The sequence below is a fragment of the Ascaphus truei genome, chromosome 14, assembly GCF_040206685.1.
Source record: "Ascaphus truei isolate aAscTru1 chromosome 14, aAscTru1.hap1, whole genome shotgun sequence".
In the NCBI taxonomy this organism is placed as follows: Eukaryota; Metazoa; Chordata; class Amphibia; order Anura; family Ascaphidae; genus Ascaphus; species Ascaphus truei.
In genome coordinates, this window is record NC_134496.1 from 30,366,045 (window position 1) to 30,438,133 (window position 72,089).

The window sequence follows — 72,089 nt, forward strand, 5'->3', positions numbered from 1 at the left end:
GGCTGCTTAGTTTTAGTTTGAGGAGCGCTTGTGTAATCTCCTCTTCAGATACTTGGCTAAATTGAAAATTGTGGGCAGTGTTGGGAGGGGGTGGGACTGTAGGGATACTCCCAGGATGAGATTCATGTTTGGGGTTTGTGCTACGTTTCGCTAATAAGTTAGTGGCACACCCCACAAAGTAATCATTGAATGCATTTGCAATGTCAGTGGGGTTTGTCAGAGTAATATCCCCCTTAGTGATATTACTTGGTTGTTGATGGTTAGGAGGCTGGAATATATTGTTGATAACCTTCCAGAAGTTAGCTGGGTTTGATGTATTTTGGTGGAGATTGTCAGAGTAATATTGTGCTTTTGCATGCCTTGTTTGCCTTGTGCACATGTTCCGCATGCATCTGTAGTGATTGAGATCCTTGGTAGTGCCAGTTACTTTGTAGCTTTTCCACAAGGCATCCCTGAACTGGTAGAGTGCTATAAGGTCAGGTGTAACCCATGCAAGGTGGGCCCCCCGTACCCTTATTTTGCGTAGTGGAGCATGGGTATCGCAGAGTTTTAAGAACTCGGATTGGAAATAGTCGAGCGCAGAATCGGGGTCGGGAATTAAATCGATTCTGTGCCATGGGCAGTTGGTAAGGTCATCCAGAAACTGTTGTGGGTTAAAGTTTTTAAATGTTCTAGTGAGGAGAACTTTAGGGCTTGAATGGGGCGGTTTAATTTTCCGTACACAGTACACTATTGCATGGTCACTGAAAATATCAGGAAGGATGCCAGAGTATTGGATTCTGCTGGGGTTTGAGGAGAGAATCCAGTCTAGCAAGGAATGGTTATGCGATTTCAGGTTTATCCGTGTGGGTTGGGAAATGAGTTGTAATAGGTTAAGTGACTTGAGTTGTATCTGGATTTTGTGGTTTTTAGGGTCAAGCCAATTGAAGTTGAAATCCCCTTGAACTAGCAGCTCACTCTTCTCATTCAGAGAGGAAATGGAGCCAAGAAATTGGGTGATATCAGTCAAGCATTGTAGAGGGGCTTTAGGGGGCGGTAGATGCCAGCAAGCAAGATGGGCTTAGAAAAGGGGATATAAAGAAAGAAAGAATCCCTTTGATGTGGCACTAGAGAGGTTCACCCTAATTAAAACTTGATTTTATTATACCTGATTAAAATTAATTGTTTGTAATAAGCACATACAAAAACAGACATACAATGATATTAAAAGACGGAGAGGTGTGATAGGGTGTTTAGTGGAGGTATGATTATATATAAATACCTCTCTAATTAATACTTAATAAACCCTATAATAAGGGTGATCGCTATACTAAATAAGTATAGGTATATATCAGACCCCTAAACCAAAGAAATGGAAGGAGGTAAAGGCAGATGAATATGCTTAACTGTTGAATGTAAGGCTGAGTATATTGCTGGCTGAGTTGAAGCAGCCACTACTCACTGCACATGGTGTAACCAGATACACTGTTGTAAGCTCTATTGTGACAGGTCTAGTGTGAGGCCAGCCACATTCACTGCAGATATATAATAAATCAACCCTAGGGTCTGAGTGCTCTTGCTGCCCACGAACGCAGTCTGCGAAGCACTCAGGCAGTATATAACCCACACCTCACCGATGAGCCAACGTCACGTGACGGTGACGTCAGACGTACCCTACGTACGTTTCACCGTAACTGGCTTCATCGGGGGCGGGTTCCAGATGATTAGACTGTATTCTTATAGGGTCCTGTTGCTATAGCAGGAAATCTCAGGGCTCCATTGATTGGATCCTTGAGGCAGCCTATTGCGTGGCGTCATACACTGACGCCCCCCCCCCCCCTGTGTGTAGGGGAGGAGACTGTATTCCTCTGGTGAGCCGGCTTACTATCCAATTGGCTGCTTGGGAAACCCCATAGCCAATCGCGCGGCTCACTGCTTTATTGCTCCTCCTCCTGTGTGAGGGCCGGAGCTAGTAATGACTACAGACAGCATGAATGTAAACAAAAATGCGTGCAGGGTATGTATCCTGTTCCTAAGCCGTTCAAAACAGGCCAAATGATGGTCAAGGATCCCTTAAATCATATGAATGATTAAGTTCAGATATATTGCCCAAAATGTTGGGGTCCTAAGTGCAGGGTTACTCATAAATACATATATACCTCTCTGCATGTGTACATTGAAGGGTGCTGTATCTCCAATGACCTATTGATCCATACAGTGAGGTAAGTATAGTTAGGTTGGATCTTTCATGCTAGAGATGTATTTCTATGGTGAATAAAGCAAACATGATGTTAAGACTCTGTGTGGTTAATGTCTGTAAATTGCAGTGTTTAAAGAGTGTTTACAGAGACTTTGTCCAAAGCAGAAGATGGATATTGAACAATGGATGCTAATATATAGGTGACCATAGGGGGTGGTGACATGGCATTACAGGGGTATGATGATGGTGTTCTGGGGTGCTCCGTTGAACATCAATGTACATGTACTTCTGTATGATGTTATATAATTGTCTCACCTACTAAGAGACTATTCTCCAGAGCCTTTTGCAGGGGAAATAGAAATACATATATGTATTGCACACATTCTGCTTCTATGATGCTAGCTATACAGACAGATATAAAATACCTATCTGGAGGGAAAGAAAATACCCTTCTAGCTTATAGGCAGTGTGTTACTCATAGAAATGAGGTATACAGAAACCCCTCGTTAAGTCCTCCGGGGGCTAGGGTGGATAATGTAAAAATCCATCTGGATTCCTTCTGCAGGAGTTTTTTATTCCAGTCCCCCCCTATGTTGGTAGGAATAACCCTGTCAATACCCTGAAATACCAGTGATTTGACATCACCCTGATGATACTCTCTCACGTGTCTCGATACTGGGGTGTCTGCACTGTTTTTGATGGAGCTAATATGCTCTAGGATCCAGCGTCGGAATTCCCTGCCTGTTTTTCCTACATATTGTAGGTTACAGCAACATGTGATGAGATACACAATTTTCATTGATTTGCAGTTAAAGAAACCCTGTGTGGTGTACTCCTTACCCTTGTTTGTATACGTTTTGCTAGTTCTTATGTACTGACATGCCTTACATGACCCACATTTGTATGTTCTCTGTGGTTTGGGTGGAAGCCATGTATTCGAGGAGACACTTTTGGGTTTGACAAAGTGACTGTGGACCAAAGTGTCCTTCAGATTTTTAGCTCGTCTGCCTACCAAAGTAGGTTTAACATTCAAAACCTCTTTGAGGTCTGGGTCCTGGATTAGTATGTGCCAATATTTGGAGTAAATACTTTTGATACTCCCCCATTGTGCATTGTAAGTGCCAATGAAACGGACAATTTTCTTGTCCTCGGGTTTTTCTTTTACGTGCAGGAGGGATTCTCTCGGTGTCACGAGTGCCCTATGATAAGTCTTCTTGATGATTTTGTGGCTATATCCCCGTTGTAGGAATTTTTGGCTCATAGCCTCTGCATGTAGCTTAAAATCAGCTATCTCAGAGCAGTTCCTCCTTATACGTAGGAATTGTCCTGTCGGTATTCTCTTGATAAGGGAAACGGGATGATGACTATCTGCTCTTAGATAGCTGTTTGTAGCAGTTTTTTTGGTGTGAGTACAGGTGGTAATTACACCTTCATTGCTAATGCTGATACATAAATCTAGGAATACAATGTTTTTGTTGCTAATCTCATGTGTGAGTCTTAGATTGTGTGTATTGGTGTTAAGGATTTCCACAAACTTGTTGAATGAAGTTTGGCTCCCCTTCCATAGTATACACACATCATCGATATAGCGTAGCCATAATATGATGTTATCTGTGTATTCCTGTAAAGTATCGCTTAGAATGGTGTGTTTCTCCCACCACCCCAGGTACTGGTTTGCATAAGTGGGGGCACATGTTGTCCCCATAGCAGTACCCTGTACCTGGAGGTAGACTTTATCATTGAACAAGAAATAATTGTGTGTTAGCACAAAATGTAAGAGATCACAGATGAATTGGTTGTGGTTGGTATGTAGAGTGCCCCTGGCCCGTAGAAAATATGATGTGGCTTGTATACCAACTGGATGTTGTATGCTGGTATACAATGATTCCACGTCCAGGCTGCACAGAAGGGTGCCTTTGTCCACCGTTATCCCTTCTAGTCTACTGAGCACATCTTGAGTGTCTCTTACATAGGATGGGAGAGTTAGGACAAAAGGTCTAAGAACCTTGTCAAGGTACACACTCGGACCCTCTGTGATATTGTCTATTCCGGATACAATAGGACGTCCGGGGGGATGGGATCTATTCTTGTGTACCTTGGGGATAGTATAAAAAGTCGCTATTTGAGGTGCCCTGTTGAACATAAATTGATGTTCATTTTTAGATATTACTTGATTTTCTAGACCTCTATCCAAAAGTGTTTTTAATTCGGACTGAAATTGGACAGTGGGGTCTTTATCAAGAACTCGGTAACAGGAAACATCGCTTAGTAACCTCAAATTTTCTTTGATATAGTTATCAGTTTCCATCAGAACGATATTTCCCCCTTTGTCAGAGGGTTTTATCGTAATATTGATGTTCTCTGATAATTCTTTCAAAGCTATCCTTTCTTGTTGGTTCATATTCCCCTTGTTTCGAATATTTTGTATTGTACTTAGGTCTTGTACGACAAGTTTGACAAAAGTATCGACATTACTGTTTCCATACATTCCTGGTGTGAATGTGCTAGATGGTCTTAATTGTGTGTATGGACCCATCCCCGGTTTGACATCACTTTCTTCCCATAAGTTTAGGAGTGTGTCATAGCAGGCTACATCTAGATCACTCGGGTCTTCCATTCCAGCTTGTATGGCTTGGTTTAGCTTGTACTTTTTGAAGTGTTTGTGGAGTAAGAGTTTCCTTGCAAATAGATGAGTGTCTTTAACGGTTTCAAATAAATCCATATTGGTCGTGGGGGAGTAGGAGAGGCCCTTTCTAAGGACTCTGATATGGGAGTCAGTGAGGGTAAAAGGACTGAGATTAATGATAAAGTTGTCACTCATCAATTGATTTAGTGATAGCCCCCTCTGGTGAAGCCCCATTGTCTTCTGTTCCTTTGCCCTCTTCTTCTTCCCCCCCTGGCCCCTCCTCGTTCTCTTAAAAATGGGGCTGGAGGACCTGGCAAGGGTTCCTGCCCTAAAAAAGAGGTGGAGAGTGTGGTGTTAGGAAATTCTTGTGCCTTTTTGGATCTAGTCGTAATTTGTGTTTTTGTGTATTCTTTCTGATGTTGCTTAGGTTGGGATGAACTGTCTGTGTCAGAGGAGTTCCAATCGGTAGAATAATCACTCAGAACAGTAGTTTGCTCTTGGGTTTGTGGTTTCTTATTATGATATTTAAAGATTTTACCCTCCTGGAAGTCTTTGGTATCCCTCAAGAGTTTTCTGTGTTTTCTGTTTTTTAACTCTTGGGTATACCTATCAATAGTTTTCTCTAATTGGACTTCATATTCATTGAACTTGTCGTTCATATTCCACTTAGTGACCTCTTTCTTTAGATTGCTGAGGTCACTCTTTACTATGTCGAGTTTCACAGTTTCATACTTCACAGTCAATTTCATTAGATCATGGGAACATTGTAATAGTATTTTTTCCCATTCTAATACAAATTCCCTCTCTGGGCACATATATGAGGGAATTACCTCTGGGCGTAGACCTCTGGGTACTAGTTTGGCCGAAATGTATTTCTCCAAGCTTTTAATATCCCACCAGAGTCTAGCCTGTTGTTTAAAGGTTTTCTCTAGGGATCTGAAATAGTCTTTGATACCCGGAAGTTCAGTTGTTTCTGATCTTTCTGTTTCCAGGTCAAATAAAGTTTCAGACTCCGTTAGCCATGAGCTAAAATTGATATCAGTGGTGATGAAACCCGACATAGTGTGGAGGCGAGCTAGAGTAAAGGAACGGAGCTAAAGGGCCCCAACACAGGGTTAACAGAAAAGAAATCTGCATGCAGTTGGAAGCTGCAGATTGTGAACTCTGCTCAAGCTGAGGAGGGAATCTAATCCAAACAATTGCTAGGGGGGGGTGGTGCTCACAGATAGGTATTTTATATCTGTCTGTATAGCTAGCATCATATAAGCAGAAGGTGTGCAATACATACTGTATATGTATTTCTATTTTCCCTGCAAAAGGCTCTGGAGAATAGTCTCTTAGTAGGTGAGAAAATTATATAACATCATACAGAAGTACATGTACATTGATGTTCAACGGAGCACCCCAGAACACCATCATCATACCCCTGTAATGCCATGTCACCACCCCCTATGGTCACCTATATATTAGCATCCATTGTTCAATATCCATCTTCTGCTTTGGACAACGTCTCTGTAAACACTCTGTAAACACTGCAATTTACAGACATTAACCACACAGAGTCTTAACATCATGTTTGCTTTATTCACCATAGAAATACATCTCTAGCATGAAAGATCCAACCTAACTATACTTACCTCACTGTATGGATCAATAGGTCATTGGAGATACAGCACCCTTCAATGTACACATGCAGAGAGGTATATATGTATTTATGAGTAACCCTGCACTTAGGACCCCAACATTTTGGGCAATATATCTGAACTTAATCATTCATATGATTTAAGGGATCCTTGACCATCATTTGGCCTGTTTTGAACAGCTTAGGAACAGGATACATACCCTGCACGCATTTTTGTTTACATTCATGCTGTCTGTAGTCATTACTAGCTCCGGCCCTCACACAGGAGGAGGAGCAATAAAGCAGTGAGCCGCGCGATTGGCTATGGGGTTTCCCAAGCAGCCAATTGGATAGTAAGCCGGCTCACTAGAGGAATACAGCCTCCTCCCCTACACACAGGGGGGGGGGGGGGGCGTCAGTGTATGACGCCGCGCGATAGGCTGCCTCAAGGATCCAATCAATGGAGCCCTGAGATTTGCTGCTATAGCAACAGGACCCTATAAGAATACAGTCTAATCATCTGGAACCCGCCCCCGATGAAGCCAGTTACGGTGAAACGTACGTAGGGTACGTCTGACGTCACCGTCACGTGACGTCGGCTCATCGGTGAGGTGTGGGTTATATACTGTCTGAGTGCTTCGTAGACTGCGTTCGTGGGCAGCAAGAGCACTCAAACCCTAGGGTTGATTTATTATATATCTGCAGTGAATGTGGCTGGCCTCACACTAGACTTGTCACAATAGAGCTTACAACAGTGTATCTGGTTACACCATGTGCAGTGAGTAGTGGCTGCTTCAACTCAGCCAGCAATATACTCAGCCTTACATTCAACAGTTAAGCATATTCATCTGCCTTTACCTCCTTCCATTGCTTTGGTTTAGGGGTCTGATATATACCTATACTTATTTAAAAACAGAAAAGGAACAGCGCAAAAAAACCATTGTGTAGTATTTTTAAATAATTTTATAAAAGGTGAAGGTGAGTATTGCACGTACATCAAAAAAAGGGTTAATAGCAAGACATGTTAGGGACATGTTACCACTCGGCAGGCACAGCGGGATACAGGCACCAGGAATTGGACGTCCTCCCTCAGAATGTTGGTATCTGGATGCAGAGTGTGCAGCTTAGCGTTGGGGAACCTTCCCGCGCCTTCACGGAGCTCACAGCAGTTGTTTGCAGGGGTAGATCGCCGCGTCTCTTCCTGGTTAGTCCACGTTGGCGTGTGACGTCATCCGGCAGCGTCTCTCAGCCGGTCGCGTCTTTAGTGCACTGGTGCCTGTATCCCGTTGTGCCTGCCGAGTGGTAACATGTCCCTAACATGTCTTGCTATTAACCCTTTTTTTTTATAAAATTATTTAAATATACTACACAATGGTTTTTTAGCGCTGTTCCTTTTCTGTTTTTATCTAGCTTGGTGTTTGAACCATTCCCACTGATCAGCAGCATAAAACTTCACCCATCAGGTTGTATTATTAATTTATTCATAAGTCACAAATTTTAGCACAAACCACTTTGAGCGCAAGTTTTTTCTGTTTTCACTATACCTATTTAGTATAGCGATCACCCTTATTATAGGGTGTATTAAGTATTAATTAGAGAGGTATTTATATATAATCTTACCTCCACTAAACACCCTATAACACCTCTCCGTCTTTTAATATCGTTGTATGTCTGTTTTTGTATGTGGTTATTCCAAACAATTTATTTTAATCAGGTATAATAAAATCAAGTTTTAATTAGGGTGAACCTCTCTAGTGCCACATCAAAGGGACTCTTTCTTTCTTTATATTCACTATGTGTACACTCCCTGTGAGCACCATCCCCCCCCTAGCAATTGTTTGGATTAGATTCCCTCCTCAGCTTGAGCAGAGTTCACAATCTGCAGCTTCCAACTGCATGCAGATTTCTTTTCTGTTAGAGTTTCAAAAGAGGGTGGACTTGGTGGGCAATTTAACAGTGTAAATTGTAAGGTGTCTGCAATATAAAATAACACCCCTCCTCCTCTCTTTGACCTATCTCTCCTAAAAATGGAGTATCCCTGAATGGCGATATTTGCATCAGGGGTTTTAGGGGATAGCCATGGATGGTATACGAATCATTGTGAACATAGTACAGTATAAGCATTACCTTCTACATTCAGATACTGAATACTAAGAAGTACAGTATCTTGTACTGTATATGCTGTATCTTTAATGAAGTTGATTGAAGCATAATACAGACTGCTGATTTGAACTGGAAACCTGATTCCTGAGTATTACATTGCAAAGATTTTTCTAAAAGTTACCAAGTCCCCGCCGGGCGATTGGCCACCGAGGGACCTCGGCTGCAGCCACTCTACTGAGGAACACTAAGCCGCCTGCCGCTTCACCAAGGTAAGTAAATTTAAGGGTTAATTAGCAGTTGGGGACAGAGGTAAAGGATAGGGGTTTTCTACTAAGGGGCTAGGCTTTTAGGGTAGAGGATTAGGGTAGGTGATTAAGGCAATGGGTTTAGGGTAAGAGGTTAAGGTTTTAAGGGTAGGGGATAAGGGTAAGGGGTTAGGGTACAGGATTTTGACTTAATGGGAGCGTTAATATTAGTGGTTTTAGGGAATGGGATAAGGTTAGGGACTTACCTGGGCGGCAAAGCAGCCGGCAGCAAGCGGTTCTGGTGGCTATGTGAGTAGTGGCTAAACAGGCAGAGATTTGATTGCAGTTAAATGGCTGCGAACAAATGTCCTTGACCCAAACCACACTACCCTCATAATTCAAACACAATTCCCAACACACACACAATCTTATCTTCGGAGTGGAGTCAAGGATCCGGTGTCGCACCAATCCCGTGCACAGATTCAGAAGTTGATCCCGACTTCTGGGTGGGCTAAACTACTGGGCCTGACAGGTGGAGCAGGGGGGCCTGCTGCAGTAGCAGCTGGGAATAACTGAGGTCTGGCAGCTGGGCGTAGAAGTTGGGCCTAGCCTCTGGCCAGGCCCAACTTCCAGTGCCGGTCAGCCAGGAGCAAATTCCTATATTGCTACAGTTGACCGGCCCACTTGTAGCTGCCGCGCCTTGGACTGTTGTCCTAGCTCTCCCCCTCATGTTGGCGGCTTTGCTAATAATGTTGTCAAATTATGAAGCTTTCAGCAACATATCGCCGGACAGTTAGCGTAACATGGTGTGTGGGCCTTAATTAAAGTCTCGAAATTAAGCAAGTATGGCAAATTTAAAGAATTTCACAAATAATTAAATTAAAATTAAAATGCAATGCACATTGACTGATGTCGGGTGAATTGTTGTATGATTGTTAAATTGTGGTGAATTGATGTACTGTATGGTGAATTGTTGTATGATTGTTAAATTGTGGTGAATTGATGTACTGTATGGTGAATTGTTGTATGATTGTTAAATTGTGGTGAATTGATGTACTGTATGGTGAATTGTCTGCGAACGACGACTGCAGCCGCCGCTATTTTTATTACAAAAAAAAGCCTATTTCTTGTTTGGTGGCCTCATTTGCACATCTCTAAACCTTAGCCCAGGGGAGCGCAAACTTTAGAAGCTGTGCCCCGCTGCCAGTCCTCCCCCGGTCTCGCGCCCCTCTCCTCACTTGAATTAGCATCAAATGACGCTCCGGGGTCACGGGACGTGGGGTCACGTGACCCGCGCATCATTTGATGCCGGTGACGTCACGTGACATGACCCGCAGCATCATTTGACGCCACATTGCCATGGAGACGTGTCTGAATCACGGTAAGTTTTGTGGTTGCAGAGGCCTCACACGGTCCCCCGGCATTAATTTAAATGCCTGGTGGGAGAGCGCGGGATATCTGCAACAACCCGCGCCCCCCCCAGACAAATCTCCCGCCCCCAGTTTGCGCACCCCTGCCTTAGCCAACTGTCTTACTTTTAAAATGAAAATGACTTACTGTAATGATACTATTTCTGAACCCATGTCACATCTAAGTTACATTTAATGCACGCAATGTCATAGCAGAACAAATATTGATTTTATAATTAGACTACAATCTCCTTATTACATATCTTATGTACAGTAGGCACAGTTTAGGCCAAAAGAATAAAACATTATGTAATGCCATTTACCAAACACCCATTTTAGTTGGTTACAGTTTATTACATATTGTAGACTTCACCCTTGTTTATCAATAGTGGGGAGACAGAGTAGGGAACTCCAGCAGGCACAACACCTTTATCTCAATCTGAAAGGTTGTTTGTTTCTTTATTTAGAATGGTATATGCTGGAAGTTCTTTCTTTGGACTTCTTGTATCCTCTTTTTATTCAGTGGTGGAGTTACCTGCTCTGTCTCTATGTACTTTAATACAACTCAATGAGAGTTATTATACTGATCCTCCCCTATATGTACTTTCAAACTGTGGATTTGTGCAAGGTGATCTACTACTTTTCACGAACATTACCAATGAAAGGAAACATAAGCAATTCAGTGGTTGGTACTAATGGGATAGTAACACACCTTGCACTCCTAAAGCTTAGATGTACATTTTATCTTTTATACTGAATTAATGTAAAATATTTATATAATTATAACATATTGGAAACCCATCCAAGGTTTCCACCATACTGTGGAGACCATTGCCAGCCCACTTGAGTTGGATGGTTCAATCTTCATACATATCTAAGGCTAAGGTCCCGCTGCATGCGCCTGGCGGCATGTGCACAGCGCTAAACCACGATCTGCTGTCTGTAGGCAGCTTTCTGCTGCGATCGGAGGTGTGGGGGGGGGGGGCATGGCCTAAACGGGGCGGATGGGCCCGGCCATGAACTTGATAGGCTGCCATTGGTTTGAGGAGATGCTGAAAAGGATAGAGAGTGTGTGTGTGTGTGTGTGTGTGTGTGTGTGTGTGTGTGTGTGTGTGTGTGTGTGTGTGTGTGTGTGTGTGTGTGTGTGTGTGTGTGTGTGTGTGTGTGTGTGTGTCAAAATGAGGGAGGGGAAACGGGCTGATGTTTGCAGCCACTTTGTGAGATTGCTTTGCACTTCCTCAAACTTTGTGCAACCTGTTCCAGGCCAGGGACTTTCTGCAAAGGTCACACAGATAATACATGGGATCTAATATATCGGGGCATCGGATTACTTGTAGAGAATGGGGGGGCGGGAGTGGTCGAGACCCAACCACATGATATCCTTTTTTTGCTATTTTCAATGATAACTTTCTATATGAGTATGTTTAGTTACTGTTTTGTGTGCCTGGGTACTGCACCGACACACTTTATTCGAGCAAATACCCAGTATGTACCTGGCAGATACCTGGAATGCACCGCTCCTCACCTCTGACAAGCCCCGTTGCATTTGCCTTCCCAGCCTGGGTTCATGCCTGACTGACGGGTGGCTGATCTGTTAAATGATAATGATTAGGATTTAATAGGCTGCAATGCTTCGCGTGTCTACCAGATGGCATAAATTCATGAATTGTAATGCAGTATATATATATATACTGTGCAGTATTGCAGCCAGCGGGAATAAAATGCTTCAATCCCTGCCTGGAAAATACCTCAATGCACTCGGGCAGAAAACAGTCACAAACCTCAATACACCCGGGTATACCCGAATTCGTGGGACTAGCCGAGCTCGAATAAAGTGTGTCGCCAGTGTATATCCATTCTGTTCATGCCAGCCTGCCAGCGATCTCCTCTCTTCATTGTCTGACACATTATTGTACTGTATGTGTTGTGGAGGGGGGGGGGGGGGGGGGGGGATTAATGTATTTAATGTATAGGTCAGGTTTATTTTTTTAACATACAGGGTTGGTTCCTTTTGGTTTGCGGGGGACCTCTGGAGACCACCTGCGGTATCCTCAGGCTTCTCACGGGTATCAGGCTGGTGGGTCCATGGAGGACACCTGCGGGAAGAACAGATGGCCCCACATCTGTGGGGGCACCGCGGACCCGTAGGGACCACCGTGGGTTCCCAGACTCCCGTGGGAACCCCCCGAGCCGCCGCAGACACCTGTGGGTCTGACCCGGGGCCCCCAAACATCTGCGGGCCTACCGTGGGCACCCCATTTTGGCCGACGGTGACCCGCGAAGACCTCCTGGTGGGCCTGGTGCCTGGCGGGACCCACCAACAGGCCTCCAGACCCTGAGTGAAACATAATGCTGGTAACCTGCAGGTCTGTGAGGTGACCCGTCAGGCCCACCGGGGACTCCCGTGGGCCTGGGGTATGAATCCTGTATGTAAAAGAATAAATCATGTATTTATGGGGGGGCACAGGGGGTGGGTTATGTATTTAATAAATATAATGTTTATTGTGGGGCAGTGTATTGTTTTTATTGTGGTTATTGGGGGTGGGGGAAGGGAGTATTGGCCCCAAGGGTATGTGGGTAGGCCTCCCAGCTGGAAAGTGTGTTAGGGTGGTTAGGCCTCACGGGTGGGGGGTTAGTGGGGGAGGGTATGTAGGCCACCCGAGTGGTGGGTGAGGGTGGGTTAACCCCTTAAGGACTGTAGCGGTTAATAACCGCTATGGTGATTAAGGGGTTAGGGGACATTACATTGGATGTTTTTATTCTTGTGTATGTTTTGCAGCACCGGATGGACATGGGCAGGATGAAGATGAGGATGAAGACGACCTTCATCGTGGGTGCCTGTAAAAGGTAAGTGTAATATATATTGACTGTATTTATTGTAATTTATATGTATTTAAAATGGGCAAATGCATTATTATCCATACTGTGTGTGGCTAATAGTTCTTTTGCCCATTACAGTACTGTATGTGTTAGGGGGCGGGGGGGATGTGTGTTGTATATTGCTATGTTTATTGGGAGCAATTGTCCCCAATAAACATGCTAATGTGCCTTAACCCCTTCATTGCCTTAGCGGATAGCCGCTAAGGTAATGAAGCTGCATTAATGTAAATTTTAATAATAGTGTGCAGGTGCAGGGGTCCCCTGAGCTGAACCGCATTGATTTCTGCCTCAGAGACCCCCTGCTTCCCGAGTTACAGGCCCTGGTTTGGGGCATCGGTGCCAGTGTCGCCGCCATCTTTATAGAGCCCATTTCGTGTCTTGGACGCTATAAAGATGGCGGCGACACTGGCACCCGATGCCCCATACCAGGGCCTGTAACTCGGGAAGCAGGGGGTCTCTGAGGCAGAAATCAATGCGGTTCAGCTCAGGGGACCTCCTGCTCCCGCACACTATTATTAAAATGTACATTAATGCAGCTTCATTACCATAGCGGATAGCCGCTACGGTAAGGAATTATTGTTTATTGTTATGTGTGTTTTAATACTAGTGTAGATGTGCAGGGGCTCTCCTGAGCTGAACCGCATTGGTTTCAGCCTCGGGACCCCCTACTTCAGGAGATACAGGTATCCCCTGCAGAATTTAAATGTCCCGGTCACGTGACGTGGGAGCTTTAAAGTGCAGGGGATACCGGCACCCCATAACGGGGCCTGTATTTCCTGAAGTAGGGGGTCCTCGGACCTGAAACCAATGCGGTTCAGCTCCGGAGACCCCCTGCTCATGTACACTATAATTAAAATGTATTTATTTAGTGTACGATCGCCTGTAACAGTCATGCATGGAGATACAGAATCTCCATGCAAATGTTGCATGCGGCTTTTTTTTCTATCAGCTAGCATATGTAAAGGTTAAGAACACTAGCAGTGGGGGAAAAGCAACACGTACGCTGTGGGTGTTATGAGCTATTTTGATCAGGTACGTTAAAAAATGGGCTCAAGGCCTTAGTGAATCGCGTCTCCGGCCTCACTTTTTAACGAACCTACTTTTTTGGAAAATCAGAACGCAAAGCCATTGAGCTTAATGCATAGCCCCCTAAGCATTCACACTACCGGCTGATATTACACTGGTACAGTATCTAGATAATCACAGGCCACACTTTTCATCTATACTTACAGATCTGGGGTTATTTTGGGACATAACCGATCATCAGGTCTGTTGACATTTATATGGTAACATAACAAGTGACTAATTACACTGTATTTTTAAAGTTATAGTCGATTCAATAGGGAATACACCTGACAACCTTGCTAACTGGTTCCATGTTATCCCAATCCACTTCCTCTATCTACAGTATTACGATTCAAAAAAGGTTTACTGCAATGGCTCAGCTCTAGTTATTAGATATGGAGCACTTTTGTTAACTAGTGGGTTCAATAGGGAACACAACCTGTAAGTCTGATTAAATGGTCCCATGTGTACCCAATCCACGTCCTCTATTTATCATGATTTAAAGAGGTTTATTGTAATAGCTCAAATACTAGTTATGGAGCACTATTGTTGTTAGCCACTAGATCTTTGTTAACACCATTTATTTTGTTTAGTTTTAGATTTGGGTATAAGCTATTCTTGTATATCCTATAAGTGGACACAATAGGGAATAATTGGTATGCTGTTTAATTTTATGTATACAGTTCACCGATTGGCCAAAGATCTTACCGCACCAATCTGGGATATATTTTTATATCATTATTAATAAAAGGATTTCAATTTACACTCATTTTACACTAAACACACTAAACACACTGGGGGCTTTGCACTAAGCAGTACGATAAAGGCCCTTTTAGACCGATACTGCCTGCTTTGCAATTCACTAAGAAGTGATAATAGTGCTTTATCGGCCGTAAAAGGCATTTTTTTAGCCAACTTTTTTTTTTTTTAAATAGGTCCGGTCAGGCAAAAAACGGCAAACATGCCGTTTTTTGCCAGTCAGCGTGATTCACAAAGCAGTGATAAGGGAATCGTACTTTAAAAGCGCGCCAGATTTTTCATCAGCAAAAAGCTGGCGCAAAAGAAATGGAGCCATGAAGAAAATTATTGTTTATGTTTTTATCCCCACACAATTAATACAACAGGCCGGCGGGTGTTCCCGGGTGTTAGCGTGAATAATTGTGTGGCCCCCGGGGTCCCTGGGTGTTGGCGTGAATTACCGTGTGGCCCCCGGGGTCCCTGGGTGTTGGCGTGAATAATTGTGTGGCCCCCGGCGTCCCCGGGTGTTGGCATGAATAACTGTGTGGCCCCCGGGGTCCCTGGGCAATTAACATTATTGTTATGTTACATTTAAAATATATAATCCATGTTATGCAGTTTTAAATTTTCTTATTATTTATTAATCACACAACAACCGGGAATTAGTGGTCAATACACACAGTCATTGCTTCCACATTGCAGGATTAATACTATGGCCATCAGAGGTGTCATTTTATGTATTTAATGTTCAACGGATGTCATGATTACAGTATGTCTAAGCTAATTATTCAAGAATATTGAATTGTAATGGCATATGTGGGGTATATTCTTCACTCTATTTCATGTACTAGGACATGGCAATAGGCAATGTTTCGAATATATGTTACATATTAGCTTAACATTCATGTGTTTTAACTCTCTTATATGTGACTCAAGATATGAAACCCGGCCATGGCTTCTGAACCCACTGGGTAATACTCAAACCCCTGCAGAGGAACGATATAATGCAGCCAACGTATCCACCCGTTCGGTGATTGAAATGATATTTGGACTGTTGAAAAGTCGCTTCAGATGTCTTGAAAAATCTGGTGTGACCCTACAGTATTCGCCACAGAAGATTGCTGACTTAGGGATTTGTTGTTGCATTCTGCACAACATTGCACTACATCACAATCTTCAAGGCAACATTCGGGAGGATCTAGAGGATGATCCTCCTATGCCTCCTGCAGGGGTTAGGGAGCATACAGCCAGTGGGGTGGAGACCCGCCGAACTTTAATTGACAATTATTTCACATTTAAGATTTTCATTTAGATATGAGATAATCTAGACTCATCTAGTGATGTGTCACATTTCATTGTGTGTAGCTAATCATAGGATCCTGCTCTCTCGAAATTTGAGTGCACATTTTGTGCTGAATTAGTTCTGTGTGTTCAGCTCGTTCGGGTTGCAGCTAATAGTTTGGATATTGTGTCATATACTGACGCGGATCCAGATAGTTACTTTATTGCATTTCATCTGCTGGAGCACGGTCGTTATTATGTATGTTCTCGTAATAGTTAGGCCCGTCATTGTTCTAGTATTGGTTGAAGTACTCCAGTTGAAAAGAATAAAAATTCTGCTGAACATTTAAGGTTCTGCTGCGGACACCTACATCATGGTAGTTGTGGCCGAAAATTCGCTCTCTTCGTCTTTCCATGAGAAAACATAGGCATACATGATTCATGTGCTGACCAACAGCCACCCCTCTTTCCGGGAGACAGTGGGTTTCGAATAAAACAATCATTGCTTGATAAAGACCATCGGATCGAATTTCGCCACACATTTGGCTTTGGATTATTTTGATAAAATGGGTATTTGTCAGTGACATATTCATATATCTCTGATACAGTAGCTCTTTTCTCTGTTCTGTATTGAATAGCGCGATATATTAGATATGCGTAACAGAATGGGGGAAAGTAGCGCAAACTATTCCTTAAAATCAGCTTCTGTAAAAAAGTTCACAATATGGAGAACACTGTACAAGATCATTATACAAAGGAAGAAGTGTCCATGTAATCTTCTCCCACATACAGGTGCAGGCAGTGTATTGTATCATTTTGGCTTGAATATTCAACATAATTCATTAGGCTAACTACGAAACACCCATAAATTGGAAACATTATTGTGTCTAAAGAACATTTGAAAATGTTCACAATAATGTATTAGTATGTTTCTCTGTGTGTACTAAATAAAAAGATCTTTCTCATGTCAGCATGATAATGATCCTTCAATAGACATGAGAATCGCAGTGCTGTTAAGTTCACATATGTATGCATATGATATATTTTCTCATACACACTTACTAATTTCACATTGTTCAGGATGTGGCTTTAGTATTACAGAAGTATAGTACGTTTGTATAAATGAGTAAAATATGAATACTCATGTCACACTTCACTATGTATACAGTTATAAAGAAGATATCCTTTATACATGTACTGTACTATATAGAATTCAATGCAGCACATATATTTGTACATACACTATACATGAGCAGGACATGTTCAAATCATGAAAGATAAATTGCTGATTGTTATCATAACATGCCTCCCTTGTCCCTAATTTTTGACTACTTTGAACTAACCACAAACCCAGGTAAGCAGTTAACGTGCAATTTAATGCATTTCCTGCATAATTTCAAAGCAAATACTGTATTAGGGGTAACTCTTTACTTTTACTTTCAGTATCTGACACAAGACCCGTCAACTCTTACTGATTTTCTGTGAGTGTCATTGCTTTGAAGTCGGCCTCACTTATTATCATTAGCGTCTCATAGATTTCAATTTAGGCTCACAGATAAAATCTGTACTTTTCCGTTAAAATTACATTTTACAGGGTGAAGAACCTGAAAATCTCACTGATTTCAGTCCTTGGAGATTTATATATGTGTGACACCCTAATCTTATGTTCTACCACAGAAATATGATGGAAACAGCATTAGTTTTCATAAACAGAAAACAGGGCATTGCCAAGACACAGGCTTCTTGTATTAAATGCAAATTAAGGGCATCATGCAGTAAGCAGCAAAAAAATGCATTAGCCAGTTTTGCAATTAGCCATGTTTTTGGCGTGTTACACTCGCTGTATGCAGCAATGGGCGAATCCGCGACGAATCAATGCGCCACCACCATTTGCCAAGATGGCGAATAGCTTGGTGGGAATGTTCAAATGGCGTTTATGCACCGCCAATGGCGTTCTGTTTCTGAATCGCGCGAGTAAACAACCAATGGCATGATTGAGCGGCCTATTTAAAGGTGACATTTGTTTATATTCTTTCTCTGTGTTGTTGGGAGAGAGAGAGAGAGGGAGTGATGGACAGAGCGGTGCATTGTGAGAGAAATTGATAGACGTGTTGATTGATTTGTTTTGTGCTGTTATATTTTTTTTGAAAATTATTGTTATTGTCTGTTTGAAAGTGTATAGTTAGCTTGCGGTTTAATTTTTTTTGTGTTGCTTGTGAGTACTAGAGGTATGGACGGGAGGTGTGGGAGTCAGAGGAGTGATGCTGTGGTGATTGGTGATGCTGAGATGAGTGCTGTGAGTCAGGAGAGTGATGCTGGTGTGAGTGCTGCTCATGTGAGTAGCCGTGTGAGAGAGTGGAGTGATGCAAGGGTGAGTGGTGTTCGTGTGAGTAGTTGTGTGAGAGAGGGGAGTGATGCTAGGGTGAGTGGTGCTCGTGTGAGTAGTTGTGTGAGAGAGGGGAGTGATGCTAGGGTGAGTGGTGCTCGTGTGAGTAGTTGTGTGAGAGAGGGGAGTGATGCTAGTTTGAGTGGTGCTCGTGTGAGTAGTTGTGTGAGAGAGAGGAGTGATGCTAGGGTGAGTGGTGCTCGTGTGAGTAGTTGTGGGAGAGAGGGGAGTGATGCTAGGGTGAGTGGTGCTCATGTGAGTAGTTGTGGGAGAGAGGGGAGTGATGCTAGGGTGAGTGGTGCTCGTGTGAGTAGTTGTGTGAGAGAGGGGAGTGATGCTAGGGTGAGTGGTGCTTGTGTGAGTAGTTGTGGGAGAGAGGGGAGTGATGCTAGGGTGAGTGGTGCTCGTGTGAGTAGCCGTGTGAGAGAGGGGAGTGATGCTAGGGTCAGTGGTGCTCGTCTGAGTAAGGGGAGTGGTGGTGGTGGGGTGCGTGGTGGTGGTGGTGGGTTGCGTGGTGGTGGTGGTGGGGTGCGTGGTGGTGGTGATGGGGTGCGTGGTGGTGGGGTGCGTGGTGGTGGGGTGCGTGGTGGTGGTGTGGTGCTCCTGGATTCTCTTCCATTGGAAGAAGGGGAGTCCAGTCAGCAGCAGCCACGTGCCAATGCTGCACGTGCTCAGAGGAAAAAAACAAGCGTGCAAAGAAATAAAAGATTTAATACGGCTGAAAATACAGCCCCTGTGACGGGCATTGTGGCCAAATATGATCAGCTGTGTGGTCATTTAGTAGGTAAAAACATTGATTCATTGATTATGTAACAAATTTTACTGCTATGATTATGCATAAATATGTTTAAATACATGTGATTTAATGAACGTCATGTATGTCATATGTAATACATGGCATCTATGTCAGTATGTAATGGAGCTTATGTATGTATGTAAATGTCGTTCATGTATTTCAAGATAGAATGCATGTACTGTAATAGATGCGAGAAGATAATATTTTTAAGAACATTATCAGTTTGTCTTACAACTGAATATTTGATTTCATCACGCAATTTATGTGATGTAGATTCATTATTAATGTCCTTGCTCCACTAGTTTAAGCCTGCATGCAAAGTACAGTGACTTTTACAGCATTATTTATCATGAATGTCACAGTACACATAGCTTATTACTATTGTTGTCTAGCGGTATCAATGTGACATGTAAAATATGCCTTTTATTATAGTTGTGTATGCATTTTAATCTCTCCATTTTTATACATACATTACATAAAATGAATTGAGGCATACACTGCATATCTCTATATCCATACTCTTCCTCTCCCTCTGTGTACACACACAACACATTCGCTAAACACACACAAAATGGTGGTACACAGACAATAAGAAATGCACACCGCACACATCAAAATCAAAATGGAGTTGTAACAGTTAACAGAACCAGGCACCCCACCCCACCCCACCACCACACCTCACTCCACCACCACACCCCACCCCACCACCACAGCCCACCACACCCCTAATTCAACATAATGTTCATTTCAAATTTTGCATTTATGGAGGGGAGGAGTCAACTGTTGCCTGTGAGTTCTTGGCCAATCCCCTGTCCTGTCTCTGTTGTTCATTAGGCAGGAGTTGGAGGGAGGGCGTTCGGGAGGGAGGACGGCAGTCTGCTGGGCGATGTGTGTTCATCCTCCCAGCAGACTTTCTCAGGAGTTGAGGAGGTGGGGAGGGGGCGGGGCTACAGACCTGAGGTTAGGGATCCATGTTGCAGTCTTGAAATCATTCTCAAGAATGATTTCATTGGCTGCCTAGGTCACAGTGACGCTGCTGCAGCTTCAAAGAACGGATTTCTTGTTTATTGAAACTGTAGCCAGCGTGAACTCCCTACTTCGGAGACAGGGCATCTGCTACCCTGACAACCACAGTTCACTTTAAATATATTGTATCCTATGGCCGCACGCACTTCAGCATGCCCTCCCTCCGAAGCCTGCACCCTGAACGAGGCCTTATGCTGATTGTCTGAAAGCAAAGACACTCAAAAATACACATTGTAATCTGCTTGAATGTGGCAGATTCATGCATCATTACAACAAATAACATTATGTAATCCTACAGCAATCCTGCAAAACTCATGTTGTAGTTAGCCACATAAAGGGCATGTTTTACGGATATTAACAGTTCACCACAGATGCCTTAATTAGTGGCTCAGTATGAGTGATACCTTCATTGAGGCAGCTGTGCACAAGTATGTAGTAAAACAAAACATGCCCTGTTTGCTGTGTTTTAACCCTGGTGTTCTGCATGTCTGTGATCAAGCATTATTGTAAATGATGGGTGTATTATTACATCTTCTGACTATCATTCAACATTTTCACTATTATGTCTATATTTTGATGTATAGCCATGTATGTTTTAGTGTGTGTGCCACACATGTCTGATAAAGTTGCATTTTTTCAATATGTTCATTATTGCAAGCATTTCTGTGAACTTACCAAAACAGATAATTGATAGTACTCCATTATTGTATTATATTTAAAGGCAGGACCAGTTCCACAATTCGGCAACAATTATGGAAGGAGATTCGTCTATCTGTGTCAGCATGTGAAAATCAGGTCTGGACACTCAAAAATTGTAAAAAAAAAGTTTGACGATATTTGAAGAAATTTAAAGTACGCCATTACATTTGGGCGGGGACGTGCTTCCGGGACTGGAGGTGGACCACCGGCATCACCTCTAATATTAACCACTTTGGAGGAGATGTTGAGAGAGAAATTGTTACCAGTTGTAATATCCGGTTTGCCTGGTGACAGAGATATAGGCGTTTATGGTGAAAGTTTTCCAGCAGGTGATTAATTTATCTATATTTCATGTTGTTTTGAAAAATGTGGTATAGAATGTGACAGTCTACAAAATGTCTTGTAATGTAGTGTACAATTTAACATATAGGATATTGACAAACTGTACAAGAACCATTTCTGGTATGTTTTATCTTAGCAATTAATGTCAAAGAATCATTACTTATATTACTTATCCAATGTTATGTACTTACATACACATTTTGTCCCCTTTAGGTGCATTATTGGGTGACGTGGAACATGTATCATATTCTGATGTTAATAATTAAAATAAGGCTTCATACAATCATAACCATTTAATTCCTCTTAAATACTTTCAGTTAATGTTCTATGATTAACAAAAGTATTCTTGTCAAATGTATGCTTTTGTGTATTCATATATTTACACCTGTGCGTCGCAACACCGAAGAAGAGGTGGCCACATCTGATTCTTCTTTGGCATCATCACTACTGGAAGGTGAGGCTATAATGTTATGATTATAGAATGTGTGTATTTTAACGTAACAACAAACATACGGATGAACATAGATCACATGCACATGTTGGTGATATGGCCATACTTATTAATAGTAACTTGACTAATGTTGTTGCACTCATATAAATGTCACAAACAGATAACATGGTTTGTGAAGTAATGGCTCCCTTATTAGCCTGTGAAAATTATAAACTTTGCTACTATGTCAGGTGACTATGAATGTTTAGATCTCAAATAAAAATATTCTTTAATTATTTAGGAAATGCATATATTTACTAGACTAATGTTCTTATTTTATGTTCAACATTACATACAGTACACACAATTTTTTTGTGTTTGCAAAAAATGTAGTACACTTGTTATAGTAACATTTATTTAAACATGGTGTATCTTTCATGTGCTTCAAAATACTGTATGGCCTATCACCACCATGCATTATGTTATAATATTACATGTTAACCATGTTTGCATAAAATGTGTATGTAAACAATAGTTATGCCATGAAACGACAGTGGGCACAATAGTGTAGGGCGCTGCAATGAAAATGGAGGTATTGTGTGCTTAACTATGCTTGCACTGGTCTTCTTTCTGCACACAGACACAAGCAACCCATCTTATCGTATATTATGTTTTTTTTGTCTCAACTGTGAAGAAGCATGGGTGTATTGAACTTCAACTACACTATTAGGTGTGTGTCTGTGTGTGTCTGTGTGTGTGTCTGTGTTGGTTGTTAATCATGTTTTGTCAAAATGGTTGTTAAACAGTCTCCAAAAATTTGTGCTTCTGTACTCTCTAGGTTGTCACTTGCACTGTTGATCCTTTTAAAAAGTACACACACATGAAAATAAACACACATTTTGATAATCCATGGCAGCACAGTTGGTTGTGAAATGATGCAGGACAGCCTGTGTTTGTGCTTTACGTCTTGGTAATGTCACTGCTACCACATCCAGCAGCATAATGTAGCAAAGGAAAGATGTCAGTACAATGTAGACATTTGAATTTCTATGCAATCCCCTTTCTAAATATGTTGATTAGTCATGTTGCAAGGCGTGTCATAATAACTATTTATGATAATGGTTATGTGCATAATAATTTACATCAAGACACATGCCACCATTCAGTCAATGAATCATGTTTAACTGTTGCTGAATAATGCCACAGAGAAAACTATTTTGCAAAGTTTTTTGTTTAGAATAATTTTTCTTATGTTAAAACTCATATGTTTAAAAAAACACATGCTGACATTAAAACATGTTAATGTCAAATGTTAATTGCAATTTTTATCTTTAATACATAGAAATTGAATCTCCTGAACATCACAGTCCATTATTAACCGAACCACGTCGATTACAACATGCCAGTAATCAACAAGACAGTTTGGCAGCAATTGATGCGTCCGAATCAAGGATGATATTAATCCAAAATACCCACCATCAGGAATTAATGGGAGTACACCAATGTATGGCATCAGAAATGCAGCAAATGAAACAGATCATCATAAAAATCCCAGAAGAATTGCATATCATGAATAAGACATTCAAAACACTTGTGAACACTCTACTACAAGTGAATAATCTTCTACCAGACTCTACAGGAAATGAAGGGCAGTTTAGCGGCAACAATAAAGGCTCTTTCTATGCAGGCATTTTGTCACCAGAAACAGAGGTGTTAAATGTATCGAGTGATGACATATCCGAAGTAAGAAGCTTTAATCTTGAATCACCAACGAGGGTTAAAAAAATGCAGACATCTAGTACAGATGATCATCTTCAAGAGGCACCTAAAGGTCAAAAATAAAAAAGGAAAAGGTCAAATACAGAAACAGAACGAACTTCACTTGCCTGGAAGACATTGTCCAATAATGGTCAACACTAGGCACAAGGTACACATGTCTTTAACCAGGCTACAAATCTTACACTGTCTACCCAGGCCCAAAGTGCACCTGTCTTTTCCCAGGCCCAAAGTGCACCTGTCTTTTCCCAGGCCCAAAGTGCATCTGTCTTTACCAAGGCCCAAAGTGCACCTGTCTTTACCCAGGACCAAAGTGCATCTGTCTTTACCCAGGCCCAAAGTGCACCTGTCTTTACCCAGGCCCAAAGTGCATCAATCTTTACCCTGGCCCAAAGTGCACCTGTCTTTACACAGGCCCAAAGTGCACCTGTCTTTACACAGGCCCAAAGTGCACCTGTCTTTACACAGGCCCAAAGTGCACCTGTCTTTACACAGGCCCAAAGTGGACTTTTCTTTAACCAGCCTCAATTTGTTCCAGTGTCTACCCAGGCACAAGGTACAGATGTCTATAACCATCCTCAAATTCTTACAGTGTCTACCCAGGCCCAAAGTGGACTTGTCTATAACCAGCCTCAATTTGTTCCAGTGTCTACCCAGGCACAAGGTACAGATGTCTATAACCAGCCTCAAATTATTCCAGTGTCTACCCAGGCCCAAAGTCGACTTGTCTATAACCATCCTCAATTTGTTCCAGTGTCTACCCAGGCACAAGGTACAGATGTCTATAACCAGCCTCAAATTCTTACAGTGTCTACCCATGTCCAGAGTGGTACAGCAATTGTTCAGACACAAAGTGTAGCAGCCATGACCCAGAAAAAAGCAACAACTAAAAGAGGTGTTAAGCCACAAACAAATGAAAGTGAGCCAACAAACAGGCGAGTTACTCGTTCACAAATTAAAAAGACAAAATAAAAGAATTTTTTTTAATCTATATAGTTTTGTGTTATTCTTCTAAATAGTTTCATGTTATGTTCATGTTTTTTTTAAGTGTGTTGTGAATATGTATGTAGCTGAATAGGCAATTATTTGCATTAATACATGTACTGTAGTAGCATTATGACACGTGTATTTCATTACATATTCTACTTTTGTAAAGGGTATAATATATAAATGTACCTACAAATTTAAGCCAACACTCATTTGCACATAGACTACTTTAATGCCCTACATTTCCTAATCATGCTGGCTACATGATTATTAATTTATTATGTTAATTACATATGTAGTCATTTAAAATGATAGTACACAGTGTTCCAAAGTAGATTCAGTTCACGTTATATGAAATTATTACCATCATTTTATTTGCCTTTGTACATTTATATGTACATTCATTAATAGTAGCCCTAATATGCTACATTCACTCTTTATGTATTCATGTCATTATCATAATTAAACTAATTACATTTCAAATAATGTTTCAGAGTTGAGCTTTTAGAAATGTGTTGATTGAATGACATGTATTTTTTTAGTGCAGGGGATATAGCTGTATGGTGTCAGAGGACGCAGGTAAGAAAGGAGTTCATGTGAACTGAGAAGTGGTGAAGAAAGGAGAGATGGAGATATATGAATAGAGTTTGAGACATACTTAGGCTGGTAAAAAGAAGTGCATAATTTGAGAAGAAGTGAAGTCACAGCAAATATAAATGGTAAAGTCAGCATCACAGTAGGTCAAATGCAGGAATCAGGGCCAGATGGGGTGTCCACTTCTTTTGAACTTCCTTTTAAACTTCAGTTGTTCAATAGTCATGCCACTTATAATGGGCTACTTGGATATGGGCTGCAAGCAGACTAGCTGTTCTGACTGGGTTTATATAGGCCTAAAAAGTCACCTGACAATGTTGTTCTGTCTGCTTAATTAGCACATCTGAGGCACATTCAAACAAATGGTTTTCTACACAGGGTGTTCCCTGCCTAGGTGGCAACACTTAATTTGATTAGGGGTAGACAGAAAACAGCATTCAAATATGGATTTTACCTAGCATTGGATCACTTGCATATACTATATAATACGCTCACTCAGTCTGACTCTGCTCTGGAAGCTGCCCTCTCCTGTGGTGGCCTTTCCTTCTCCCACACTCCGCGCCCTGATGGCAGGGGTGGAGGCGTGGGGCTCCTGCTCTCCTCTGTCTGCCGTTACCGAACCCTTCCTATTCCCCCCTCTCTTGCTTTTCCCTCCTTTGAGGCTCACACTGTCCAGATCTTCTCTCCTCTCCCTGTTCATGTGGCGGTCATCTATCGCCCACCTACCTCTACTCATCCCCCTTCTGCCTTTCTCTCTCACTTTGAATCCTGGCTCTCTTTCTTTCTCTCCTCAGACTCCCCTGTTCTTCTCCTTGGGGACTTCAATTGCCACATTGATGACCCCTCTCTCTCTTGGGCTTCCCGCTTTCTTTCTCTTACCTCTTCTTTTGGCCTTCAACAGTGGACTGCAGCCAGCACCCACAAGGATGGCCACTACTTAGACCTGGTTTTCACTAAAAACTTCTCTCTCTCTGATTTCTCCATTTCCCCTTTTCCTCTCTCTGACCATCATCTCATCTCATTCTCTTTATCTCGCTTCTCCCCTTCTCCACCTCCATCTACACCCCGGTTCTGCAGAAACCTGCGTTCTATTCACTTACCTGACTTTGAGTCCACTTTACACTCCTCCCTCTCCTCTCTCAGCTCTGCTACAGACCCTGACAACCTGGTCAGAAAGTACAACTCGTCTCTTGATCTACATGCCCAACTTTCTCTCTGCCGCCCTCGCCCTTCTAACCCTAGACCCTGGCTAAATTCCCACACGCGCATGCTGCATTCCTCCACTCGTTCCTCTGAACGCCTCTGGAGGAAGTCTCACACTCTCGCAGACTTCCTTCACTACAAATTTATGCTATCCTGTTTCAACTCTGCCCTCTCGCAAGCTAAACAAGCCTACTTTTCTGCACTAATCAACATGCACAAGTCTAACCCACGCCGACTGTTCTCTGTCTTTGATACTCTACTCAAACCACCCTCAGCTGCCTCTCCTTCCTCCATCTCCGCTCAGGACTTTGCTGACTATTTTAAGGAAAAGGTGGAATCCATACGGCAGAACATCCCCTCTGTTTCTTCCCCCCATCCTACACCTCTTCCTAACTCTCCTCCTGCCTTCCTTGAGTCTTTTTCCACTGTCTCAGAGGAGGATGTGTCGCTGTTGATCTCCTCTTCTCCCTCTACCACTTGCCCTCTTGACCCCATTCCCTCCCATCTCCTAAAACCTCTAGCTCCTACTATAATCCCTACGCTTACACACATTTTTAACTCCTCCCTCTGCTCTGGAACCTTTCCATCCTCCTTCAAACATGCAACAGTCATACCATTACTCAAAAACAGCAAGCTTGACCCTACCTGTCTTTCTAACTATCGACCTGTCTCCCTCCTGCCTTTTGCCTCTAAACTACTTGAACGTCTTGTATTGTCTCGCTTGCTCCATTTTCTCAACACCTATTCTCTCCTAGACCCTCTACAATCTGGCTTCCGCACTGCTCACTCCACCGAAACAGCCCTCACCAAAATAACTGACGACCTCCATGCTGCCAAAGACAGAGGTCATTACACTCTGCTCATATTACTCGACCTCTCTGCAGCATTTGACACCGTGGACCACCCTCTTCTCCTCCACATTCTCCATACTCTAGGTATTCGGAACAAAGCTCTATCCTGGATCTCATCCTACCTCTCCCATCGTACTTTTAGTGTCTCTTCTGCTAACACCTCCTCCTCCTCTATTGATCTCTCTGTGGGGGTACCCCAGGGCTCTGTCCTGGGACCTCTTCTCTTTTCTCTGTACACACTCTCTCTAGGTGACCTAATAACATCTTTTGGGTTTAATTATCACCTCTATGCCGACGACACACAAATATACTTTTCAACACCTGACCTTACACCTGCTGTACAAACCAAAGTTTCTGAATGTCTCTCTGCTATATCATCCTGGATGGCCCTCCAACGCCTTAAACTCAACATGGCTAAAACAGAGCTCCTCATACTTCCTCCCAAACCTGGCCCTACTACCTCCTTCCACATTACTGTTGGAACTACAATCATTCACCCAGTAGCCCAAGCACGCTGCCTAGGGGTCACGTTCGACTCCTCTCTCACATTCGCCCCTCACATTCAAAACATTTCTAAAACTTGTCGCTTTTTCCTCCACAATATAACTAAGATACGCCCTTTCCTCTGTTGTTCGACTGCTAAAACTCTGACTCAGGCCCTCATTCTCTCCTGTCTTGATTACTGTAACCTCCTGCTGTCCGGCCTTCCTGCCTCTCACCTGTCTCCCCTACAATCTATCCTAAATGCTGCTGCCAGAATCACTCTACTCTTTCCTAGATCTGTCTCAGCATCTCCCCTCATGAAATCCCTCTCCTGGCTTCCGGTCAAATCCCGCATTTCACACTCCATTCTTCTCCTCACTTTTAAAGCTTTACATTCTTCTGCCCCTCCTTACATCTCATCCCTAATTTCTCGGTATGCACCATCCAGACTCTTGCGTTCTTCTCAAGGATGTCTTCTTTCTACCCCCTTTGTATCTAAAGCCCTCTCCCGCCTTAAACCTTTTTCACTGACTGCCCCACACCTCTGGAATGCCCTTCCCCTCAGTACCCGACTAGCAGGGAGGGGCGGGGGGGGCAAAGGGCAGGGAGGGGCATGGGGGGGCAAAGGGCAAGGAGGTGCGGGGGGGCAAAGGGCAGGGAGCGGCAGGGAGGGGCAAAGGGCAAGGAGGGGCAGGGAGGGGCAAAGGGCAGGGAGGGGTGGGGGGGGCAAAGGGCAGGGAGGGGCAAAGGGCAGGGAGGGGCAGGGGGGCTAAGGAAAGGGAGGTGCAAGAGGGCAGGGAGGGGCAAGAGGGCAGGGAGGACAGGGGGTCAAGAGGGCAGGGGGGCAAGAGGGCAGGGAGGGAGGGAGGGGGCAAAGGGCAGGGGGGGCAAGAGGGCAGGGGGCAAGAGGGCAGGGAGGGGGGCAAAGGGCAGGGGGGCAAAGGGCAGGGGGGGCAAGAGGGCAGGGAGGGGTGGGGGGGCAAGGGGCAGGGAGAGGTGGGGGGGCTAAGGACAGGGAGGGGCAAGAGGGCAGGGAGGGGCAAAAGGGCAGGGAGGGGCAAAAGGGCAGGGAGGGGCAAAAGGGCAGGGAGGGGCAAAAGGGCAGAAATGGGCGGGGTGCCAAAGGGCAGGGAGGGGCAGGGGGGCCAAAGGGCAGGGAGGGGCAGGGGGATCAAAGGGCAGGGAGGGGAGGGGGGGCCAAAGGGCAGGGAGGGGCAGGGGGGCCAAAGGGCAGGGAGGGGCAGGGGGGCTAAAGGAAGGGAGGGGCGGGGGGGCTAAGGGCAGGGAAATGCTGGGGCGCAAAGGGCAGGGAGGGGCGGGGGGCTAAGGGCAGGGAGGGGCAAGAGGGCAGGGGGGCAAGAGGGCAGGGGGGCAAGAGGGCAGGGAGGGAGGGGGCAGGGAGGGAGGGAGGGGGGCAAAGGGCAGGGGGGGCAATAGGGCAGGGAGGGAGGGGGGCAAAGGGCAGGGGGGGCAAGAGGGCAGGGAGGGAGGGGGGCAAGAGGGCAGGGAGGGGGGCAAGAGGGCATGGAGGGAGGGGGGCAAGAGGCCAAAGGGCAGTGGGTCAAAGGGCAGGGGGAGGGAGGGTAGGGGGGGCAAAGGGCAGGGGGAGGGAGGGTAGGGGGGGCAAAGGGCAGGGGGAGTCAGGGACGTGTTAAATAACCCATTCACCTGCGTTTACTCACCTTGCACACGGCCACGCTCCTCTTCCTCCAGGTCCCGGCCGCCCTCCTTCTCCACCTCGGGCTCCTCCACGGAGAGGCTGAGACGCTCCGGTGAGGAGGTACTGTGCCTCTCGCGGGGAGAGGTGGAGACAGCCGGAGGAGAGGCAGAGACAGCCGGAGGAGCGCCCCCGGGGACAGGTAGTGGCCTGTGTGTGGGGAGAGCCGCATGCTCTGTGTGGGGGGTGAGGGAGAGCGCCGGGTGAGGGGAGAGCCACGTGCTCTGTGTGTGTGGGGGGTGGTGGGGGGTGGGGGAGAGCGCCGGGTGAGGGAGTGGCCTATGGGTGGTGAGAGTCCCCCGCTGTGTCCCGGGCGCTCGCTCCGCTCCCGGGGGGGAGGAAAAAGCTCGGGAAAGCGGGAGACCCGGGGAGAGGAGGAGGTGCGCGCGGGTCCTGATGAGCGCCGGTGTGTGTGTGTGTGTGTCTCTCGTGGCCCGTCACTGCCTCAGGCCAATGAGAGGTGTGCGGGGGCGGGCGGGCCAAGGGAGCAATCTCATTGGCCTGGCCCAAGGTCCAATGAGATTGCCGCTAGGGACACAGCGAGGGACACAGGGAGACACATACAGACACAGAAACATAGGACACTTTCAGAAATATATAGTAAGATATATATATATATAGACATATATATACACACACCCACACATGTATGTATGTATATATCTATGTGTATATGTATATAGATATGAATGTGTATATATGTATATATATATAGCCACTCACACACGTGTGTGTGTGTGTGTGTGTGTGTGTGTGTGTGTGTGTGTGTGTGTGTGTGTGTGTGTGTGTGTGTGTGTGTGTGTATATATATATATTTATTTATATGTACAATCACACACACACGTTTGTGATAATATATACATTTGGGTGTTTTGCCTTACTATATGTGTTTCACAAAATGTCGTATGTATCTGTTCTGGCATATGTGTGTTATAATGGATAGAAAGACACAGTGATCTTAGTTCCCACTCAATTTAAAAAAAATGCTAAAGTAAACACACTTTTGGTGAACATTAGTTGGGTAAACATAGCATTACTAATCTTTAATTATTAAATAAAGATGTCTCACGGAACTATTTGATCAGGCTTGTATTTATAAACACCTGTTTGTGGGAGTTTAAAAGCTGGAAAAAGTGCCTTTTGTTTTGTAACCTTGAAAATCACGTCACATTGATAAAATGTATCCAAATGTGTATTTGCAAGAGAAGCTTAGAATTTGTCAGTATTAACTGCAATTTTCAAAGGAAAAGACATGGCTTCAATTGTGAGACGACCATTAAAAATTTTTTATATTTGAGGCAATAGAATTACAGCAAGATAAGAAAGCGACTTTACGTCACATTTATGCTTTCATACAAGACAAATATAATGACTCCAAAGAGAAACGAAATCCTAAGCAATGGAAATTATCAGTCCGTTACAACTTAACAAGGAATCAATGTTTTGAAAGAGTCTGCCCCCGGCCTGGTGAAATCTACTCTTGCTGGAAAGTTGTGGATTCTATAAAGATTACTTTAGAACATGGAACATATCTTCTGCTAAACAGCTTCTTTTTACGTAATCCCATTACAACCAATGCCCACAGAGTGCTGTCTCCTTCCAAAACCAACAGCAGTGCGTACCACAATCTCACATGCAATGTGGAGGTAACTACAATGGTATGTTGTCTAATGTACATGGTCCAAACATGTCTGTATGGGAAAACAGAGAACCTGTGTGCCTGCCTCAGTCCTTGTGCTGGCAATGAAACGAGGAACTACCATATGACGGTGTCACAGAGATGTATGTGCCTCAGCATGCCAGGATTGATTCAACGATTGTCAATCCGTATCTGTATAGCAGCAGCGGAGGGGACGGACACAGCGGCGGCAGCAGCTGCATATTCCAGCAATCTCGTTTCTCAGTACAAATAAAAAGGTAAACATTGTTATCCTTACACAATGACAAAACTATTACTACTTGACAATAACAGTGCATCATGTGCAGCATCACAAAAACAGACGCTAACGCCAAACATTTATTCTAAAATAAAGTGACAATGACACACATGCAACGGTCAGTTCAGTAAGTGTTATCCCATTGTTGCAAACATTTCACATGTATATCCACACACGATCATGTTGAATGACTTGTTTACAATTACACATTGGCTAATGTGATAGTCGCGTCCATCTGTGATGTGGCTACGTGATCATGTGACAATGCGGACTCATAACTATGACGAACTACATGTATTATAAAATATGATGTGCAAGCGCAATCTCAGTTGCGTGTCCACACGTATAATGTCAACATACTCATAAACACTCACAACACCATTATTATGAAACGCTTGTACTTAGACATTGTCCCTGACGAAGCTCCATAGTAGGAGGGAAACGCGCGTTGGATGCGTTATCATGTCACTAGCCCCTGTCATGGGGGTTATTTTAATATAGTGCGCTACTACCAGTATTATTACTAGCACAGCCTTATATATAAAAATAGTGCAGCTAGCAGGGTTGGCTCTCTGGATATTAACATTGTCCTTGGACATATTCTAGCTGTTGCCCTGCTGCAGCGTTTGGCTAATTCACTAACTGTACTAGTAATTGCAAGTGTTGGTCACTGTTTCTCCACTAGCATAGCTATATATTTAACAACAGTGTAGCTGGCAGGGCTGACTCTACTGATACTACTATTACTATTTATTGGTATATTATAGCCGTGTCCCTACTGCAGCTTTTGGCTGTTTTATCACAGTGCCACTGAGTGCTAGGCACTTTGACTCACCTTGCCTGGTTGCACTTTGTTTGGCCCAACTAGTTTCAGTCACTACTATATACTGGAACTTATATATACGTGAGGCCAACTCTGTTGCATGTGTACATAGTGTTTAATTTATTTTTAAGGTTTAATACATTTAGCGTTTCGGTAATATATGTTTTAAGTACACTTATTAAAAGTTATATTTTAAATTCACATAGTGTGCACATAAGTGAATTTTCTTTTTGGAGCACATACATTTGTGCACTCCTTTTGCTTTCCTACTTAGACATTGTTATTTGTTTTACACGCATCAGTGTGAGACGCGTGGAGGTGTGCGCGTGCACAGCGCTAACCACGAGCTGCAGTCTGTAAGGGAGATAGTGATCTTGCGACGGGAGTGGGCGTGTTTGGATGTTAACGGGGGCGTGTCCATGACGTCACGTGCCTGTGTCGCCGTGAGTGGCGGAACAACTGCCAGGTGCGAACAACACGGCGACGTGGCAAGTTCAACACATAACAAGGCAGCAGTGCCAGTAATGTCTGTGACACGCATGGCTGGCGGGGGGGGGGGGGGGTGTGCACCTTCAGTGTGATGGGGCGTACTGTGCCTAGCACAATTGAGTGGTGGTGCTTACACGCACAGTGAAGGCCGCGCCGTGCACGCAAACATTACTGGGACCGCCGCTTTAATTTTTGCACTGTGTTTAACCTTGCAGTACAGCGGGGCTGTTAAATGTGCGCCGACACAAGTAGTCGTCCATGAGTGACTGGGGGGCAGGTGTTACCGCGCACAATGCACACAGATGCGCGCGCTATGCAAGTCACTGTGATCGCAGAATAACACAACTTATAATGGAAGCATATGTGTACCTTATTCGTTAACATGTACACTGATTAACAGCATAATAAAACATATTCAGAATAACAGAAACATTGCGATGCAAATTGTGAAAAGTATGTCCTTTGTATTTCAGATATATCACTCTGACATGGACTCACAATCAATAAATTTACCTGGCTACACAAAGAGAGTTTGCTGATTTGAGACGTGTCTCACAGTTTATATGAATGTTACTATGGTTGCAAACACTAATGCTGATGTAATCAGTGACGCTTATTTCTGCTTGTAGTGAATGTAACTCCATCATTTACTGTAACTATTAGCGATGTTACATTTAGTTATTCATAACTTTAATCACATTTATACTCATACTAACTATATCATTATACAGTATGTAACTTTGTAACAATAATTTTAATTATGTTGACTACATTTATTTAGAATGATTGCATTATGTATATGATTTCCATAAGTTGGACATATAGCAGTAACTATTACAAAAGTGACTTGATATGATTTTTAATAACAAAAAAGACGATGCAAAACAGCGCTACAGAACAATCATAAAATATATACCTAATTAAATAAAAGGTAAAATATAAAATATAAAAACACTGGCAGCCGGACAAATACTGACAGTACAGTCAGTCAAAGAACATAGAGAAAAAAGAAGATTACCGGCGCCAAAAAATATTAATATTAAAATAAATGTCAATTAGATGAAATCCAAACCATACAGTGTAGAGTCCAAGTAAAGTCCTTAGATGAACCGATGATGTAAAGATGAACTGACGATTCTCATCATAAGGCAGTGCAATATGCAAAAAAGAAAAAGAAACAGATTATGGTGCAGTATGCCAATCAATGTTGACATAAAAACATAGCAAACTAACAACACAAAACAAACATGACAGACTAAAATGACCACACTAGCAAGGCTATATAATTAATATAAAGCTATTTATTAACAACCACTATTGCTGGGTTCTGGAGGATAGCTAATAAACACCAAAATCCGGAGGGGTAAAAGTGAAACCCTACTCACAGGACATTAGATGCACATACACAGTATGGACTGGAATCGCACTGATGCTCTCCAAAGACACGTATATAATATTAAAAAGGGACTGGTCACACATAGTGTCACACATAGTGTCTCTCACCATTTTATTTTGTGTCATAACAAAAACCCTATAGGTTTACGGTGTCAGGCTATTGAGGAGGTCCAGGCCAATTCGAGATGGGGGAGTAGACTTAACCATACCAGTATGCGTGAAGCATACTGGATTTATGAATTAAAAACACTCTCTCCGAGAGTGTTGAATATAGACTTCGAACTCAAGGCCTTTTTATGATATAATATATTGAGTCCATTTTATGAGAGCCCCATTCTTCATTTATTTATTTTCTTAAACTTTTTAATGTTTTAATGTTTTTATGTATTAATGTTGGGATGAGTTGTTGTTATTGTTATGTCTGTATTTATGTCTAGCTAGGCTTGTTGTTGTGCTACCCTGATTCTGGCAACTACGGGGTTAAGATAATACTGATCATGTAATTAGCCAATTTAAATCACGGACTGAGTGTATTTATACCATCAAGACTCAGGGGTATTCACATCCCTTGAAGAAGTGTGCGCATGCGCACGAAACGCGTCGGGAAGATTTCTTGTGTTTTAGAGCTGACTTTTGGTTTGTGGAGGACATTGCACAGTAGCTGTTTGAGCCGTGGGGGAAGAGAAGTATGAGAGGAACATTGGCATTGGGAGTATCGCAGGGTGTGACGCCATATCCGCCCGGAAGTCCCGCAGTTCATGTGACTCACCTACCATCCCCTTCACGTGGGGATGCCTGTGAGAGAGCTCCGGTCGCCATCTTTGGAGAGCATCAGTGCGATTCCAGTCCATACTGCGTATGTGCATCTAATGTCCTGTGAAGTAGGGTTTCACTTTTACCCCTCCGGATTTTGGTGTTTATTAGCTATCCTCCAGAACCCAGCAATAGTGGTTGTTAATAAATAGCTTTATATTAATTATATTGCCTTGCTAGTGTGGTCGTTTTAGTCTGTCATGTTTGTTTTGTGTTGTTAGTCTGCTATGTTTTTATGTCAACATTGATTGGCATACTGCACCATAATCTGTTTCTTTTTTGCATATTGCACTGCCTTATGATGGGAACCGTAAGTTCATCTTTACATCATCTGTTCATCTAAGACTTTACTTGGACTCTACACTGTATGGTTTGGATTTCATCTAATTGACATTTAATTTAATATTAATATTTTTTGGCGCTGGTAATCTTCTTTTTTCTCTTGATATGATTTTTAACATCATGTACCTTCACAGTTAATGAAATGCATGACAAATGAAACTTTGAACATGTATATGTTTTTTTTATCAATAATGTTCATGTAACTATTATCAACAATTGCAAACCTTCTAATATTCTAAATTAAAATATGTCACATTTGGCAGCTGAGCTCACAGATCACACATTATGTATACTTTTTGACACAATCCATATAGTAGATACACATTTTCATGGTTGTTAACATACACGTTCATAATATGTAATTCATCAACAGATATATCAAAATAAGATACAAATGCAATCCTTGCATTGGATTTTGATGAACATTACACTTAGTTACACTGCTGTTGACAACTAACAATCAGCATGAAAATTATTTTAGTTCAAGTTACGACAATGAGTGAGATGACATCACATATTTAGTTACAACACTAGTGAAGGTTGATAACATATTCACGTTCTTTCACTCACATACACCAGCAACAGAGATTAACAAAGGCTACACAGATTTGTATTGAAAGGTGTTCAAAAACATACACATATGGAGCTTCAATCATGTTGCCTTGTGCTCAATCAAAGTAGTCATGTATCATCTGTTGTTGGTGTATCCACGGATTGGTTCATATATGCATCTCTTACCATGAACTCAATTATTGTGCAAGTCTCGCATTTGTTAGCAATAATGTGCAGGATATTTGACATCTACACTATGAAATATTGATAACAAGCATATAGGACAGCAAGCATGAAATATAATTTGTATTTGGACAACATTGATCATTCATGCATACATGATATAACCCCAAAAATTTATATTAGTTAAATATTAAATATTAAAAATATACACACCATATCCAGATGTGCTTGCCCAAAGAACACATATGTTAAATGTGAGGAGGAGGAGAACAATCACTATCCTATGATGATAAGAAGGTGACACATGTCATTCAACCACACTTTCATGACAGTATTTTATAATATTCATATCTACCTTAATGGTTACCTGAAAAATATGTGTCGATCACATTCTGACGTGTCTCGACACCACTGGCAGTCGGCTCATTGTCACCTGCAGCATATACGCGATGCTCTTCGTCAAGCCCCTCCCGTATGTCGCCTTCAAGGTTATGACACAATGCTATATTGTACAGAATGCAACAACAAATGATTATGTCAGAAACCTTCTCAGGCTTATACTTTAATGCACCGCCAGTTTTGTCTAAACACCTGAACCGACTTTTCAACAGTCCAAATGTACACTCGATAACTGACCGAGTGGATATGTGTGCAACATTATATCGGTCTTCTGCAGGTGAATGCGGATTAGCCAATGGTGTCAAAAGCCACGGTCGGATCCCGTAACCTGAGTCACCTATAATAGAGCGTGAAAATTAATGTACAGACGAAACATTGTATTAATGTTGTCACATATGTTTCATTGTCAATTTTCATTATTGTTGAAGGCCAAATATTTCGGACTTTATATTTCATGTCCCATGTCTGAGATGATATCTAAACATGCACATATATCATGTTCACACATTAAAAAAATATTTCAATAATGATCACTTACACAATCATATGTAGTACTGTATATGGCAAATTTGCATTACGTGACGATACCGATGTTGTATTACAATATGTGAAATCATATATCTCAAATCTACACCATACAGTGTCCGCACTCCCCTGTGGTAACGTATTTTCCATACGCCATAAACTGTCCGCACTCTGCTGTGATAATGTATTTTCCATACCCCATACAGTTTCCGCACTCCCCTGTGGTAACGTATTTTCCATACCCCATACATTGTCCGCACTCCCCTTAGTAACGTATTTTCCATACCCCATACAGTGTGTGCACTCCCCTGTGGTAACGTATTTTCCATACCCCATACAGTCTCTGCACTCCCCTGTGGTAACATATTTTCCATACCTCATAAAGTGTCCGCACTCCCCTGTGGTAACGTATTTTCCATACCCCATAAAGTGTCCGCACTCCCCTGTGGTAACGTATTTTCCATACCCCATACAGTGTCCGCACTCCCCTGTGGTAACGTTTTTTCCATACCCCATAAAGTGTCCGCACTCCCCTGTGGTAACGTATTTTCCATACCCCATACAGTGTCTGCACTCCCCTGTGGTAACGTATTTTCCATACCCCATACAGTGTCTGCACTCCCCTGTGGTAACGTATTTTCCATACAACATACAGTGTCCGCACTCCCCTGTGGTAACGTATTTTCCATACCCCATATAGTGTCCGCACTCCCCTGTGGTAACGTATTTTCCATACCCCATACAGTGTCCGCACTCCCCTGTGATAACGTATTTTCCATACACCATTCAGTCTCTGCACTCCCCTGTAGTAACGTATTTTCCATAACCCATATAGTGTCCGCAATCCCCTGTGGTAACGTATTTTCCATACACCATACAGTGTCCGCACTCCCCTGTGGTAACGTATTTTCCATACACCATACAGTGTCCGCACTCCCCTGTGGTAACGTATTTTCCATACCCCATACAGTGTCCGCACTCTCCTGTGGTAACGTATTTTCCATACCCCATAAAGGGTCCGCACTCCCCTGTGGTAACGTATTTTCCATAACCCATATAGTGTCCGCACTCCCCTGTGGTAACGTATTTTCCATACCCCATAAAGGGTCCGCACTCCCCTGTGGTAACGTATTTTCCATACCCCATACAGTGTCCGCACTCCCCTGTGGTAACGTATTTTCCATACTCCATACAGTGTCCGCACTCTCCTGTGGTAATGTATTTTCCATACACCATACAGTGTCCGCACTCCCCTGTGGTAACGTATTTTCCATACCCCATATAGTGACTGCACTCCCCTGTGGTAACGTATTTTCCATACCCCATACAGTGTCCGCACTCCCCTGTGATAACGTATTTTCCATACACCATACAGTCTCTGCACTCCCCTGTAGTAACGTATTTTCCATAACCCATATAGTGTCCGCACTCCCCTGTGGTAACGTATTTTCCATACACCATACAGTGTCCGCACTCCCCTGTGGTAACGTATTTTCCATACCCCATACAGTGTCCGCACTCTCCTGTGGTAACGTATTTTCCATACCCCATAAAGGGTCCGCACTCCCCTGTGGTAACGTATTTTCCATAACCCATATAGTGTCGGCACTCCCCTGTGGTAACGTATTTTCCATACCCCATACAGTGTCCGCACTCCCCTGTGGTAACGTATTTTCCATACCCCATAAAGGGTCCGCACTCCCCTGTGGTAACGTATTTTCCATACCCCATACAGTGTCCGCACTCCCCTGTGGTAACGTATTTTTCATATTTATTAATATTTTATTTTTATTTGTTTTTCTAGCTGATGTTGCCAAAAATAAATGGAAAAATCTAAGAGATGCTTTCCGAATAGAATTAAATAAAGTCAAGCCACCGCGATCAGGGGACCCCGGGCCAAGCACCACCTGCAAATTTACTTCAACGTAGCCGAACTTTTCAAACATGATGTTTCTGAAGGAACAGGTGCTCCCTGCGAGAACTGAGTCCAACCTGGAGGAACCATGGGCACAGGATGACAGCATTGTAGAGCTGTCCTTCATAGAAGATGATGTAGTTCCTGAGTGTGTGGCGGCTGCTGAACCAGTCACCATGAAAGCCAGAACCACTAAAGATTTATGCCAGGAAATAGTGAAAATTGAGGAACAGAAATTTGGACTTATAAATCAGATGATTAAGGACAACAATGAGGACTTGGAGTTCTTTAAAAGTTTTATACCTTTCCTTGCGCCACTAGACAAAATGTCTAAACTTCGGTTCAGGAGAAGATTTCAAGACCTTGTGCATGATACTGTGAAGGATTTTGACGCCTCACAGTAGAAATTTATTGACATGATGTTATAAAAATACGTTTTCATGTTTAATGTTTACAGTTGAATTTTTAAGTTATTTAAAAAGTTTAATATATGTTGTGTTTTCACTTTGTAATAAATTTTGTACTGGTTATGAACATTTGCATATTTTCTTTTTTCTTTTTTCTTTTGAGTTGTAAGATTAAATATATAAGGACATACATATTGACCAAAGAAAGTAATGTTTCAGTAACAAACCGCTTCTTCATCAAACAGAACACTTTTATTTAGAAATATAAACGATTAACAATTAACAAATGAAATACATTCAGTGTATCAAAGATGGATATTTGACAATTTGCAGAAACATAAAAATTGAATTTTTAAAGGTAATTTTGCCATGGCATTGCTCCCTCAGCATTGAAGTAATCTTTAAAGGAATCATGTATACATTTGGCCATTTTCCCAGGTACATTATTAGCTTTATTTCTAGCGAGAGAACAAGGAAGTACATCTACAGAATCCATCATAGACAGATCATTTGAGCCTTCCAAATCAATGACCACATTGTGCAGGACAGTCACACATTTCACAATACTTTTGGCATATGGCACAGATGTTTCTATTGCTTTCAATAGTATTATCAATTTAGCTGACATTATACCAAATGCACACTCCACACAACGTCGGGCCCTAGATAGTCTGTAATTGAATATTTCTGCCTCTTTTGTTAAGGCTTTCCTGGAGTACGGTGTCATGAGATACTTCAACAATGGATAGGCTTCTTCCGCCAAAAGTAGATGAGGCAACTTATCTCTGATACTTGATGGCAGTGTTTTTGCAGCTGGGAACACAATTGTACTTTGTTTGATTAATTTGTAGAGTGAAGATGCTCTAAACACCCCACCATCGCTTTGCTTTCCATATGCTCTGACATCGATCGCTATAAAGCGACATTTTGCATCAGCAGCAGCTTGCAAAACTATTGAATGGAAATGTTTGTAGTTGAAATACATTGTTCCAGATTTTGCGGGGTGTTTTATTCAAATATGCTTGCCATCTATATACCCAACAGAATTAGGGAAGTTCCATTTCAACTCAAATTCCTTTGCCACATCTTCCAAGTTGTCAACTGTTGGGAATGATATATGCTCAGCTTGCAACGAAATATAAATAGGAACGCATGTGCCATGTACTATTGATGCAACTGTGCTTTTTCCCATTTTGAATGAGAAGGCCAAGGCACGAAACGATGTTCCAGTGGAAAGAAAGCTATACAGAAACAATAAAGAAATAAGAGAAAATGTATTACAGTATTTTAACAGCATCACAACTGAACAAATAGACCAACATACATACACACACACACACACACACACACACACACACACACACACACACACACACACACACACACACACACACACACACACATATACATATATATGGACACATAGAAAAAAGGGAGAAGTCATGGGGCACTGCTGAAGTAGAAATGAAGCTGGTAGTAAGTAAAATTAAATCACTTTATTGGGCATAATTGCCAAATATTTAAAAACAGGACACTTCCCCTGACACGTTTCCCGCCTCTCAAGGCGCTTTATCAAACCTTTGATAAAGCACAATGAGAGGCGGGAAACGTGTCAGGGGAAGGTGTTTGGCAATTATGCCTTTTTCCATTATCTACTACTTCACTGGGAGCACGCTTCGGAACAAGGTCTCAACAGGAAGGGCTTATACCATTTTCTATACTTAATGGACTCTACCCGCAATTGCGAGTGATGCCCGAGCACTAGCTGCTGTGCTAGGGGCTGGATCGGATCATACTGAGACCTCCCACCGGGTGAGTCGCATCCAGTGACGTCACAGCCAGCTCGACGGCCCGGACGGGAGCGCACCAGGCTACACAGGCACCGTTGTGGCAGATTGTGCAGAGTGTTTGGCGGAGGTGACCCCGGAGTAATTTGTAAAAGGTGAGCCTGCCTCTGTATACACCATACATGCATACATCACTACGGAGAGGCACGTTAGGCTCTTATGGCTCCACGGATGGGGACACCCACAGACGGGCCTCTGTCATCACTTATTCTGCATTTTGGACATTTGTGACCTGCAATCTACCTTTATTAGTACCCAGCTTGGGCATCACTCCCACTTTAGGACTCATGGATTATACCTTGTTCCTTTAACCACATATCATATCCACGTGACCTGCATTGCATTTTTCTTTGAAGCACATACATGGGACTTGTCCTGTTCTTCATCTTATACATATGGACACAAAGCTCTTTCTTTCTCTCTTTCCATACACACACATAAATACACGTAGACACACACACAGAAATATATACGGACACACACACACTGATGCGTTTGTGTACATACATACATACATACATACATATACATATATACGTACGTGCGTGCGTGCGAGCGTGCGAGCGTGCGTGCGTGCGTGCGTGTGTGTGTATACGACTATTAAGGTTATGGTGGGTTAAAAAGTGACTAAAACCCTCCACAGTAAAGCATAAAGCAACTGTAAATATTCCTGTATATTCATTTGCATGTCTTAAACAGGTCTGCAACCCTGTCTTTCACCATTATCACCCAGCAAACAGCACTTCCACTGCAGCAAGGGATTCTGGAAAATGACATGCAAATGAGCACACAGTGCCACCGTTTATCTGTTTGCTGGGTGATAATGGTGAAAGACAGGGTTGCAGATCTGTCTAAGACATGCAAATGAATATACAGGAATATTTACAGTTGCTATATATATATATAATGGAAATACCACTGTATGCTCAATTGCATGTCTTAGGCAGGTCTGCAACCCCGCCTTTCACCATTATCACCCAGCACACAGCACTTCCACTGCAGCAAGGGATTCTGGGAAATTACATGCAAATGCTTACACAGTGCCACTTTTTGCTTCAAAAACCATTTTTAACATGGTTCCCTATAGGCTTAAGCTTGCTGCATTGTCACAGCTTTGAGCACAGCCAGGGTTTAACACACATATATAACTATATATCAATATATATATAGTCAAACACACATATTGACAATTATTTACACATTGACATCATTATATCAGTATATATTTCACGTACAACTTACCGCAAAGTCAACATTAATCTCTCCTCTGCCCGAATGATGTGGCAAAAATTGGTTTGGACTGATGTAATCATTCCCTCTACATTTTGCAATATATAGTCGAAAGTTTTTATAGACATTCTCATGTATTCAAAGAATTTATTTTCATGCAAACGAAGCATTGGATTAGCAAATTAAAAAAAAACTTGCAGAGCTCTTTTGATATTGACATAATACAATAATAATATCATATAATAATAATATAAGAAGACACTACTAGTACATGAATGTACTTTGAGCTACTTTTGAACTTTGAGGTAGTGCTTGTACTTTGCTGTATATATAAATATATATAAACTATTTAATATATTAATATATATATTAATAAATAATATATATTTATATATAATATATTTATACCTATATACCTACATATTATTATTATACATATATACATATATATATATATATATTTAATATTTTAATGTGTACAGAATGCCTGCTGCTGTGTGAGGATGGCTGTCTACTTTGGCGCCGGCGACATACAATGATGTTGCTGTCGGCGGCGTGATGTTGCCATTGGTAACATGACGTCGATGTCGTGATGCGGCTCGCAGTCCATGCGGAGGCCCCACCCCCAACGCGCGTGACGCCTCGAATGCCAGGACAGCTAAAAGCACCAGGTTGAGCAGGCGAGGCTGAGCAGGAGCGCGGCTCAGCGCGACCAGAGGCACCATGCCGCGGCCTTAAATCAACAAGTTGAAAGCATTCAAATATAGTCCCAATCAAAGCAGTGTGGTGTACCAGTCCATGATTGAAAAAATGACAGCCTTAGGGACAAGATAGACAAGTCTTCAAAAACTTGTCAAAATACAGAATTTAAAATCGAATCCCAGGCACAAAAAAGAAGAACAGTACAATACCAGTCCTGTATATATATATATATATATATATATAGATGTGAAAACCAGTCCTGTTGTCCACGTCGAGGGCTTTTAACTTTTCCCTCCTCCAAACGGTGTTTCCTATGGATAATTGCAAAAGGAACAAACTATTGCAAAGCACCTTTGATAATGAGGCCCGCTACTCCCTGACAATTTGCTACTTACAGGAAAGAAGTGGATCACTAGCAGAAAATGAATATATTTGATCTTCTCCCTTGTACTTAAACAGGTCCGCAATGACATCTGATCTACAAGGTTTGGAACAATGTACGATTTTACCCAGAATAAAGTTAAATAAAAAGTACCTGGTGTAAAACTGTTTAATCTTTTAAAGGCACACACAACGTTTCAAAGTGCACAGAGTTCTTTCTCAAGTGACTGGCCAGTCATTTGAAAAATAACTATGTGCAGTTTGAAACGTCGTGTGTGCCTTTAAAAGAATAAACCTCTTTTTAAAATCCGTAGTGCCTGGATCTCCAATTTACTTCATTATACTCAGGAACTCACCAGACAGATTTTCCCTGAACCAAGGTGCACCGATACCTAAGACAATGCAAGAATTGTCTTATACTATGTAACGGGTATTCCACCCCACCCAATCGCATATATTGTGTGGGTGCGGAGAACATACAGTGTTACCAGGTGTGGTGCGTATACCTGCAGGCTCACAGGAGGGCTGACCCTCTTCCAGTGAGAGCCTGGGGTGAATCCTCTGGAACGTTCTTGGTTTCAGCGCCTCCACCTATGTATATTGCAATATGGAGTATTTACCTATGTAGGATTCTATGGGGATGTAGAATGGCCCTAACATAGGAACCCACCCAGAAACCACATACACCAGTGTTATAGCTAACAGGTTTACTGAATGAATAAACGACAACTATTACATCACACTTATAACATCCCCACACGGTGCCCACAGCCCAACCCCTTTGTCCCGTGGTCAGCGCTGCCACTATGTGTTAGGAGAATGTTAAGATCTGTTGGTGCACTTATAGAGTACCTGCCGAGTGCTCCTGCACTCGGGCCTGCAAGTGACTTCACAAAGGATCTGTCGCTCGGGGATTCCGTCTGATCCGGTGAGTCCTTGCCTGGGGTCTGCCAGGGGTGATCCCACCCTGAAGATAGTCTTTGTCTCTGGGTGCAGACTTGAGCCCAAGTCTCCTTTCAGGAAGCGCAGCGTCCGCTGTGTCCCTATCTATCACTGGCACTACGTGACAAGGTCCCTAACCTAAGGCCTGTCCCTGTAGCACCGCAAGCTGGGGAGTGAGGACCTACCTGGGATCTAAGGGGTTAACTGGCCTATCCCGTCCCCCTAGCTCTTCCCGGTCCTAACTCTAACTACCTAGTACCTAGTACTTGCAGTAACGCACTGCCACCTACTTGGTACTTATAGCAACCGTGCTGCACAAACACGGTGCCTGCCTGTCAGACCTCACAGCACTGACAGCTGTGACTCTGACAAGACAGCACACACACTAAGGGCAGAGTCCCTAACTGGGGCCGTCCCTTGTCAGTTTCCCACTAGCCTAGTGGGGAATTGGGGCCTACAGTATCTGGGACTTGGGGGAACCTTACCTGGTGCAGGAGCTTCACTCACTCCCTGCACCCTTCCTTCCCCTTCCTGCTCCCAGCTCCAACTAACTAACGTGGGCTCAGCACGAAATGTATCCACTCCTGCCTGGGAATCCTTGGCCCTCATTGGCCACTATCAGGCACCTGGTATCTCCCTCGCTAGGCCCTATGGGAATTGTAGTCCTGGGGCGCCTGTAAATAAATTGGGGCCGCGTGCGCGATTCTCCTGCGCATGCGCAAACATTTATGGGCCGCCGCAACCTTTCCCTGCCTATTCTCACCCTCGCGCGACTTCTCCCTAGCTCTAGGGACCCTTCTGGGCCTGCGCGATCACTGCGCATGCGCGAGTGGATGCAATGGCGGCCCCCGCTAGCCGGGTGCGCCGCCGAGACTCCCAGCACTCCCTGCACTGGCCCCCACCCTGCGTTGTGCCGGCGGGTCCGCCACTGCCTCCGGCGGCACCCGCGATCGCGAGGGGGGTCTCCGGAGCATGGAGGGCACCAGGGCTACAACTATATTTCTTAAGGTATGCAAGACTGAATCTTCATATTACAGTAGTCCTGTTTAAAACATTTATTAATACACACACAGAAAAAAAACACACTCACAGGGGGCGATTCACTAAGATGTGATAAGTGGTTTTAAGAGTGCAAAGTGGCTTTTAAGGCCGATACTGCGTGCACCGCGATTCATTAAGCAGTGAGAACAGCGCTTTATCGGCTTTAAAAGGCATTTTTCCTGGCCTGTGAAACAATCCGGCAAAAAACGGCAAACGGGCTGGTATTTGCCAGTCAGCAGGATTCACTAAACAGCGCTAAGTCAATCGTGTTTTAAAAGCCTGCCGGAAAAACTGCTAAAGGCAGACGCACAAGAAACTGGACATAGAAAAAATTCTTTGTTTACCTTTTTTCAGGCACACCATCCATACAACAGTCCAGCGGGTGTCCCCGGGTGATCCCCGCGGGTGTCTTCGGGTGATCCCCGCTGGTGTCGAGGGGTCCCGTTGGCCAATGGTACCAATTGTGTGCCCCCCAAAATATAAACAATACTTTAAAATAAATACACCTCCCGCCCCCGCCCCCTAAGACACATAATTATAATACCCACACAATTCCACTGCACAATTCCCACCCTAAACCCACACAATTCCCAACACACACAATTACAATGTCACACGCTTTCTCCCACGCACACATACTCCCCACTACACACAAACACACACACACACACACTTCACACTACACACACACACAATCCTATACTATGCACTGACCTTGGCTCCAGAGACTGCTTTACAAAATGTATACAGTAGGTATGTGTGACGATAAGAGGTAATCTGGCCTGTAATAAAGGGGTTATACCCAGCTAGTTACCCCTAATTCGTGTGGGGAGAGAAAGGGTTACTGTAAAATGTATGATGTACTATGCATGTGTATGCCAAAGCAATTTATTCCCTATTAATTCAATTCCCAAGTCTAGTTTAGCAGGCATTATAAGGTAAAGTGCTTTGTGATCTATGTGTAAGCACTGTGATGTAATTTGGGAGTCAGCCCTGTAAAATGTTAATTGGATTATGTGACTGTATGTACTAATTTCTAAGAAAGCAGTCTTGTAATGGTATTTGCATGTGAGGTACATTTGTATGGAGAGGACTCTGATTTAATCAACTGAGGTTCCTGCAGATAAATGTGTATTGAGACAATGGTTCGGAACGTGGAGGTGTTACAGACATTTGAGTGGACAACCAGGTTTGCTCTGATTGTCCAGAAACCCATACCATGGAAAGGATAGCCACAGAGCCCTCTATAAGGATGGATGCTGATCAGAGAAGCAGATCTACATGCAGAGAGACACTCTGGGAAGGAGTGTGGCGTTCGCGACTCTGATCCAGCATGGGAGAATTGCTAGCCAGTGTTATTCTTGGATACTTCACCCTGTTATTTACCCGTAAGTGTTATTTTCAAGTGTTATTTGTGTTACAGTGTTGTGTTTGCCCGAAAGGGAATAAATCTTCACTATATTTGATCATTTTGTCCTGTTCAATCAGTGCTCAGTATATTCGGCGTGAATTAGGTCTGGTCTACCGTGGCAGTATGTATTTACCTCTCAGCTGCTGCAGGCTTTTTTACTATACGTATATTTTCTATGCATGGCATCAATGCCAGACTGATTTCTAGGCATCAAGTATATACTGTACTTCGAGGAGGGCGTTTACATCCTTAATAAGGCTTTACTGTTTCGCCTGACTCATTAGTGCAACAAATGCGCTTTTTTGAGCCTGCCGTATTTTTGTCAGCCCCCTGGCCACCCTATCCCACTACAACACGTTTTAATTACTGTTTATAATTACAATACAGTGATACATGTTTTATGAATTCTATATTAAAGGTTATGTTTTAACTAGGTGGTGTGCAACAAAGTGAATGCTTTGTGAGTGCACATCTTTGTGTGCACTCCATTTTGTTTTGTCTATTCCCTCCCAATTCACAGTTTTTGCACAGACGCTGGGGCCAGACAAGCAGATTTGGATTTTGTGCGCAGAGAGGAACTACAGTGGCCTGTGAGGGTTTGGACACCGTAGTTCTTCTCTGCGCAAAAAATCCAAATTTGCTTGTCTGACCCCAGCGTCTGTGACTACCATCACACAGACGCGAATCCGCTAGGAGGTAACTGCTGGTAAGCCGACCCCTTTCGGTTGTGCATGAGCCGGGACAGGAGAGACAAGGCAACAGAATCTTCACCCTCAGTTCCAACTCGGAGGGATGGACAAACAGCAGAGCGAAGGAGTTCTGCTGACAGAGACCCCACAGACTCCAGTTGTCTGCAGACCAGGAGGAAGTGAGATCGAGGCTGTCGTATGCTGGAGAACTAAATATTCAGATGCGCAATTGAAAGAGGTGTTTGTGAGTGCAACTTATTTTTTACACATGTCTGTTTTAATAAAACGTCATTATGCCATGGTATGTTTTTCTATTTTTTTATTAAGATCTACCAGTGCCTGGGGAATCTAAGAAATTAAAGAATTTGTCCAATGAAAATCACCAAAACAGGAATGTATACTTGTATGTAACCATTGCCTGGGAAATATAGGAGGATATCTCCAGAAATGGTATTGCCCGGTAAAATCACCAAAGACAACGATATATGTAAGTGTCCTTTACACATCAAAATTGACACCCCAGCAATTGTGCTCAGTAATAAATACACTGTTGTTTTTTCTATCTTCCACATAATTAATCAATGTGCTGTCTACGCGGCAGAGGACATTCTTTATTTCTTCTCTATATTCAATATGCATTAACAATTTTTTGTTTCCAACGCATATACTAAATTAATCACAGATGGATCCATTCCCTTTATTCACACATTTTTTACTTCGTACAGATTAAGAAAAAAATGTAATCACACACCACCCTTGACTTAGATATATACATTTTTATGTTACAGGTAATGTATGTATATATACTGTATTTATATTTATACACACACAGTACATACAGTTGTGTGAAAAAGAAAGTACACCCCCCTTGAATTCTATGGTTTCACATATCAGGACATTATAACAATAATCTGTTCCTTAGCAGGTCTTAAAATTAGGTAAATACAACCTCAGATGAACAATAACACATGATATATTACACTGTATCATGATTTATTTAACAAAAATAAAGCCAAAATGGAGAAGCCATGTGTATATATATATATATATATATATATATATATATTTATATATATTTATATATATATATATATATATATATATATATATATATATATATATATATATATATATATATATATATATATATATATATATATATATATAGTTAGGTCCGGAAATAATTGGACACTGATACAAGTTTTGTTATTTCGGCTGTGTTCCAAAATAAATTAAAGTTACAGTTAAATAATGAATATGGGCTTAAAGTGCAGTCTATCAACTTTAATTTGAGGGTATTCACATCCAAATTGGAGAAAGGGTTTAGGAATTACATCTCTTTAATATGTAGCCCCCTCTTTTTCAAGGACCAAAAGTAATTGGACAATTGACTCAAAAGCTGTTTCAAGGACAGGTGTGGGCTACTGCTTCGTTATTTCATCATCAATTAAGCAGGTAAAAGGTCTGGAGTTGATTTCAGGTGTGCCATTCGCATTTGGAAGCTGTTGCTGTGAACCCACAACATGCGGTCAAAGGAGCTCTCTGTGCAAGTGAAACAGGGCTTCCTTAGGCTGCAAAAAAAAAGAAAATCCATCAGAGAGATAGCAGGAACATTAGGAGTGGCCAAATCAACAGTTTGGTACATTCTGAGAAAAAAAGAACGCACTGGTGAGCTCTGCAACACAAAAAGGCCTGGACGTCCATGGAAGACAACAGTGGTGGATGATCGTAGGATCCTTTCCATGGTAAAGAAAAACCCCTTCACAACATTCAGCCAAGTGAAGAACACTCTCCAGGAGGTAGGCATATCATTATCCAAGTCTACCTTAAAGAGAAGACTTCACGAGAGCAAATACAGAGGGTTTACCACAAGGTACAAACCATTCAGAAGCCTCAAGAATGGAAAGGCCAGATTAGACTTTGCCAAACAATATCTAAAAAATTCAGCCCAGTTCTGGAACAGCATTCTTTGGACAGATTAAACTAAGATCAACCTGTACCAGAATGATGGGAAGAAAAAGTATGGAGAAGGCTTGGAACGGCCCATGCTCCGAAGCATACCACATAATCTGTAAAACACGGTGGAGGCAATGTGATGGCATGAGCATGCATCACTTCCAATGGCACTGGGTCACTAGTGTTTATTGATGATATGACAGAAGACAGAAGCAGCCAGGTGAATTCTGAAGTGTATAGTGATATATTGTCTGCTCAGATTCAGCTAAATTCAGCTAAGTTGATTGGACAATGACCCAAAACATACAGCGAAAGCAACCCAGGAGGTTTTTTTAAGGCAAAGAAGTGGAATATTCTGCAATGGCTGAGTCAATCACCTGATCTCAACCCAATCAAGCATGCATTTCACTTGATGAAGACAAAACTTAAGGCAGAAAGACCCATGAACAAACAACAACTGAAGACAGCTGCATTAAAGGCCTGGCAAAGCATCACAAAGGAGGAAACCCAGCATTTGGTGATGTCCATGCGTTCCAGACTTCAAGCAGTAATTGCCTGCAAAGGATTCTTGACAAAGTATTAAAAATGAACATTTTATTTATGATTGTGTTAATTTGTCCAATTACATTTGAGCCCCTGAAATAAGGGGACTGTGTATGAAAATGGTTGTAATTTCTAAACGTTTCATATGATATTTTTGTTCAACCCCTTGAATTAAAGCTGAAAGTCTGCACTTCTATTGCATCTCAGTTTTTTCATTTCAAATCCATTGTGGTGGCGTATAGAGCCAAAATTATGAAAATTGTGTCAGTGTCCAATTATTTCCAGACCTAACTGTATATATATATATATATATATATATATATATATATAACACCCAGGGACCCCGGAGGACACACAAATATTCACCACAACACCCGGGGTCCCTGGGGGATCCACAAATATTTACCACAACACCCGGGGACCTCCAGACATAGGAGGATATCTCCAGAAATGGTATTGCCCGGTAAAATCACCAAAGACAACGATATATGTAAGTGTCCTTTACACATCAAAATTGACACCCCAGCAATTGTGCTCAGTAATAAATACACTGTTGTTTTTTCTATCTTCCACATAATTAATCAATGTGCTGTCTACGCGGCAGAGGACATTCTTTATTTCTTCTCTATATTCAATATGCATTAACAATTTTTTGTTTCCAACGCATATACTAAATTAATTACAGATGGATCCATTCCCTTTATTCACACATTTTTTACTTCGTACAGATTAAGAAAAAAATGTAATCACACACCACCCTTGACTTAGATATATACATTTTTATGTTACAGGTAATGTATGTATATATACTGTATTTATATTTATACACACACAGTACATACAGTTGTGTGAAAAAGAAAGTACACCCCCCTTGAATTCTATGGTTTCACATATCAGGACATTATAACAATAATCTGTTCCTTAGCAGGTCTTAAAATTAGGTAAATACAACCTCAGATGAACAATAACACATGATATATTACACTGTATCATGATTTATTTAACAAAAATAAAGCCAAAATGGAGAAGCCATGTGTATATATATATATATATATATATATATATATATATTTATATATATTTATATATATATATATATATATATATATATATATATATATATATATATATATATATATATATATATATATATATATACATAGTTAGGTCCGGAAATAATTGGACACTGATACAAGTTTTGTTATTTCGGCTGTGTTCCAAAATAAATTAAAGTTACAGTTAAATAATGAATATGGGCTTAAAGTGCAGTCTATCAACTTTAATTTGAGGGTATTCACATCCAAATTGGAGAAAGGGTTTAGGAATTACATCTCTTTAATATGTAGCCCCCTCTTTTTCAAGGACCAAAAGTAATTGGACAATTGACTCAAAAGCTGTTTCAAGGACAGGTGTGGGCTACTGCTTCGTTATTTCATCATCAATTAAGCAGGTAAAAGGTCTGGAGTTGATTTCAGGTGTGCCATTCGCATTTGGAAGCTGTTGCTGTGAACCCACAACATGCGGTCAAAAGAGCTCTCTGTGCAAGTGAAACAGGGCTTCCTTAGGCTGCAAAAAAAAAGAAAATCCATCAGAGAGATAGCAGGAACATTAGGAGTGGCCAAATCAACAGTTTGGTACATTCTGAGAAAAAAAGAACGCACTGGTGAGCTCTGCAACACAAAAAGGCCTGGACGTCCATGGAAGACAACAGTGGTGGATGATCGAAGGATCCTTTCCATGGTAAAGAAAAACCCCTTCACAACATTCAGCCAAGTGAAGAACACTCTCCAGGAGGTAGGCATATCATTATCCAAGTCTACCTTAAAGAGAAGACTTCACGAGAGCAAATACAGAGGGTTTACCACAAGGTACAAACCATTCAGAAGCCTCAAGAATGGAAAGGCCAGATTAGACTTTGCCAAACAATATCTAAAAAATTCAGCCCAGTTCTGGAACAGCATTCTTTGGACAGATTAAACTAAGATCAACCTGTACCAGAATGATGGGAAGAAAAAGTATGGAGAAGGCTTGGAACGGCCCATGCTCCGAAGCATACCACATAATCTGTAAAACACGGTGGAGGCAATGTGATGGCATGAGCATGCATCACTTCCAATGGCACTGGGTCACTAGTGTTTATTGATGATATGACAGAAGACAGAAGCAGCCAGGTGAATTCTGAAGTGTATAGTGATATATTGTCTGCTCAGATTCAGCTAAATTCAGCTAAGTTGATTGGACAATGACCCAAAACATACAGCGAAAGCAACCCAGGAGGTTTTTTTAAGGCAAAGAAGTGGAATATTCTGCAATGGCTGAGTCAATCACCTGATCTCAACCCAATCAAGCATGCATTTCACTTGATGAAGACAAAACTTAAGGCAGAAAGACCCATGAACAAACAACAACTGAAGACAGCTGCATTAAAGGCCTGACAAAGCATCACAAAGGAGGAAACCCAGCATTTGGTGATGTCCATGCGTTCCAGACTTCAAGCAGTAATTGCCTGCAAAGGATTCTTGACAAAGTATTAAAAATGAACATTTTATTTATGATTGTGTTAATTTGTCCAATTACATTTGAGCCCCTGAAATAAGGGGACTGTGTATGAAAATGGTTGTAATTTCTAAACGTTTCATATGATATTTTTGTTCAACCCCTTGAATTAAAGCTGAAAGTCTGCACTTCTATTGCATCTCAGTTTTTTCATTTCAAATCCATTGTGGTGGCGTATAGAGCCAAAATTATGAAAATTGTGTCAGTGTCCAATTATTTCCAGACCTAACTGTATATATATATATATATATATATATATAACACCCAGGGACCCCGGAGGACACACAAATATTCACCACAACACCCGGGGTCCCTGGGGGATCCACAAATATTTACCACAACACCCGGGGACCTCCAGACACCTGCAAGGACCACCCGTAGACCACCATGGGGCCCATGGACTCCTGCAGGGATCACCCAGGGACACCCGCCGGCCTGTTGTATGAATGGTGTGTCTGAAAAAAGGTTAACAAACATTGTTTGTCTATCTTCAGCTTCTTTTGAGCCTGTCTTTAGCTGGTGCGTTATTCTGGCGTGCTTTTAAAGCACGATTGAATTATCACTACTTAGTGAATACCGCTGACTGGCAGAAAACGGCGCATTTGCTATTTTTTGCTTGATCGAATGTGTTTTTCTCGCAGGGCTGGAAAAATGCCTTTAAAGGCCGATAAAGCGCTGTTATCACTGCTTAGTGAATCACACAGCAGGCTGTATTGGCCTTAATGCACTTTGCGCTTTGAAAAGCAGTTATCACTGCTTAGTGCATAGCCCCCAGCATCTCTGTATGCTGGAGTGTAGTGAGGTATGTGTGCTTTCCTGCATGCAAGCAGTTAACCTCCTCTGGAAATGCTAGCTACAGCTTCAACCAATGAGCCAGGTTTCACATAGCAGGGACCCCACTGTGTTAATCTGATGGGCCATTAGTCTGCTGTGGACTATCTAGCAAGATTTTTGGTAAATTGGTCGCAAGATTTTGACGAGTTGTTGTCAAATCTTGGTGGCTTCCTCTGTACTCGTTGCTAAGCGAGTGAAAGGGGAGGTGGTAAGATAAAGAGATAGCGAAATACTGTTCTTCAGGCCCAGAAGGCATAGTAATTGCCCCAAAGGGAAAATTCTTCACCTGTAACTCGTAAAAAAAAGAAAACAGATGGAAATCGGATGTCTCCGACAAAGATGCTGGTGCACGGGCCGCTCCACAGGACAACATTACGCTGGGAAGGATGATATGTGAGGGAGTCACTGTCTCTGTTTGCTGAGTGTAGACAGGTATGTGTGCTTTCCAGCATGCAAGCAGTTAACCTCCTCTGGAAAGGCTAGCTACAGGTTCAACCAATTAAGCTAGAAACTCCTGGATGAACAGGAGGTTTAAAAGGCATGAAACTGCCAGAGACAGCTTATTTTCCCCCAAGAGGGTAGAGAGACTTCTCCGAGCCAGTAAGGACCCATGTTGCTTTGGCCCCAAGGACTGAAGGAAGCGGGGCTGCTGGGACTCACATCCACGAAAAGACTTTCCCTAAAACCGAACAAGTCTGCTTGATGCGGGGCTTTAATCTGGGTTCAATCCTACCTTCCTTTATCAAGTGTCGCCTTATGGTGAGTTATATCCTGCACTAAGCAGAGAACACAAACCACAATGTTGCACTTGAAAAAGTCTCGGCCACACTCTCACATATTAAGATATGGAGGGTATTGTGAGATTATTATTTATAAAGAAAGGGTACTCAGAGTTTGTATAAGAAAAGGTTTATCATTTATTGTATCACAACAATATTCAGAAATATCAGAAATATCAAAAATATCAGAACAAGCTTCTTATAAGCTAATGGCTAGCAGTTACAGTATGTTACCAATCCATTTCTAACTATGCAGAGATTATAACTAGATATGCATTGTCAATACTCACAAACCAAAATATATTACGTCAGGTCAGCCAGTCCCAGTCTCATCTGTGTGACTTCACACCTAAGTTCGGTTCTCTCTCTCTCTCTCTCTGATCTAACATGGAGTCGGGCCAACCTATTATAGAGTGTATTGTTTACTGCGTACGTGTGTCACGTGTCATGTGTCCATACTCTGTGGTTTGTGACGTATGATGTTTACGAGTCAGAAGACTTACAGTTAGTGACGTATGATGTTTACGATCTCAGGACTTACAGTTAGTGACCCATGATATTTCATAAGTTACTGTTCAAACCACGGCGTGTTTACCGGCGTAAGTTCCCCTTTATGTCTATGTAACCTGTCCCAATATCCTGCCACTTCTGAGCAAAACAAGCTATTATTTCTAAGACAAGAAAACCAGGATTTTAACAGTATACTCTAAGCTATATTAGGCCTTACAATGATACTATGTATATATGTACCTGTGACCTGTATTCATTATGCGTTATATGCCAGAAAATACCTGTAATCCATAACACCCTCTCCTACACATAATTATCATATTTTTGCAAATGCAGAAAAAAACTATCAAAGCAGAAAATATTCATTATGTGTACTTTTGGAAGACAGTGTCATAGCTCTCTGATGTTGATGAGCTTGAACTCACTGGAGTATGTGTCTGATCGCCAAAACACCCACAACTGCGCATATGTGCACAAGTTATTCCACGATGGGAAGGTATCAATTTATAAAAATCGCCCAATTGTAAAGCGGGTTGATGTTGGCTTTCATACACACTCAAGAGCGTAGTATTCCAACGGGCACCAAAACAATGTTGATGTTTATTACCTGAACATGCAAACAAAGTGGTACAATTATATGACCCGTGGCTAACAATGCTAATATGACCTTCTTCAATTGTATAAAAAGACATTTGAAATATTTGACGGTGAATGTCTCTACACTTGAAGTTGGGTTGATCACCAAGAGATAGCAAAGATTTCACTTGCCAAAAATTACATAACATTAGCAAGCTACGCGGTAGCAATGTCCCATTAGGTGTTAAAACAGAAAACGGTCCAGAGGAAGCAAGAGAGTCCTGATACATAAAGTCTTTCATTGTATCGTGAACTGCATGCACTTTGCGGGGTTTCCGATGTGGCAAAACCAGTTCATCTAAGTACATCCTCATGGAAGTTTGATAGGAACGTGGTAGACGCAAGATTTGTGAAGCATCTTTCTTTTCGTCTGTGTCCTTGCAACAAAGCATACTGCAGCAGGTTAGATTTGACCTGTGTGCTTAAAACAGTATATTAGTATCTATGTAAAAATATAAGAATATATGCTATAAAGCAAAATGTGATTATGCTGAACGCCTCTTCATCTTCATCTTCGGAAGAAATGAGAAAATACGAAGCAAAATAACAAGGATTATTAGAAAAAATCCTGTGGGAGGTAAGCGGAGCACAGCAGAGCAAATGCAGGGGCTAAACACCAAAATGAATAAAAGTCCTTTATTGCATGATCGACATCATGGTAAGTGGTGAGTAAAAAATTTCACTAACAAGGATTATTATCCCTAAAATAAAAAAACAATAGTGGTTTCAAATAACCTAGGATTCCAAACGCATTTCCTAGTCCACTAAAAATACTTTTACCAGTAGATTGTAGGCTAGTGCCTATTTTTGTCAAAAAGGTACCTGTCATTGGCCAAAAAGTTTTCAATGATTCACCTAGTGTAGTCAACCACTGGGGAAAATCACCTGGGTGCAAATCAACACGTAGTAATTCACTGTGAACTCTCTGTAAAAGGGTATGTACTATATCATGTGTGAACCCTATAGTAACCTTCATTTTCTTTAAATGTGCCAAAAAGGCCGTCATGTGAGGAAGGATCAGTGTGATAGCTGATACCTGGAAATGTACTCCAGATGTGAATGTCTGATGTAACAGAGGTGGAATAAGTGTAGTACCATAACACTGTATACTCTCATTAACCGTGACAAGTGATGCCTGAAAAGGAGGAATATCGCAATCCTTTTCTGTAGATAACACTATGTAACTCCCATTATCTAGGCTGTGAATTAATGTAAAAGGGATTTGAATAGGCATTACAGTTATCGGGCAGTTGCTACCTTGCATTTGATCATTGCAAGGCATGTGCTGTACAATGTCATCACAAATTAAATAACCTCTATCAACACATCTTATAGTGCTGATGAAAAATTCACGATCACATTTCACAGACATGTAATGAAATGGTTGAGCAATCTGTACCCTTGCGAAATAAGAACCTGTGTGTGTTATGTGTCCAAAATTAAGCAGTTCCCAATTTGTTGTATATACGTCTCCTGGAATAAATAATTCATAGTATAAAAAAACTTCCCATAAAGAGTCATCAGGGTTATGAACCCGTCTGTGGTTTCTTTCTCGTATGTCATAAACTGTGGTTTGTGAAACATATGCCAAGATTTCAGATTCTTTCGGACTTAAATTGAGAGTCTTTGTGATCAAAGTGAGATTTAAAAGTGATATGTCAACCTTTTTACTTTGCAATGTTAACCTGATAGAAGTAATGTGATTAAGAATAACCAAAGCTTTAATTTCTTCAGATAACACTGTTATATCTGAAATTGTGTAGGAAGCAAATTTTATCATGTGATCTCTTAACACCAAAATACCTCTCCTTAATTCTTCATCATTTGAGTCAGAGATTTGACTTATAACAGAAACAGAATCACTCAGCAGGTGTCCTGTGGTTATAAGAACATCATCGTTAGTAAGCAATTTTCTTGTAGATGTTTTACTTGAAACTTTACATTCATTCATGAACTCTGTGTCATTTTCATAATACACTATGGCATTAATCGTTGCATTCGTACCCCATATTGCCTCTGAGTAGGGCATGTTAACAATATTACGTGTGGTGCACGTGTCATAATCACAGGGTTTATCATCTGGAGCTATTTGAACATTCATCAAATCGCTCATCGCCCTGATTACCGTGTCAACATTCATATGCAAACTATCATTGAGACATTTCTGGAACAGGGAGTAGACTTTGTAATTAGGTTTCATAATCACTATTCGCTCCACACACCAAAAACCTCGTAACCCAGAAAAATGTAAAAATCCTTGATCAATCATTTTCGGTTGCCAGTTAAAATAGCCTTGCGTGAGATTGTAATAAAAGGAACACGGTTTACAACCGTATTTGAATACTGTAGTGTCCTTATCACAGATTCCTTCATTGATCAATTTCTCCAATGTAATACCACACGCATTCTTGAAACCTTTACATGAATGGCTGTAGTATGTAGTATTGGTAAATGTAGCAAAGCGTGGTTGAGTGCAAGTGTCCCATGCTGTTGGTTCACGTGACAACATACCATCACCTTGTGTATTCCATTCTTTCGGAAGTGCTGCTGTCTTTAGCTGTCCAGTTTTAGCATCTTCCATCACATCTTGAAGTTTGTGTAACAGGTCCTCAGCGGTTATTGATGAGTTCCACCATTCTGAGTAAATACTGTCAGTACAAAAAACAGCAGATGTATAAGGTCTTACCCCTCCAGGTATTCTGTACTCTTCTTCTTCAGCACCTTCCCAGAATGCCACTCTTGGATCAGTCTGTCCATTGGGAACGAATCCGTTCTGAGTGATTTGACCTGTATTCAGATAGAAAATAGGGTATTGCTTATACCTTATATTGTCCATGGTCACACCAGGCCGAGGGCAATGATCAGCTTTCAGCTCCTTCGTTGGCCATTTACGTGTTCCTTGAAAGTCAATGAAATAGCAATGTCCAAATTCAGCATGACAACGTTGTTCACGGTAGCTTTGCTGCTTCCAATGGTCATGAAGGGGTAAATCATATTTCAGGCTTGTAGATTGCAGCTGTTGCATCTGTGCATTCAGATGTTGTGTCACCAGCTTCCTTCCTTCTGGCGTAGTTATACCAGCTTCTTTAGCTAGCACAGTAGAATCAAACAGCACAACCTGTGAAATCCCCAAAGTCTTTCGTTTCTGGATGATAGGTTTAGGAAACGGCTTCCAATACACACCTTGAGGTATACCCACCGACTGTATGTCCACCGGTTTCAAATCGTAATAAAGTCCTCATTTCACGATTCCGGAGTCTGGTGTGGTAATACCGTGTGCTGCTGTACGTTTCCAGTCGATGATCTCTCCTTCTTGCTGAGTCACAAAATGCCATTGTAACCTGAAAATAACGCTGGCCGTTATTGCTAGAAAAGCAAAACAGATTGAGAGACACAAAATAGTCTTTAACAGTCTTTTCTTTGTGATCACCTTAGCCATTGTTTGATAGGCCTTCTGGTAAATATTGCGTTGATCCGGTATGGCAGGTAACACATATATATGTCTTTGGTCACTGTCAGGGAAGTCAGCTTCAGCTTGTAGGACCTCACCTGTTGTCTTGCAATCTGTACTTCGAGAGGCTGCAGCTCCATCGAAGTCTGTCGCAGATACGGTGTCTCCTCCATCTTGAACAGTGACGTTACTGCAATGAGCTGTAGGCTTAAGATTATCGATACTCACTTTTCTCTCGTTGCCCTTAGTATCTTGGATAACAAAGGTTCTTTCATTTATCTTTTTCAGTATCGTGGTGGGTTTCTTCCACTTAGGCCGCAACGGCTTTACTTTAGCAACCCTCTCCTGGACCGAATGTCCAATCTGCGGCGTCCAAACTGCAGGATTACGTGGTGTGTGGGCTGTATGGGAAAAAGAATCCCTCAATTCCTGTAAAATTAATATTTGTTCAAGTCTCCCTGGGACAGAAATAGAATCATTAGTAAACGGTGTATTCATAGGAGTACCATATAACAGTTCATGTGGTGTTTTACCAGTTACTGTGTTAGGAATATTATTTAGGCCAATTTGAACCGTAACTAAGAGTGGATACCACTGTGTAGGACGATTAGATAGCATTTTGGTTAAAAGTCGTTTTACCTCGTAATTTTTACGTGCAAAGATTCCAGCGATTTCCAGAATAAGACGGCGTGCTGAAGGCCCAATCAATACCTAATATTGCGGCCCACTCCTTGGTTTCTGCTGCTGTGAAAGCAGGTCCACCATCGGAATGAAAGGCCTTGGGCTTAGCCACACTTACTAAGGTGTTGAGACAATTAAGCGTAGAGCTAGATGTCGTACCACGAACGGGGTATAACCACGTAAACCTTGTACAAGCATCAACACAAACCAAAACATGTTTGTAGGAATGTGATGCTGGCAAAGGTCCAATATGATCTAAATATATTAAATCAAACGGTTTGTTCGGTATTGCAGTAATAATAAATGGTGGGGTCTGATGATTAGGACTGTTTACCAACCGACATGGTTTACAGTTGCTTAGAACTGTCTTAACTGTTTTCCTCATGTTCGGCCACCAGTATTTGTGTTTCAGTGTCAACAAAACATTTTCTCTCCCTAGGTGAGGGTGTTCCACACTGTCGTGTGCTTGCGTAGCGATCTGCATCCTGCTTGCTACAGGGGGAACAATGAATTCATTAGCATCAATTACAACCATGCAATTATTGTTGACTTGTTTAAATGAGTATTTCTTAGGATACCCAGGTGGATTAGGCCTGGTGGCATCCAGACAAGCATACAACTCTGCATCGAGACTGGCTGACTTTGACTGTGCCCTTGTTAACACTTTGTTAACGGCAAACTTCTGACTTACAGTTTGCGCGAGACTATCTGCAAACTGGTTACCCATAGTATGAACCGATGAACCAAGCGTTCTGTGCGCTGGCTCGTGTACAATTTCAATATCAGGCTTTTGATCAAGATAGGCCGCAATGGCCTTCCACTTAGCTATATGCGTTAGTGGTTTCCTTTTGGCATTCAAAAATCCATTTGATCTCCAAATTGGTAGGTCCTGCAGTGCTGAACGTGCTAAATAAGCGGAATCTGTAACTATAAGTACATGTCCCTTAACTGTAAGTGCTTCTTTCATAGCAAAAGCTAATGCATGAATCTCTGCAAACTGTGCAGAGTGATCTCCAACAGGTAATTTCAAACAATGCAACAAATTCATATGTGCGTCATATTTCGCAATTCCTGAACCTGCAGATTTATTCACTCCTTCTCTGCTGGAGTCTACAGCTGAACCATCTGTGTAGAAAATGCATGTATAAAAATCATTTGGGTGTGTTTGATTTTCCCATGTCACTCCTTCAAAAGGGGATGGGAGGTCATCTAGTGTAGTTAAAGTTTTATCATGCACAAAATGTATTTGCGGATCTTCTATGATAGTATACCACTTTAACCAGCGGCTTCTTAACGCCTTCCTGTCCGGAATGGTCTGTTTCTGCAATGTTGCTAGTGAAGCTACTGAAGTGTATATATAGATATCCTGTCCCTGTGCCAAATCACGTGATTTCAGCACTGTGAGTGTAATCGCTGATAATAGTTTTTCAAGCGGCAAATATCTCTTCTCTGTGTTTGTAAATACATAAGATAATAATGTAATTGGTACTGTTTCCATTGCATTGTAAATTCTAATGTATGCAGCTAGAGGTGAAATGTTTACATATGCTGACAATGGTTTTGTCGGGTCGCGCTGCGCTAAGTAGGAAGCATCATTAACTGCTGCTAATAACTTTCGCAATGCCTCATCCTCAACTGTTAACCATTTAAAAGGTGTTTTCGGTCTAGTCTGCTCTGACTTAATCTCGCGTGATGTTGCGTGATGTAATGGTTCAATCAGTACATTAAAATCTGGGATAAACGTCATTGAAAAATTCAGTAACCCAATAATGCTTCTTAACTGTTTTAGTGATTTAGGAACACTGATGTTGGAAACTTTTTCTCTGTAATTAGTAGAGAGGCCTCTGCCATTTTCAGCTATTTCAAAGCCTAAAAATGTCACAGTTTCTCTTGCAAGTTGAGATTTCTTTAGGGAAACAAGGTAACCTGCTTCTGTCAATGTAATTAACACTTCTGTCATAGCTTTAAAATGCTCTTCTTCTGTGTCATGTGATAGATACACGTCATCAACATAAGTTTCTGTGTTGTCAAATTTAGACAATAGTGAGACTACGTCTGCTGTGAATAAAGCTGGACTATTTACAAAACCTTGTGGTAAGCGTGTAAAAACCAGTTGTTTACCTTGCCAGGTAAATGCAGTTAGCCAATAACTCTCAGGCGTGATTGGATGGGAAAAATACCCATTGCTTAAGTCATATGTAGTTTTAAAGCGTTTACGCTGTAATCCGTTTAAGATTGAAGGTGAATGTGTGTTCTGTGCTGTCACTGAAGGTGTGACTCTGTTCACTTCCCTATAATCTAACACCATTCGCCATGAACCATCTTTTTTTTTAGGCACTGGATATACTGCAGTATTCATTTGGCTATACTGTTCAAGCAGTACTCCTTGTTTAAGCAAATCATTGATTACAATTTGTATGCTTGGTAAGGCGGCATGATTAATTTTATATTGTGCCTGTTTCTTTGGAAGTGTAGAACATGTATTAATATTATGTACTATTTTTTTTCTAAATCCCACCTGATTTTCCCATTGCTGAAAAATATATTTGTGTGTCATTAACCAATTATACAATTTTGTTTTATTATTAAAAGCACTTTCATTACATTGATCTGTAATAATTTTTTCCAAGTCAAATTTCACAGTCAATTCCGTCTGCTTGCGGTTTTCTGTAACTTCCTCTTTTATTGTAAAGAAGGAAGCCACATCTTTGTATGCTATTAAAAAGTCACAACCTAATCTGTCATGTTCAACTAATTCAATAGAAATTTTTCTGTCATTAATTTTTAAGTCTAAATAATATGAAGGATAAGTGCCATTTCCTTCAATTATTTGTATCGTGATGTCGTGTACATAATTTTCATCTATTAAAATATCAGTTCTTACAAGGGATATGTCGGCTTGTGTGTCTAATAGGCCAGTGTAATCTTTTCCCTTGTAGTGAATGTGTAACGTTAAGTTTGTCATTCCTCAAAGAGTAGGTCTGCAGGGAAGTGAGTTATCTTCCCAACAAATTTCTCTGTGCTCGCCGGTGTCGTCGCTGCTGCAGCTTGCTTAACCTCACGTTGACTGTTTGTTAGTCCTGAAGTCTGCGTAGCAAAACCTGTACGCTTGTCACGAAATTTAATTTCGCTAGCCTTGCCTTGCCCATATCTGTCAGGAGTTTTAATGTATTGTCTCAGATTATATCTGGACACTGCACCCTCATTACGAGCTTGCTGTTCAAAGCGTGTATTTTGTTGTGTAGTCTGTGGTGTAGGAGTGTTTTGTCTCTGTGTAGGAGTCTGAAAACTTCTATTATCTCTTTGAAAATTACCTCTTCTGTCCCACTGCTCGTCTCTAGGATAAACTGGAGTCTGATACTGGGTGAACGGAGGTCTCCACTTTCTCTCTTGGACAAGAAAATTTCCCCTCTTGTCTGCGTGCGATCGCTCAGGCTTCCTGTCACTGGCTTGTGGCTTAGTTAACCCAATAGGATCACAGGCTGTTGTCCCAAAATGACAGTCGCTGCATTATGTGTCAAATTAATGATCGTGTGTATTAACGGATCATATGCCTGTTGTACGTACTGATATGTGTTTGGATCAGTTGTGGTGTCTATTGTTAGATAGCAGTATCTTGCCCCAGGTCCCCACGGGCCAAATTGAATTTCAAATGCCAGAGTTTCACCGTCAATCAGATTTCTCTGATACTGATTCCTCATTAAAACATTCAGATCTGCAACTCGTGCAAAATCCGTAACAGCCATGATATACTATATATATATATATAATGAAAATTGTACCTTCTCTTTTATAAAGAGGTAATAGCATACACGTGTACTTTCAAGATTAAATGGGTAACGTAAGATTTATTATACAACTCATGAGTAATTAACCATGTTGGAGCGCCATAATCTGGGTTCAATGCTACCTTCCTTTATCAAGTGTCGCCTTATGGTGCATATCCTGCACTAAGCAGAGAACACAAACCACAATGTTGCACTTGAAAAAGTCTCGGCAACACTCTCACATATTAAGATATGGAGGGTATTGTGAGATTATTATTTATAAAGAAAGGGTACTCAGAGTTTGTATAAGAAAAGGTTTATCATTTATTGTATCACAACAATATTCAGAAATATCAGAAATATCAAAAATATCAGAACAAGCTTCTTATAAGCTAATGGCTAGCAGTTACAGTATGTTACCAATCCATTTCTAACTATGCAGAGATTATAACTAGATATGCATTGTCAATACTCACAAACCAAAAGATATTACGTCAGGTCAGCCAGTCCCAGTCTCATCTGTGTGACTTCACACCTAAGTTCGGTTCTCTCTCTCTGATCTAACATGGAGTCGGGCCAACCTATTATAGAGTGTATTGTTTACTGCGTACGTGTGTCACGTGTCATGTGTCCATACTCTGTGGTTTGTGACGTATGATGTTTACGAGTCAGAAGACTTACAGTTAGTGACGTATGATGTTTACGATCTCAGGACTTACAGTTAGTGACCCATGATATTTCATAAGTTACTGTTCAAACCACGGCGTGTTTACCGGCGTAAGTTCCCCTTTATGTCTATGTAACCTGTCCCAATATCCTGCCACTTCTGAGCAAAACAAGCTATTATTTCTAAGACAAGAAAACCAGGATTTTAACAGTATACTCTAAGCTATACTAGGCCTTACAATGATACTATGTATATATGTACCTGTGACCTGTATTCATTATGCGTTATATGCCAGAAAATACCTGTAATCCATAACAGCTTGTCTTCAAGGAACCAGAAACCCATAGACTGCTGAGGGAGCAGTGCTGTCCTGTCAAGGTTGCTGTATCCAGATGGATTTCCTGGACTGTCCTGGGACCGAGTTCCCACAACAACAGATACAGTAAGGGCTTTGAAATTTCTTTCTAGTCGTGTTGGAATTGTATTAAATGTTTTGGGATGATAACCATCTTAGCTGGTCAGTCAGGTAGAAAGGAGCTGCTGTGTAGTTAGTCTCCCAAAGAGGAGAAGGATTTTATTTTATGATTATGTTTTTCTTAAAGGGACAGTGTGCCTATTTTTAGTTGTTATTGTACAGAATAAATCACTGCAGTTATTGCTTAAACCACTGTCTAAGAGTCTTACTGACCCTGCTGTGAGGCCGTCCTATCACAATACAGTATTATACTGTATACACATGCATAACACAGTAAATGATGATGCTGTGCTATTGTCCCTTACATAGTCACAGTGTCAAATGTAGCTGCCCAATATTAGCGTTAGCGTAATTATTTTTAGATGGCTGGTATTCATGTTGCAGGCCTGATTTGAGTGATCTATTTGGAAGGTGTGTGTATACAACACAAAGGATGTTACGGAAATGGGTCTCCTGGCTGGTCTGTATTGTATTGTATGTATTGTATGTCTTTATTTATATAGCACCATAAATGTACATACAGTAGCGCTTCACAGTAGTGAAAAATAAAAATGTTAGAGCGCTAAAGTTTAAACACCAATGTGATATATAATAAATAATATCCTTATCATAAAGGTAAGCTGCCTGGTACCTACTGCTAGTACAAACAGATAACAACGTGAAAGAAAACAACCTGGCGCCAAAAGTTCAAATGGAAAGTCCTGTGATCCTCAAGGAATCTGCACACATGCTTGACAGGCCATGAAACGAGAAAAAGAAAAACAAACATAAATCATAGCGTAACACTGCAGGGTAAAACAGTACTACACTAAGAAACATAAAACAGTGAGACTCCTAGTGACAATTATAAAATAAACAATTTTAATAAAACTAGGACTATGCCATAAAATAGGCACTGAAATATTATGAGAACAGCTGGTCATCCGGTGGTAGAAAAATCAGAGCCCTACTTACTGTACAACAAGCAGGGTTAATACACGCGATGGAACAACAGAGTCCTCTCGGCGCAGGAGATATTCCTTGCAGAGTTTGAGCTCTGCTCCGCCGGTACTCACGCCCGAAATCCCTTCAGAGGTACACAGGAACAGTGCCGGTGATGGAGGCTGGTATTCAGGGTGCACAGCACTACAGCCCTCTCCCTGTTTAAGGGCTAACCAGTCCCTTTCTGCAGGGCTGGAAGGATAATCCCATTACCACCCTATTCCCCAAAGTCTCAAGTGATACCTTAAAGCAGGTGGCCCTTCGCCCGCTGGGATTCAAGAACTCGCAAGTCTCCCTATCAGACACACCACACAGATCCAGAGGCCCTAAAAGATTGAAGCAGGCGCCTGCCGCCAAAATCCCCCAAGATGCGAAAGGCCCCACAGGCCCTGCAAGCCCTAACACAGCTGCTTGCAAACCCCTGCCCCCCCCCCCCCCACACCCTCCACCCCACCCCACTCTCCCCCCTCACCCATATCTCCCCCCCGCCCCTACTTACCTCTCTACAGCTGCTCCCACAGAGTTCCAGGCACGGGCGAAAGATCTCAGAACCCATGCATACCTGCAAGCTCCTCAGAAGTCGCCCTCTCTTGACCGCTACAGACAAGACAACAGCACGGGCCCCAACTCGAGGAGGCCCGTTCCCCATGACCGGGGAACCAGGGACTCCCCCAACAGACCTCTCCTTCCAAAGACCCTTACCGGACCCCCCCCTCCCCATCCCCTCTCTCCCCATCCCCTCTCTCCCCCCTCCCCACTACGGCCCCTCTCCTTCCCCCCCTCCCCGACCACCACACCCCCCTCTGCCCCCCCCCCTCCCGTTAACCGGAGTAACCAACCTTCTCACCCCCATGTTCCCGCCCGATGCCGCAGGAACCAAAGGACAACACCCGCTGGGTTCCGAGCTCCAGGGACGGGGATCAGCATCTGCGCTGCTCCATATCCCCGTTCTCCAAGTCCTCGCGAGAAAAGAACCCGCCACTAACCACCAACCAGGGGAGGTCCAGCTCCGAGGCCAGAGATCCAGGGACTCTCCTAACAGACTCATCCACCCAAGGACGGCCACGGGTGTCCCCCGCCCCCCCCCCCCATCCACAATAATCAGATTGTATGAACGAACGCTGGCAACCCCCCCCCCCTCCCCTGCGTAACAAAGGGAAATGCAACCCATCACCTCCCAAACAAAAACGTGTTAATAATGTATAAGCTGCTTATGTTATAAATAAAATGCACCTCCCCTCCCCCTTCCACCCCCTCCCCCCCCTCCCCCCCAATCCCTACTCCCCTCCCCACCCTTCCCCCCCCACCTCTACTCCCCACCTTCCCCCCCCCCTCCCCTCTCCCCTCCTCCCCTCACCATGCTGGATAAGTTTGACCAACCTATTTCCCTCTATATTGAGACATACTCCAATACTGATTATTTAAAGGGCACACACAATCTGTATGCGATGTCACGACCGGGAAAAAGATCCCCCCCAGAAAGCAATGTTAAATACTGTGCTCCCCCCCCTTACTTCCCCCCCCCCACTTCCCCCCCCCCTCACCCCCCCTCACCCCCCCTCCCCCACCCCTCCCAACCTCTCCCCCCTCATCCCCCCCACCTACCCTCACCCCTCCCCTCTCCCCCCAGGGCAAAGATACTATGTTTGACCAAGCTGCTTCACTCTGTATGAATATATGCGCCAAAACTGAATGTATAGAGAATGACTATAAAGTTTAGGTGAAGATTCGCCCTAGGGAAAAGTACTCCCCCCGAGAGTAATGTGTAAACCTCATGCGGACGAGGTATATGTTAAGCTCCCACCCCCCTCTCTTCCCCCCTCCCCCCCCTCCCCACCTCGCCCCCCTCCCCCTCTCCTCCTCCCCTCCCACTCTCTCCCCCCCTCCCTCCTTTCCCCCCCCTCCCCTCCCCCCCTTCAACCCTCCCCCCTACCCCCTCCCCCCCTCCCCCCCTCCCCCCATCTCCACACACCCCCCTCCCCCCCCCTCCCCCTCCCCCCTCCCCCTCTCTCCCCCCCCTCCCTCCCCTCCCCTCCCCCCCATCCCTACCCCCCTCCCCCCTCCCCCCTCTCTCTCCTCCCCCCCCTCCTCCCCCCACCTCTCTCTCCTCCCACCCCCCATCCCCTTCTCTCCTCCCCCTCTCTCCTCCCCCCCCTCCCCCCTCCCCCTCCCTACCCCCCTGCATACTCGCAACAAGGCTCAAGCCGACCCTGACATGGGAATACCTCAGGGACAGGGGTTTAACCCCGAGACCCCCCCCCCCATTAATGGCGTCAATAAAGATCATTTCCCTGAATGTTAAGGGACTTAACTCAACACGCAAACGCAAACTAGCCCTCCAAGAATTTAAAAAGACCAATGGAGACATAATATGTATCCAAGAAACCCACTTCAACACTGCTGACCCCCCTAACACATTTAAACACACATATCCCCAAGCATTCTTTGCATCCTCCCCCAACAAAAAAAGAGGGGTAGCTATTCTGATTAAGAACAATACCCCATTTGCCCTCACACAAGTAACCAAAGATCCGGAGGGGCGATATATTCTCCTCAAAGGCACACTGTCATGCTCCCCCATAGCCATCCTCAACATCTACGCCCCGAACGCAAACCAGACCCAATTCCTCCAGAACCTTCTTAGTACCCTTGACCACCCGACGCTTTCCTCCCTCCTCCTCGTCGGTGACGCAAATATGGTCCTTGACCCGGACCAAGATAGATCAGGGCAGACAGCGGCCCCATATTCTAGCAAACTACAGAAAAAGGCCCAAAAGTTCCAGAATATTCTTAGAGAGTATTCGCTGACAGACATTTGGCGGACCCAGCACGTAGGCCAGAGAGACTACTCCTTCTACTCAGCCCCCCATCAGTCTTACTCGCGGATCGATTATTTTCTGGGCACCAACAATGTACTCCAGGCATCCTCCCACTCCGACATAGGCCCAATAACCTGGTCCGACCATGCCCCTATCATACTCACCCTCTCTCTGCCTTTCGTCAAGACAACAGTATATTCCTGGAAACTCAGCGACTCGCTTCTCAATGACCCACAAGTGATCAAGACAATTAAACAAAAACTACACACCTTTTTCCAGCTAAACAAAGGCTCGGTCCCTGCAGCAGCAATGCTCTGGGAAGCGCACAAAGCCACCATAAGAGGGGAACTTATATCCCTAGCCTCCTATAGGAAAAAAATAAAACAGAAAGCCCAGAAAGAACTAACCGAAAAAATCATAACGCTAGAGCAACTGCATAAACAATCCCAATCGAAAAAGGTGTTTAGAACCCTCGAGAAAGCGAGATCCGATCTAAAAATACTCCAACTCGACGAGGTAAAGATAGCCCTGAAATGGACCAAACAGCGGTTCTATGATAGGGGTAACAAGGCGGACAAACTCCTAGCCTCAAAATTAAGAGGCATTAGGACAAAGGCCCAGATAACAAAGATCATAACCAAAAGTGGTCAAATCTCACATAATGAGAAAGATATCGCCCGTGAATTTGCAGAGTTCTATACCGACCTCTACAACCTCCACCCCATCAACCAGTCAGACACTAATGATAAGAGTACCTCCAACTATCTAACCCAATGCAACCTCCCCTCCCTCTCACAAGAAGAACTTGAGTTCTTAAACCAGAGCATAACCCAAGAAGAGCTAGATAATGCAATATCCTCACTCAAAATAGCAAAGACACCAGGACCGGATGGCTTTACCAACGGTTACTATAAAAAATTAGCAAAATCCCTATCACCCTACCTCCTAGAAATGTTTAACTCATTTCTCCAAGGAGAACAAATCCCAGGCACTATGTCAGCAGCCAACTTGGCTATCATACATAAAGAGGGCAGGGACCCACTTCAATGTGGCAGCTACCGCCCCATTTCCCTACTGAACACTGACCTCAAACTTTTCAGCAAAATCCTAGCAAACAGGCTGAACCCTATTCTCCCAAGACTAATTCATATAGACCAGGTGGGATTTGTGTCAGGAAGACAGGCCTCTGACAACACCCGCAAAATTATTGATATTATAAACCACGTGCACCTCAAACAGTCCCAGGCCTTGATACTCAGCCTCGACGCAGAGAAGGCCTTTGACCGGATCAAATGGTCCTACCTTGACCAGACGATGCGCCAGTTCGGCTTCTCAGGCCCATTCCTTGAAGGAGTCCGAGCCCTCTACACCAACCCCACGGCCTTATTAAAACTCCCGGGTGGCCGTTCCAACCCAATAAAAATCCAAAACGGTACTAGACAAGGTTGCCCCCTTTCCCCTTTACTCTTCGCCCTGTCCATAGAGCCCCTAGCCGCCAGAATCAGAACTGACCCATCCGTAAAGGGAATCCTAGTCGGAGACAGGGAGTATAAAATCTCCCTGTTCACCGACGACATCATCCTTACCCTATCAGACCCCCTCACTTCCCTCCCCAACCTAGAAAAACTGTTAGTCCAATTTGGCCACCTCTCAGACTACAAAGTCAATACAGACAAGTCAGAGGCCCTCAATATATCACTGCCGAACCCCGTATGGACATCCCTACAAAAGAAATTTAAGTATAGATGGAATAGCTGCCATATTAAGTATTTAGGGGTTAAAATAGCGAGCTCATATGGCTCGCTATACCAATCCAATTACCCTCCCCTCTTTCGTCAAATCATAAGAGACCTTGAGACTTGGCAGTCCCACCAAATATCATAGTTTGGCAGGATAATATCCACCAAAATGAATATCCTCCCCCGCCTGCTTTACTATTTTCAGACCCTCCCTGTCCCCGTCCCATTAGCAGATCTAAGGAATATCCAGTCCCATATACTGCGCTTCATTTGGCAACAACGGAGAGCCAGGGTCCCACGGTCGGTACTCTTGGCGTCGAGGACAAGAGGGGGTCTGGGGGCGCCGGACGTGGTCCGATACTATCGGGCAGCGCAACTGAGACAGGCGGTGGTTTGGAACAAACCCCCAGCCTCCAATTGCTGGCTGGATATAGAGACTTTCCACGCGTCCCCGACTCCCCTCTCAGCCCTGCTTTGGACTCACGTCCACAAAGGTAGGAGGCCCACGAGACTCAGCCTTGTAGCAATGAGATGCATGTGGTCGACATGGTTGAAAACCAAAGGGAAACATGGCCTAGCTTCAACCCCCTCTCAATTGACCCCTCTATTCGGGAACCCGGATTTCCCACCCGGTTGCTCCCGACCCCAATTCAACCAATTTCAAGGCCTAAACATCAGAGTGGTTGCGGACTTGCTGGAAAGCGATGAGGTCATGCCCCTCCGAGAACTGCGAATCAAATTAACGTCCCCTGATCTTCCTATATACCAATACCTACAGATTCGTCACTTATTGAGAACCCAATCCCCTAGCTTAAAATTCCCGCCGTGCTCCAGATTTGAGTCCCTCTGCCTCAGAGGCGAGTACCAAAGAGGCCTCATCTCTGGGATATATAAAACATTAGAGGCGGCCCAACCCACCCCTAATCACGCATATATGCAAAGGTGGAGCCAAGACCTAAACACCAACATAGATATAGAGGACTGGGAGGATATCTGGGAGGCAGCCTCCAAAACTTCAATTTGTTCCATCACAAAAGAAAATATTTACAAAATATTATTCCACTGGTACCTGACCCCGAGCAGACTGAACCAGATCTATCCAGCTACTCCTGACGACTGCTGGAGGGGATATGGTCAAAGGGGGGACATGTCCCACATTTGGTGGACATGCCCGGAGATCCAAAAATTCTGGACCCGGTTCCAGGGCCTGCTGACCGAGACCCTGGATGTAGAGATACCCCTAGACCCCCTGACCTATGTGCTGGGAAAACCAGTCGATGACCTCCCCCCCCCTATAACCAGGCTCATGGCAGCGATCCTGACGGCCGCCAGATGCTGCATAGCAGCAGCCTAGAAGAAAATCAAAGCCCCATCCAGAAGAACGGTAATCACTAGGGTAAACGAAATTATGGGTATGGAAAGATTAACGGCAATGCTGAAGCAAAAAATGCCGCAATTCTACTCAACATGGGAACCCTGGCCAGGATCAGACTCTCTGTCCATCACAGTCACAGTATCATAGGACCGACCTCCCATCCTCAAAGTCCCCCCCCATCTCCGCCCCCCCTCCCCCTTCCCCTCTCTTTGTCCAAGTCGTTCCCAACTATCCACCCCTCCTTCGTCATCCCCCCTCTTTTTCACCACTGAAAACTGGAAAATGGACTATTGTGTGTCATCATCTTCACCTAAACTTTGTACATGTATCAAGCTGTATTCCTGTGTTGATTCGCCCAATCAATGTATGTAACATGTACCAATCTGCTGTCCGACACCAATAAAGGAAAAATATTTAAAAAAAAAAGCAGGTGGCCCTTCATGTCAGTCTCTGATAGGTTCCTGGGGCCCCTGTGTCCTATGGTCTTTTGGTGTCAATTTCAGGAGAGCCTTTCTGCTCAAGACCTCTTTCCTTTTGTCAGCACCCTTGCGTACTGAGAAAAAATGTCCTTCCTGTTTCTGGGAACAGGCTTTTTCTAACAAACCTCTAATCAGCCAGGGGAAGTTGGTTAACTGCTGGATCCAATTAACCAACACACTGCTGGATTAGTGGCATATTCTGAACAAGGATAAATTCCCTGTTGCACCCACTTACATAAGTTATATTTGAAAGCACTAAATTACCACTAGACAGAGTACATATTACAGTACTAAGAAATATTAAAAATCCAAATATTTTTTTATAAAATAACACATATTACGCTATTTTATTTTCTAATGAATTTACCCACCACAAAATAA